The 72,089-nt window shown below is 34.2% G+C and overlaps 4 protein-coding genes and 2 pseudogenes across 5 annotated transcripts; 4 read left to right on the forward strand and 2 right to left on the reverse strand.

Annotated features, from left to right (window-relative positions):
* Positions 1 to 4,238: 4,238 nt before the first annotated feature.
* On the reverse strand, positions 4,239 to 6,169 carry LOC126733036 (olee1-like protein). The gene is made up of 2 exons (XM_050436153.1): positions 5,108 to 6,169; positions 4,239 to 4,798 (listed from the first exon to the last, which is right to left on the reverse strand). Exons 1-2 carry the CDS (start codon positions 5,259 to 5,261, stop codon positions 4,452 to 4,454), a joined length of 501 nt encoding a protein of 166 aa, XP_050292110.1. The 5' UTR covers positions 5,262 to 6,169; the 3' UTR covers positions 4,239 to 4,451.
* A 6,099-nt stretch (positions 6,170 to 12,268) lies between these two features.
* On the forward strand, positions 12,269 to 17,584 carry LOC126733038 (uncharacterized). Its single transcript, XM_050436154.1, has 5 exons — positions 12,269 to 12,473; positions 12,691 to 12,737; positions 14,802 to 15,364; positions 17,263 to 17,357; positions 17,494 to 17,584. The coding sequence occupies exons 3-5, from the start codon at positions 14,830 to 14,832 to the stop codon at positions 17,497 to 17,499; spliced, it is 636 nt and encodes a 211-aa protein (XP_050292111.1). The 5' UTR covers positions 12,269 to 12,473; positions 12,691 to 12,737; positions 14,802 to 14,829; the 3' UTR covers positions 17,500 to 17,584.
* Positions 17,500 to 28,276, forward strand: LOC126733037 (methylmalonate-semialdehyde dehydrogenase [acylating], mitochondrial-like; annotated as a pseudogene).
* Positions 28,277 to 29,292: 1,016 nt separating this feature from the next.
* LOC126733039 (uncharacterized) lies at positions 29,293 to 32,708 on the forward strand. The gene is made up of 4 exons (XM_050436155.1): positions 29,293 to 29,809; positions 30,546 to 30,843; positions 31,513 to 31,563; positions 32,105 to 32,708. Exons 1-4 carry the CDS (start codon positions 29,526 to 29,528, stop codon positions 32,504 to 32,506), a joined length of 1,035 nt encoding a protein of 344 aa, XP_050292112.1. The 5' UTR covers positions 29,293 to 29,525; the 3' UTR covers positions 32,507 to 32,708.
* Positions 32,709 to 34,087: 1,379 nt separating this feature from the next.
* On the forward strand, positions 34,088 to 41,910 carry LOC126689920 (probable glycosyltransferase At5g03795; annotated as a pseudogene).
* Positions 41,911 to 43,883: 1,973 nt separating this feature from the next.
* On the reverse strand, positions 43,884 to 53,761 carry LOC126733040 (metal transporter Nramp5-like). Of its 2 annotated transcripts, none has more exons than XM_050436158.1 (14): positions 53,508 to 53,761; positions 53,344 to 53,415; positions 50,666 to 50,885; positions 50,291 to 50,331; positions 50,114 to 50,192; positions 49,899 to 50,003; positions 48,505 to 48,614; positions 48,222 to 48,403; positions 45,913 to 45,982; positions 45,641 to 45,814; positions 45,149 to 45,253; positions 44,983 to 45,060; positions 44,735 to 44,830; positions 43,884 to 44,335 (listed from the first exon to the last, which is right to left on the reverse strand). In XM_050436158.1, the coding sequence occupies exons 3-14, from the start codon at positions 50,766 to 50,768 to the stop codon at positions 44,087 to 44,089; spliced, it is 1,392 nt and encodes a 463-aa protein (XP_050292115.1). In that variant the 5' UTR covers positions 50,769 to 50,885; positions 53,344 to 53,415; positions 53,508 to 53,761; the 3' UTR covers positions 43,884 to 44,086. The 2 variants fall into 2 exon arrangements, with proteins under 2 accessions (XP_050292115.1, XP_050292113.1); XM_050436156.1 differs by having other exon boundaries at positions 44,929 to 45,060; positions 53,508 to 53,757.
* Between the last annotated feature and the right edge of the window lie 18,328 nt (positions 53,762 to 72,089).

A 72,089-nucleotide genomic window follows, 5' to 3' on the forward strand; every position in this document is an offset into this window, starting at 1 on the left:
AATATGATATGAGTGAGATACACTGTTCTTGGCTTGTATTTGGAATTGTTGATTTGCTGAGATTTATCTTATCTTGTGCCTACAATTATAGATATATACAATATTCATGAATACTCTTCGATGCTTTGTTGTTGCTTGCAAGTAATAAACATGAACAAAATATCTTAGATTCCTAAAAGAGAGAAATAAACCATTTTCTAGTACATTAAACTTGGAATAGAGTATATTAAGTATTGACACCCTCATATTCTTAGTCTATAAACCTCATATTTCGATCCCGATCAAAAAAAAAAAACTCATATTTCGATCCACCCATGATGGTATTAGAATTGAGATCAATCTCCAAACCAATCCCGAAAATTTCTACTATAAATTAAATTAAAAAAGCCTCAACTTTATTAATATGCAAACAATGAAACACAGTCTTCAATTATTCCTATAAAATGGAAAATTAGTAAAAACCCTCTCTACTACAAGTCGTTAATATTACTAGATTTCATCACACTCTCTCCTAAGCTAAAATCCCATTGTTGTAAGACCTCACCTTCTTCTGAAATCTAGCATTCACTGGTTTCGTCGTGGTATAAATACTAACAAGAGACCGATACCTTCTCTTCTTCGGACGATACACCTCTTTGTCTTCTTTCCCGAAAATCTCTTCAATCAAAGCCGAGGTTATTTCACTTTGACTCTGATCATCATCTGAGTCCCTCTTGCTGCATCTTTTTTCATCGTTGTTGCTATCTTCGTCGCTAAGTTGCATGAGTTGCTGGGCCGCAGCCATGTCTAACTCAGTTAGACCCTTCTGGGGATTGGTTTTACTTGTAGTAGATAAAAATTCAGCCATTGCCAAATGCTGAAGGTATCTCACAAATTCACAACAAAAGACTTGTTCAACTCTCTTTGTGTGTGTTTATCTATGTTGCTTATCTCATATGGTTTTGGAAGAGTTTTTTTTTCCTTTAAAAGGGTTTGGCGTAGAGCGCGTTTGAGGGTACGTGTTGTTTGAGTTTTGAGAGAGAAAGAGAGAGGAAAAAGAAAGTGCAGCGTTTTTTCTTTTCATCTTTTTTGAGAAAAAGAAAGTGCAACGTTGGTTCCATGAAGATGAGTGGAAGATGTAAATATATTTAGGCAGAGTTTGGATTCAACTTTTTTGCGTTTGCGTTTGCGTTTTTGTGTCTTTTTTTTTTTTTTTTTTTCTTCTGCCGTTGTTTTTGACTTTTCAGCCTATTTACTGTACACTTTTCATCAAACTCAGGTACTGTTCACAACAAAATAAGCCGTGAAATGCACACCAGTGGGTCCTATATACTGTTCACGGACCCACAAACTTCACTTTTCAACAACTTTTTCATTAAAAATGGGTCCCACGATACTATTCACACATTTAAAAATTATTTTGCTACAGTGTTTTCAGTTTTCAGTTTTCAGTTTCAGCAAAATAAGTTCTATCCAAACAGACCCTTATATTGTGCTTTATTAATTTATTTCATTATCATAAATTTCATAGTCTCATTCTATATTTTATTACATTATTAAAAAGTATTATAATCCGTTGGATTCATTAATTATTACATCATTGACTTCTTTTGGGATTTTGATGATGAATCCAACTGCTACAATGTGTTGTCATTGTTGGTAGTGATATCTTGGTTTTCTTATACATGATATTTTCATATTTGACAATTTGATCTTGTGGCCCATCATGTACATACTTTGCCTCATAAACCAAGGGTCCCACCAGATATATGTATAAAATTATATATATATATATATATGATTTGGCTTCAAGTTACGCATGATATATGTAACTCTAAGTAATATTACACCACTTAATAACTTGTTAATAAATATATATTTTAAAAATTCCACCGCTGGATTACATGTTCTATATATTCTAAACATGCGTGTCAATTTTCATACCAATAAGATATTATTTAGCATTCGATCAATAAGTTCATCTTTTATATATTATTTTAAACTACAAAAATTTGAATTTATATAATTAATAAATGACATGACTATTGATATTTGATTACCTTGAAATTTTGCAAGCATGAAGAATATATAAATATAATGTAATCTAACGGTCGATTTGTCAAAATTAATATCCAATTAAAAAATATTGATTGGTGTAACATTACTTAGAGCTACACCAAATATAACTTGAACCCAATCCTATATATATATATATATATATTATATCTTAGATAAAACAAAATTTGTGACCTAAGAAAAATATATATTTTTAAATTAATTAATTAACCTTTTAACTCAATAAAGTTCCATCTTATGTTTCTTTCATCGTATTAAAATAATTTATAATTGAGTATGAACTAAAATTTTTAACCATTTCTTTTACATCTTCAAGCCATTTTACGGGTTCAATATAGTTGGAACAGAAGATTGAGCAGTAGTTAAGATTGTCTTTATAAATTAGTTATATAACAAATTTATTAGGATAAAAAATTTGGAGTAGCAAAGTCTAAACTACTGTTTAGATGTAATAAAAAAACAAATAATAAAAAAATTGTTTGTCTTTTTTTTTTTTTTGGATACCATTCATAAAAATAAAATTTAAAACTGGCCATCAAATTTTAAACTTTGAGAGAGCTCAAAGCATGTCTAAAATTTGAAGGGGCAGATAAACAAATTTTTATACTTGCAGTTTAATTAGGGACTTTAATGAAAATTTTAAAAAGCTAGGGGGGCCATGGCCCCTCCTTCCCCAACATATATAGCTCCACCACCGACCAATATGATGATGTATATATGTTAAAAAAAATATATATCAATATGTATATATGTGTGCGTATATATGTATGTATATATAAAAGCAATCTAATATATAATTTATGGTGGAAAAATACAATTTATCTTATTTTTTTATTAAAAAAAACGAGTAAATAAAACCAGAAGTTTTTAGAAGGAAAAATTGTGACGGAAAATTTGTAATTTATAGTAATTAGTAAGCTTTCGTAAAAATTAGAAAGAATTTACTTGTGAAATTTAAAATGATCACATACAGATAACATTGATGTGAAGAGGAATGGCAAAGAAATCATGGCAAGAGCCATGCTAAGAAACAGAGTGGTCTGCTTGATGTTTGATTGCGTTGTTGCTTTTGCACTTATGAGTAGGGAGTGAAAAGTTCGGGTTTTTTTAAGCCCAAAAAACGTTCACTTAATACAAATTTTAGTTTTTTTTTTTTTTTTTACAAGAGATTTCTGCTGTATACTTGCTTTGCATGCAAACTACAAACCATGGGATATCAGAGTCGCAATAAAGATGTAAGCTTTTAAAATTTAGGATATGTTTGGTACACTGAATGAGAATTATGACAGAAATTGTAATCTTTATTATTAGTAATAAAATGTGTTATAATGTAATAACTAAACATATTCATTAGTTTGGTTGTGAGTTATAATATTAGAATGAAACTTAACATTTATTTTAAGAAATATCTTACTTATATAATTATATCTTCTTAAAAATTGTTATTTTTAAATTTAAGAGAGATATGTGTTATTTTTTATGATTTTTATTTTTATACTTGTTAGATGTATATAGAAAGTTTTTTTATTTGAAAATATATTAAATTTTAAAATTATTGCACTTATTAAGGAATAACTAATATAATCTTTTAAAGATAAATAGTTATTACAGTCTACCAAACATGCCCTAAGGTATATTTGGTGGACTGTAATAGGTACTGTAATGTAACAGTTATTCTTATAGTTTAACTATTCAGTGATTTCATTCTCAAAAAAAAAAAAAAAAAAAAAAAAACCTATTCAATGGTTTGGTTATGTTTTTGTTATAGGGAATAATCATTTTTAATAAATAGCTATTCTTTAAAATGAAGAATTACTGTTAATTCATCTTTAAAAATGTTGTAATAGTTATTCCTTAATAGGTGTATTAATTTCTAAAATTAATATATTTTTAAATAAACAAACTTTCCATATACACATAACAACTATGAAAATAAAAAATCATTAAAAATAACTAATATTTCTTTCAAATTTAAAAAATATTATTTTTTAGGAAATAAAATTATATAAGTAAGATAATTCCTAGAATATATTTTAAGTTTTATTCTAGTGTTACAATTTAAACAATTTGATTTAAACATTTCATTATCTTCAAGGTTCTATTTTTGTGTTGTCATCAAACAAATAAATAGTAATAAATATTACATTACAATATCTTGTATTCCTTTTAATATATATTTATTTTCTCATGTAATCACTATTACAGTCTATCAAACGCGCCTTTAGTAACATAGAAGAAATCGTTGAGCGCAATTTGGCCATTGATGGTATTATATCCCAAACAAACCCTATATATAAGAATTACTCACAATACCTATGACTATTAGTACATACATAACATTCTCACAGTACTTCTTTAAAAAAAAAAAATTATTCAGTAACAAATTAAAGGGATTTCTATTGTTGGATATCAGCAGGGACGAGCTCAATTTCTTTAAGGACTGCATCGCACTGGGGAAGACGTTCCTTCCTCAAGAAACCAAGAGGATTGGGAAGGCGTACCGGGCTTGAAATGCCATTGTTGACTGTGAGGCTGACCCTAGCACTCCTCTTGAGGAAAGGATCCTTGCTCAACTCGTTGCAGTTAGGATCAGAGCTCTTAACCAGGGCTACTTCACAAATCTCTTCTTCATGATTTCCGTCCACCAGAAGTTGGTAGCTTCCCGACGCGTCAGTCACAGCCTCATTGCTGTATATTACGCTGCCGCCTTCACGGTCCCTGCACTCTATGCGTACTCTTGCATCTACATCAACATTCAACAGCACGTAGTTACATAATCTCAATAATTCGTTGAAGTCTAAACCAATTTTGTTACTTGAAAATAGCCTAAAATTAACTTGACAATTAATGACTGGTACTACATCAACAATACAATAAAACCAATAAACGAAAGAACTTATATAAATTTATATCGTACTAACTACTAACACACAAAATGTAGTAAATTTTGTACACATTTGCAAAAGGAAAAAGTGTACACTATATAATACGATGTAAACTAAGAATTTTACTAGTTAGTGTTTTAAGAAACTGATAATGAAGTAATATTTACCTTTCATGTACGTACTGATCCTTGTTACAAACTGGATACGGCAGGTGTCACAGTAAACCTTGCCCTCCACAAAGAAGCGGTCTTCGCAGTAAGCGAAACCAAGGAGGGACAAGAAGCAAAGGGCAGACGCCTGGATAATAATAGACTTTGCCATTGGTACTGCTTGCTCCTTTTCTTTTCTTTTCTTTTTTTGTTTAGATGGAGATTTGATTCAGAGGACTAGGTTCAAAGAAAATGGATCTCATTTATAAAGGAAAAAGATTATGTTATTTTTTGGGAATTTGATAAAGCCTCCTTGTCGGCCGTAATAGTTTTTGAGGTTGTTATTTTTCACTTAAGTTAAATGCGGTTGAAAAACTATTTGACCCAGTCTTCTGTTCCTTTAATCTCTCTTTGTCTTGAAAATTAAGTTCCTCCATTTTAGCTATAAAAAAATTACAATTAAATATTGACTATTGAATGTCAATAATACTGCTAAGAATAGGTAATACTTCCATCCAAATTATTTGCTGCGTATTGGTAGGATTGACCAAAATAAATATTACTCCATGTCCACATTCTGCCTACCTGCTTTTCACTTTATTTCTAAAGCATTGAGTTCAAAGAGGAAAAATTCCGTGGAGGTGTTCAAGAAAATTCATCCATGTTGGCTTCTTTCTTTTCTTTTCTTTTTTTGATAATGGCTTCTTTCTTCCCCTTCCATTATCTTCATTTTCCCAACCTATTTCTCAACGGATCTAAATGCCCTTCTCTAGAATCTTCCTCGTAGCATGAGCATCATAGAGAGAGATGGAATTGCTCATGAAAAAAGAAAAAGAAAGACGCCTAAAAAGATAAATAGGAAGAAATTGAACATATTAAAAGACAATGTACCCTCTGTTATATTGGTTGATGTGTGTAAATATATATATAAGACTTCGATGAAATTTTCAATTAACGCCGTTATATATCATTCGTGTGACCATTCCTTCTAAATTTGATAGGATGACTTGTAGCAAACCATCTCAGGCCCCCCGGCAAAAAATGATATTTCTCTTTGAAATCTCAATTGACGCACTGTATTTGTTAAATAAAAGTATGAACTAAAAAAAAAAAAAAACATAATTGCCTTACTTGTCTATCTTGAATTTGTGGTTGCACCGTTGCGTAATGCATATGACATATGGAGACCACCATTTGCTCTCACTGGAAATTTCTTTAGGACAATGGAATTGATAATATGGTTTTCCAGAAACCTTCGCCTTTATACATATTCAACTCCACCTACAGTCTTATATTCAGACCTCTCTCTTGATCTCTCTTTACGATTAAGGATTCTCACAATAGGACTGTTATTAGGGGCGGCTATTCGTGTTTGTGGATCAGGCTCGTGTTGTATCGAGCCATAAGTATTTGGCTACATGGGTTGACTTGAACTCGATATATTTAGTAAACGTGTCAAGAACACTCAACCCAAACACGACATGTTTATTAAACAAGTCGACTTGACCCAACATATTTAACTCATTTAATTAACAAGTCATATAAAAGTCAATACAAATAACCCGTTTAATAATCTATTTGATTAATAAGTCATACCTAATCTATATAATTTTTATCAATTCTCATATATCTAAAATTAAAATACAATTACAACTATAAATATAGTAATAAACATATAAAAAAAATCATAAATTAAGCAATAATTTTAAAATAACTAATAATTTTATAAGCTAAAACCTAAACGAGTCAGACAAGTTCACAAGTTGAACATAAACATAACCTGTTTATTAAACAGGTTAGCCGTGTCAACCTGAATATGACCCGAACTTGTTTAGCCTCATCCTATGACCTATTTATAAATAGGTTAGTCGTGTCGGGTTTGTGGGTCTTGTCAGATTTTGTCATCCTTAGCTGTTATGCTCACTACTAATCTTGTTGAAAGAATGAAATATAACGCAGGTATATCTTTTTTATCAGAGGTTGAATCGATCATCAAAAGAAAAATCAGGATTAAAATTAGGATACATCCTAAGAAAATATCTTTATTCATTTTACTTACAATAGGTGATATATAAACAAGAAATAACCAAAATAAGTTGATGAGGATAAAAGATGAGCTAGCCACGCGGAGCATAAAACTAACGGATTTTTGGTACAATCCTTCAGACACAAGCAGACGATGGTGTTATGGCTGACGGTCATAGGTCAGCAGGCTCCAAGGCTGACGGTACTACCAGACCGACGCCCAAAAAGCTGAAGGAAGTAAATTGAAGCTGACGAACCGAACATAAGTTTACTTGCTACCCACGTTACGTATAAGGAATTATCTTGCTACCCACGCTAGATAAAATTCAAGGGATCCCTATAAGGAAAAGATCCTGTAAAATACGCCTAAGAAGACTCCTATAAGGAAAAAGACTTCTACTCTAAGGAAAAGAGGGGCAACCCTCGCTACTATAAAAACCCAAGCACACTCACAAACCAAGGTATGCATAATTTACCCTCTCTAGCACTCTAGAGCAGTGAGAATAGTTCTAACTTAACTTTCGGAGGGTGTTTGGCCGGTACCACACTGGTACTCTCTGCTAGGTCCTTTCTTTTCGTTGTGCAGGTGCCATAGACGACCCGCGAGGACCGTGTGACTCACTGGTGGTGTTTTCGGCATCATCATAAGTCATGCTTTTTTTTTTTTGAGAGAGTTTCAACCTATGGTGTCCGCTTCTAATGATAACTCATTATCATCAGACCAAAACACCAATCAGTTTTTGGTGTAGGCGGGGATTGAACCCCAGATCTCTTATACAGCCATCAAAAACTTTACCAGTTGAGCTAACTGAAACCCACCCAAAATAAGTCATGCTTAAACAAGTTTTACAACACAAAAACTTGCTATATTAATTTCACACTTGCTTCCCAAAGTTTATTTCACTTATATCTCAACTCTGTTGAGCATTAAAGGACTCAGTACATCATTAATGACAAACATATTAATTAAGATATGAGAAGTTTCATTGAAAAAGAAGAAGAAGAAGATATTTTCATATGCAATAAGTCACTTTTTACACACAAATCTATAGAGAGAGATTACAATTTGAAGTCAACACTGGGGTCAAGAGGAACAAGAACTTTGATTTTGCATAATTTGGAAGGTTGTTTTGCTCTATCAAGTATAATATGAAATGCTTTTGCAGCATTTTTGAAACATTCACACAAAGCTTTGCGTATGTGCACCTTCACAACATGCATGGCTTAGGTCATTTTTGTTAAAGCCTCCTTGAATGCTATGTCATTTAAAGGACTTGCACTTGCATTTAGGACCAAAATCACCGACCCAAGAAGGGCTTGTTTGGTTAGTTTTTTGTCATCACTCAGTTTTCATCACTCATCACTCATCACTTATCACTTAAAATACCCCAACTTCCACACCCCACCCGTTTGGCACCATCACTCAAATTTTTCAACTGTTTGTGGGCCCCATACCTGTAACTTGGTGCAACTTTTACCTTTTTTTTTTTTTCCCCTTCAACCCCAATACCTAAACTCACCAAACATTAAAAAAAAAAAAAAAAAAAAAAAAAAAAAAAAAAAAAAAACCAAAAACCCGAACCCAATGAAAGAAGAAGAAAGAAAAAAAAGCCAAAAACCTGAACCCAGTGAAAGAAGAAGAAAAAGAAAAAAAAAGCCAGAAACCCAAACCCAATGAAAGAAGAAGAAAAAAAAAAAGCTAGAAACTCGAACCCAGTGAAAGAAGAAGAAGAAGAAGCCACCTAGTGTGAAAGGGGAAAAAAAAATGATGAAGAAACCAAACTCACCAAACCCAATGAAAAAAAATGGTCAAAAGTTGCGGCTGACTCTGACCATGGGACCTAGTATATAGTTTTAATTACGAAAATGCCATTAAAAATAGAGTTATGGAAACCGAAAACACCTTTAGGTGTTTTTGGTTTCCATAACTCATCACAAAAAATCAGAGAATTGAGTGATGGAAACAATCATCCAAAACCAAGTTAAACAATCATCCATCTATGGGACCAACTTGTTTTGGATGATGGATCATGAAAACTGAGTGATATCACTTAGTTTTCATGCTATCCAAAAAAGCTCTAAATAACTCATCATTTTCTCTCCATCCTCTTTTGAATTAAAGATTAGGGTAAATTCCACTAGTATACCTTAAAGTTTAGGCTAATGCCAATTAGGACCAAGGCATTTCAAAATTGACTAGTTTGGGTCTTTAAAGACAACTTAATTCCTAACACCGTTAGCCGCTCCATTACTCATTTTTCTTTTTCTTTCACAAACCTATCTCTTCTCTCTCTCAAATCTCTCTTCTCCCTCTCATCCCTCTGTTTCTCTCTCTCCAACCGGGTCCACTTTCCTCTCTATGCTCACCCTTTCATTGTCTCTTTCTTCTTTTAGGCAATGATTGTGGTGTGTGGGTTTGGTGGTTTTGGTTGGCTATAGGTCGTGGTTATGGGTTGTCATTTGAGATGGTCGTGGGTCAGTGGTGGGTTTTGGTTTGTGGTAGGTTTTTTGGTGGTGATGGGTTTTAATGCGTGGTAGGTTTATTATGGGTTTTTGGGTTTTTTTATTTGGGTTTTGTGGTTAGTGGTAGTTTTCGATGGTGGTGGTGGGTTCGATATGGGGTGGATTTATAGTAGGGATGGTTGTGAGTTCTGATGGGTTGGTGGGTTTGCTATAGGTTTTTGTTTTTGGATTTGGATTTGGATTTTGTTTGGGTTTTGTGGTTGATGGTGGTGGTGGGTTCTAATATGGGATATATTTGCTGTAGGGGTAATTGTGGGTTCTGATTTAGTTGTGGCTATGCTATGTGTTTTTTGGATTTGGGTTTTGTCAAAAGATTTGAGTTTTGTGTTATAGGTTTGGTTAGGTTTTGGTATGGGTAAAATTGGGTTGTTAGTTGTCTGTGGTGGTGGTTGTAGCAGATGTGTGTGTGTGTGTGTGTGAGAGAGAGAGAGAGAGAGAAGTGAAGACAGAAGAGTAACAGAGAGGGACAAAAGAGGAAAGAGTCACAGAGAAGAAAGGGAAACTAATAGAGGGCTAATGGTGTTTAGGGACTGAGTTGTTTTTAGCGACCAAATTGATCAGTTTTGAAATGTCTTGAACTTGGTTGACATTAATTAGCCAAAATCTCAAGATATGGTAATGGAATTTACTCTAAAGGTTATTACTTGCTTACAAGCTACAAACTTGGCTTAGAGTATAGGTGCAAGCTCTATTTATAGATGTGTGATTGTAGACACTCCTATGTGGACATGCGACTATTATTAAAGTGAATTGGTGGATTTCATTTTATTTGAAAGAAGAAGGTACTTGTTTTATCATCTCTCTCTAACATTCTTAATTAGCATATACTGTTAATTGCTAAAAACAAAAAGGACCATTTATCTTTTTTTCTTTTCCTTAAACGTTATCTATTCATATCTTTCTCACTTTCTTAACTATTAGATAATTGAGCATTGTTGTTCTCTCTCTCTCTCTTTGAGAGAGTTTCAACATATGATGTCTACTCTTGATGATAGCTTTTTATCATCAAGAAAATACATAAATGGTTTGTTTTTTTTTTTTTTTTTTTTTTTTTTTTTTTTTTTAAATAAAGAAATTAATGGTTCTTATTATGGTATCAATATATGGAATAAATAGGAGAGATATATATGTCGAGGGAATGATATAGATCTTCAAGTTTAAGGGAAGAAACAAAAGACGAAGAAGACATATGTATCATCATTTTATGCTTGGAGAAAGTTACACATGGTCTCATTGTGTGCAACCTCCAATTCGAGGATCAAATATATATACTTACTTATTTTCCCCTTCTCCTCTATCTCAATTAAAAAGAGTCTTCCCATCAAACTCCATTTCTCATTTTCTCTTTCAAAAGATAACTCTTGCAACTAGTAAACATCAAATCACATATTCTTTCCACTTCTCTAAAAACACTCCTTGATAATCAACTACCATCAAACTACTCGTTTCCTCTCTCTCCTTCACATATTTTTCCACTTATAATAAACTATATCATAAGAACAATTTAGAGAATTAGCTGTATTAACTATAAATAAATAAAAGGAGATGTTAGCAAAATTTGAATACAATCAATTTAACAAGTAACTTTGTATCTAAAAAAGAGAGAGTAGTGCATTTTAAATATATAAAAAATACTATCCAATTAATATATAAATACGAGAGAATACTTCGCTTAAAATTATTGTAGTATGTTTCAAATCTTATTGAGTTGATTCTGCATGCATGAAGACCTACATGTAAGATTCACATTATGTGAGAGGAGAATACAATACACCCGGCATAGTTATAATTTCTTTACATATATTTTGGCTGCATCTAAATTGTTATTTATCTTGAAAAAGAGTATCTCATGGAAGGAAATTAAAAAAAAAAAATCCTAAGTTAGTTATTTACTAATAAATATTATAGGTCACTTCTACTTTCCTTACAAGTCACCTAGTCTCACCTTGCAAGTATGAGGTTGAGAGTTTGATCATTGACACACCCCATTAATTGCACGGATGGTTCCATGCCATTTATGAGTAAGATTCAAGTGGGTCTAGGCTCGTGAACTCAATCGCGAGCTTTTTTTTTTTTAGCTAAAAAAAGAAATAAAAATTACATTTTACCTTTCTAAAGTATAATTCTTTTACAATTACTTTTTAAATTATGAGAATACAGACTTTTCCCTCTTTAAACTTTTACAAGCCCTTCTAATAAAAAGTTATATAGGGGGTGTTTAGCACATGCACTTAAAAATACGTGTTTTGTTATTTGAAAATATATGTAAAAATACGTGTAAATGAAAAAGTATGTAAAAATAGTATAATATTATTTAAAAACTGAAAATATGTGATTGAGTTACCATACCAAACGACCTAGACTCAGCCACTTACGGTAAATGCATGGCACCAGATATCTCCTCCTTTTGATAAAGGGGACACTCGTATGTACAACAAGTATCGAAGTGCCAAAAATACTGCTGTTCACAATTGTTGTTGATGATTTACTAAAAGTGAAAATATAAGCCCACTGTCTTCAAAGAAACGTAAAATACACGCTCCAGTGATCACGGTCTCAGAACCTCAAAAATTCCACGCGCTACCACAACACGTGGTACTAAACACCGTAATCGAAAGTCTCAAACAAAATGTCTTAGAAACAAGATTAAGTGCAAGGCGTCCCTGTTTATCAAAAGTAGTGGGCGTCCAGATCCTTTTCCAGTTTCCACCCCAAACCTCAAACCTTAAAAAACAAAAACAAAAAAAATAAAAAAAAATTTTCCCCCCAATTTTCTTGCTCTTTTTCTCTTCTTTTCTCACCATCCAAACAGGCTTAATAAATTTATTCAAAAAAGGTATGACTTTTAAGATTTTTTTTCCCCTTTCAATTTGTTTTTTCACAGAATAATTTGTGGTGCTGCATTTTTGGTTTGTACTAATATGCTCTAGTAAAGTAGTAATGCATAGTTGATCTGTTTCAATACCCCAGCTCTGTTTCTGAAATTTATTTTGAAAATTTTGATTTTTGATTAATTTATCTTGGTGCTTACTGTCTGGGTATTTTCATGTTAGGGTCTGCAAGTGCAATTCTGAACTTGTGAGGGAACTTTACTTATCAGGTGAAAGCTTTTTAGTTTCTCACAGTTTTGTCATATGTTGTTTTCTAGTTTACTGATAGAGTGCGTGTATGGATTGAATTCCCAAGTGGGTTTTCTTTAAATATTGTTGTATTTGACAACGATCATCGTTTGTTGATTTTGTGATTAAATCCATTTTGGCTTAGTTGAATCCTTTGTATAATATTCTCATTGGTGATTCATTTTACCATGGAATGTATGCATGCCCGCGTTTGGTTATACTATTTGAATGGCATAGATGAGAAGCTGAAAATTACTAATGGGGAATCATTGGCAGTTGTGAATTCAGTAGTTTTAAGTGGTCATTAACATGTGTATTCTTTTCACTTCCAGTGGTTAAATTTGAGAAACTCATTTTGTTCAATTGCTTTCCGTGACATTGATGATGGAGGGTACATACTCTAAAAGCACCTGTGACATTGATGATGGAGGGTACATACTCTAAAGTTTCCCCCATGCAACACATTGTGTTAGTGTTGGAACAGGGAATTTGTCCCGAAAAGGATACAGTTCCTTCAAAATTTGTAATTATTTTTTTTTTATAGATAATTAGATGTGCCTTTTCACTAACATTTTAAGTGTTTAACCATTTGAGAAGAAACTTTTTTCCTTAGGATATATGTATACAAAATGAATATTCCTTGTAGTGCTGAGTTTACTCTTTAAATGTAGAGCAAAATAAAGTTTCTGACGACCAAATGTAATCAAATTGTGAGGGCTAGGGCTTATTTGCATGCAAGTTGCTTAGTTTGGATTGAAACTACTGAAGTGTAACTTTTGGGTATTTTGGAATAGTAACTGGTCCCTTTTTGGGGTTATTGATATATCAATTTTTGTTAATGGGTATTGGACACACAATTTTCAAGGAATGACGAGGTTACATAAAATTATGATGCTTTAGAGTCAATGCTCATGGATTTTGGGTGAATCCTTTTGCTGACCTTTTTTGAGAAATGGACACCCAATCTTTTGTTACCATTTGTGGCTTGATCACCAGTTAAATATATTAATTGAAGAATCAAGCTGCCAAATATATTAGTTGTGTTGTGGTTGCATTCTAATTTTAGATTTTGAGAATCGAATAATCGTCTCACCTGTTTACTTTTACTATCAAGAAATGATTATATTAGATTTTATAAATGAAGTTTCCTGTGAGTTCATGTGCACGAATTGTTTGCTTACTTTTCCAAAAAGGGAAAAGAGCTGTGTATCAGTTATTTTAAAGTCTATGGATTGTTGGCTGGCTTATGTATCAAAGAAGAAGAAGAAAAAAAAATTGTATCTGGGTTATTTGGAAGATCCTAACATATGAAGAAAACTTTGGACTTATAATATTTGTAACTAAATGACCATGGTGCTTGTTATTTGTTTTCTTTGGATTTCTTGTGAAATATAATCCATCTGAGTGAATTTATGTGTTTCCAAAGGAAATGTCTAGGGTTCAAATCCCCCCTCCCCCAACTATCGAAGTATAAAAAATAAACCACAAGAATTAGACATTGTCACCTTATTTTACTTTTCACATAATGGACTTGACTCAAAAAAAAAAAGAAAAGAAGAAGTGAATAGCTTTGATGTTTCAAATGAAGGTTCTTGTAGGTTTGTGTTCGGATTGTTTGTTTATTTATCAAAAAATAAGAGGAAAGTAGTTACTTGGAAGATTTCTTTTGACAAGTGGTTATTTGGAAGATTCTGACACATAAAGAAAATTTTTGGCCTATAATAATGTAAGTAAATGACACACACGCCCACATAACAACAACAACTACAACCAAAAGCCTTAGTATTATTTAACTAAACGGTCTTCATGCCCATTATTTGTTTTCCATAGATTTCTTGTGAAGTATAATCCATTGGAGTCAGTTTCTTTTCTTTCCTTTCCTTTTCCTTTATTTTTCTTTTATTATAAAGGGCTTGTATAAGTCCCAAGTACTTGGGTGGCACCTGATTGCACTTTTGAGCATGGCTACTTCACAAAAAAGAAAAAAAGAAAGTTTTGTTTTATGTTCTTAGTCCTCTAATAACTTGTATGTTTTTTCCATTTAGGTTTTATGTCTTCTTATTGCCATTGGCAATGGAAACTCAAAGTCAACTAGAAGTTACAGGGCAGACAAAGATGCTTCCTCCACCACCTGGAGCATTTCAAGATCGTGAAGATCTTATTAAACACGTCCGTGACTTTGGTGCTAATCAAGGATATGTGGTTACTATCAAGAAGTCTAGGAAGGACAGAAGAGTCATCCTTGGGTGTGACAGAGGAGGGATTTATCGTAATAGGCGTAAGATTGATGAAAGCAAACGCAAAAGGAAAGCTAGTTCACGCCTTATAAATTGTCCTTTTGAAGCCATAGGTAAAAAGGAAGATGATGTCTGGGTACTAACCATAAAAAATGGGGAACACAACCATGAGCCATTAAAAGACATGTCAGAACATCCTTATAGTCGTCGTTTTACCGAGGAAGAGGTTAGGCAAATCAAAGTTATGACAGAAGCTGGTGTAAAACCTCGTCAAGTGCTTAAGGCTCTCAAGCAAGGTAATCCGGAGCTGCAGTCAACACCAAGACATTTGTACAATCTCAAAGCAAAGATCCGTCAAGGGAATCTATCAGGTCAGACCTTTTCTTAAGCTTTTAAAATCAAATAGGTCATGCAATGGCTGAGATTTGTAGATTAATAGGATCTTTATTAGGCAGAATAGTAGGATTTGTACTCTCAGGGCCTCATGGTAGGAAAGTGGTGCTCTATTCTGATTCTTAACTATTATATTCTTTGTTCATGATTAATGTTGGGGAACCAATGTGGACTGCTTGGCAGTTAAACAGCAAGATTCAGGGGAGTAGTTCTTGGTGTCCCAGTGGAGCAAGAAAAATTATTGGCAGGGTGAATGTCACTTAAAAATGCTTGTTGATGTTGATGGTCCTCCCTTTTCTAGGGAGCTCCTTCGTTGATTGGAGGTCTTAGGCCCGTTTGGTAAGGGAGTTTAAGCAACAGTTTCAAGTGTTTAAGTGCTGGAAAATGTGGGCTAAAAAAAAAAGTGTTTGGTAAGAGTATTTAATGAAGAGCGTTTGAGTCACAGTTATGAATTTAGAGTGTTTAAGCACTATATTTTGAGAACACCTCAAGAGGTGTTTTAGGGCTTGTTTGGTTGGAGATTTTTAGTATCGTTGTTTAAAATGATGTGAACATTGTGGTTTAAAAAGTGTTGTGAAAACATGTATTTACAATATTCAAAAAGAAAAAAATGTGTTTGGTATCATGTTTCAAATAACATGTATAGTGTGTGAAAAAAACATAATTGTGTGTTTGGTATGTGTGCGTTTTTTTTTTTAGTTGACAAGCACAGTACATTTAATTTTTTTATTTATTTGAGAGAGAGAGAAGTCAATTTATGTGTTGTCTAATCAAGTGGGCCCCATGGTTTTCAATATATTTACAAAAGTGCCATTAAGCAATGTTGTTTGAAATCTGAAAACTGGTAAGAGGAGTTTTTTAAGTTCATTGTTTAAACACCCTAAAATGAGTAATGTAACTTAAACACTCCAGTAAAAAACACCCTTCTTAAACGTGTTGTTTTTTTTTTGGTCCCATAGTTTTCAGTGTTTAAACACTGTAAACTATTGTTCATACACCCTAACCAAACTGGCTCTTAAATTTTCAAGTAACAATTTTGAGTGACATTTTGTAATTATTTTAAAAATTGTGGTACCCATATGATATTGACAACACATTTAACACCCTTTTTTTTAAAAACACATACTCATAACACACACTCAATTCTATTTTTTCACTTTTGAAAATATGTTATTAGAAACATGGTACCAAATACATTTTTTTTGTATTGAGTACTTTAAACACGTGATTTCAGAACACTTTTTAAACAATAGTTTTCACATTATTTTGAAAACCAATACCTACTCATATTCCATCGCCTTGTGGAGCAGTGTTGCTGCCATTACCTCATGGGACCGGCCATGAGACATACATTACTATGAAAACATTTTGTATTTTAAAAAAAAAATTATTGGTAGGGTGAATAGTGAATACTTATTATTTTTTGAATACCCATTTTGATTAACAAGTAGGACTTGTTTATTGTGGGTCCAAGTTTCATTTGTTTCCTTCATTGTGGTTCTGTTAGCTATGTATGGAATTGGGGCTTCATTGGTATTGGTTATAAGTATCTGACTTTTATTGAATTTTTGTCAGAAATAATTTTAGCTTAGAATGATAACCAAGTAGGAGCTAGAAGGTACCCTTTTGACGTTATCGAAGTACCTCGCAATCTTTTCTTCCAGTGCTGGGAAAGTGTTCCTTGGAATGTAATTTGAAGCCTGGATGAGAGTTGCAGTGCTTGGAATGCGTAACAAGCTTGTGCTTAAGGCTTGAAAGTGGGAATTTTTATTTAGTTCCAGTGAAAATGTTTGACTAGAGAAAGTTGTCCACCTTGATAATCTTGAAAATTCAGTAGTTATTTAAAATTTTATTTGAAAAAAAAATGTTTTTGCAGAGAAAAGTTATAAGTCATGGAGGCCGAATAGGTCTGTTCCCGTGGAAACAAATACCACTCCAACTGGGGGTTCAAAGCAAAATAACAACCAGCCGGTAAGTTTTGAGGTAACAGTAAAAATGGTGATGTGGATTAGGTTTCCCTCCTTATAATTTATCTCTAGTTACATCATCTCTTAGTCTCTCTCTTCCTCTTTCTGTTGTATGTATCCGGGATTTCAACTTATTTTAGAGTTAAATGTAGCTGAAGGTTCCTAATTTTATTGGAGGAAAATTTGTGGATTCGCATGGCTGTTCGCTGATTGACGTTTTAAATCCTGTAAGCTCCAAAATTTCCATAGTCAAACCTTTTATTTTCCTCTTCATAGAATTGTTTCTTTGAGTGGTATTTTAATACCTTATGTTTCTTAATTAGGCAACACAAGAGGTTGTTTCTCAAGTTCCTTTGACTACCTATGAAGAATTTAAAGCTGCAGTTGCTGCAGCAAAGCACGCTTTTCCTATGTGGAAAAACACACCTATTACCACTCGTCAACGTATAATGTTCAAGCTCCAGGAGCTCATCCGCAGAGATATTGTAAGTATTACAATTTCATTCTTATATATATGCTTTTGATTTTGTGAATTTTAATTTGGGCAGCACAATATGTTGTATTCTCAGGACAAGCTTGCTATGAATATTACTTTAGAACAGGGTAAGACTCTGAAGGGTGCACAGGGTGATGTGCTCCGTGGTTTAGGTTAGTCATTGCATATATCTTGCAGTTTCTATTATCATTTAGTAAAAAATATGTAAGTTCTGTTTCAACCTTTTCAAGATTAAGCTCATTCCCTTTCTGTTTTGCTTGCAGAGGTGGTTGAACATGCTTGTGGAATGGCAACTTTGCAGATGGGGGAGTTTGTTCCTAATGCATCTAATGGAATTGATACATACTGCATTAGAGAACCAGTTGGTGTTTGTGCTGGGATATGCCCCTTTAATTTCCCTGCAATAATTCCCTTGTGGGTATGTGTGCAATCTTTCTGGGGTTCTTTTATATGGATATTTATTTTTATTTCAAATATAGTTCTTTCTTTGTACGCCACCACGATATACTTATTTTTCTTTATGTTGTCATATTTTTTCCTCTTATGCCTTTCATTTAATCATTTTTCCTGGAGGCTTGTTTGTGTAGATACTGTAAGTTTTCTATCAAACTTGTGTGCACACACTCTATGTTGTGTTTTATACTAATTGTTTGCATATTCTAGAAAAAAGAAATGAAAAGGAAACTTATATTCTAAATTGTTGAACAATTTTGCAGATGTTCCCAATTGCAGTTGCCTGTGGTAATACCTTTGTTCTTAAGCCATGTGAAAAAAACCCAGGTGATTGCCAACCTTTTTAATATTGTGTTTGTCTATATTCTTGGTTTTGACTTTTGATTCTCTTGTAATCAATAAAAATTTTAGGAGATACCAACCTTTATTGGATAAAGTTAATTAATTTCTTACATGAATGTGGTAACTTGGAGTTAATGTTTCTAATGGGTTTGATAGTTTCCATAGGCTGTGAAATTGAGTTGGTGAGATTTTAAGCAATATTCTATGGGCTCCTCATCAGATGGATTGAGTTCATTGTTTAAGTAGCTGCTCCCTGTTTAAAAAGTTTTCTTTGAAATAAGGTTTGCACTGAGACTGATAGAAATTACACCACGGTTGTATCTTAAGGTGATTCAAAGTCTTACATGAGTTGTTTCTGAATGGCAGCCTTTTCCCCCCTAGAGAAGCCACTGAGTGAAGGGACATTGGGCTAATGAATATGAGGAATGTCATTAACAATCATCTATGTATGGTCAAACAATAAATTTTATAATTTTTTATATAGGTAATTGAAGAATTCATTGAAAATGAAGAAGTTCATATTCCCCATGTACAGTGGCTGTGTACTAGGTATGTTACAAACATCATCTGAAGTTACACAAATCTGGAAATTTCTTCAAATTAGAGAAAGAGTGACCACTCGAAGCAGTCATCCAATCATACATAGAACGTACCAAAAACAGTTTCAACTCCAAAGGTGAATGTTCAATCCCTTCAAAAGTATGCAGATGCCTCTCTCCAAATAGTCCATATGATGCGTTACCTGCCATAAGTCAGCATTAGGATGTCTGCCAAATCCCCTTTTCCAACAAGCCAGCAAATTTAATAACCTGTCTTTGGCATAGCCCAATGGAGTCTGAACAAGCAAAACGCCAATGACCATAGATTATGTGCAAAATTGAAGCAAAGGAACCATTTATTTTAGAATCCCCAGTGTTCTTGCACATGCAACATCACTTTACAATACAAATATATCTCTTTTGAGGATTATCCTCAGTGTGAATCTTTCCACTTGAAGGTCATTTTTGTGGGGACCTTAACCCTCCAAATACTCTTCCACAGAAAGAAATGAGGATTTCTGTTAGTAAGAACCTTGGTGTAACCCTTGGAGTGCTGACATATTCCGTCTTCCACATCCCTCTTAATTTAGTGTAGTAGAGAAGGTCAAGAAATTATTGTAAAAACTCCAAACTTCCAATTGTGGACAGGTCTAGTGAATAGAATGTCCCAATTGGCCTTGAGGACAGGGAATAGTATTTTTATTCTATTTTAGCTATCAAAAAAAGAATAGAATGTCCCAATAAATAGTGTCATTATTCCGTCACATATGGTCCACCACTGAAGCCTCCTTATCTTGGGTTATTGTAAATGGTGCAAGAATAGCCTTCTTAAGGATCACCTCCCCACAGCATTAATCATGCCAAAAATGGATACAAAGAACACTGCCCACTTCAAAGTTGATAAATTTAGAGAACTTCTCCCACGCATTGTGAATATGTTTCCAAGGGAGACACCAGAAGGATCATTGATCACCCCCAAAACTCAACCACCAAACTCATTCCCATATTTTTTTTATCTACTACTGTTCTCCATAACGTGCCATTTTCTGTGGCAAATCGCACAAGCCATTCCCCAAACAATGCATTATTAAAAAGGTATGAAGCCTCTAATGCCCAGATTGCCATGTTGAATTGGCTCACAAATTGTCTTCCAATACACTAAGTGAAATTTAACATCATCTCATTAGCCACCCCAAAGAAAATCATGTGTAATTTCTCAAAGAGGTTAACAATGTTAACAGGGATGGGAAATAAAGTGAGGAAATATGTTGGAAAGCTTGAGAGAGTACTATTTATTAAGCTTCTTCTAGCCTGCTAACCTCCTTTCCATCTTCTCCAGAATTGGATCCCATATTGCTTTGGACTTGTATTTAGCCCCCAATGGTAATCCCAAGTATTTCATAGTCACTGTAGATATCTTGCAACCTTACTTATCAATAAACAAAAAAGAAGATATCTTGCAACCAAGAATGTCAGGCAAAGCTTCTATCTCTGGAATTTCTCGATTGGAACTATCTGGGGTTTGCCTAAATTGATCTTTAAATTAGATATGGCTTCAAAACTTAACAAAACAAATGTTAAGTAGCCAAATTGTTCTGCATCTATATACATATGTAGACAATGAAGCTGTTCCTAGGCCTTGGTTTTACTCCAATTGTCAAATGCAATTCAATTTTTTACTCCATATTATCTTGTTACTGGTACAACGTTCTTTATTCTTCCCATGGTTGATATGGCTAGTATTATTTTTGTTTCAGGGGCTGCAATGATTCTTTCAGCATTAGCAATTGAGGCTGGTTTGCCTGATGGTGTCTTGAATATTGTTCATGGCACTCATGTAAGCTTTTCTTTTTAAACCTCTACTATTTTTTTTTTTTTTGGTTGTTGTTGTATTTTTTACAGGTGAGTATAACTCTTGCTCCCTAGGAGGGTTGGAGTTGTAACTACACCCTCCAGCCCTTATTCCTTAGCATTCACACAATTCCTTTTTTAGTGGCATTATTGGTTTTAGCAAATCCTTTTAACTAGATATGTCAAATCCCTTGTCCCTAAGTTAGGTACTGAAATAATGATATGATAAATTTAAAATACCATAATTAAGTCATCAATGGTCACCATCATTTCTACCTTTTCTGTTTTCTCAACTAGCCCCAGCCCATCTAAGGGTTGTGCCATTTTTAAGAAGGGGTTGATCTTTTGCAAAGGGTTTGGGATAGTCTTTTGCAAAGGGTTTGGGATATGTTAGCTGATCTTGAAGACTCCCTATTGTCATCCTACTTGAAAACATTGCTATATTCTCTACCTTTTCCTTTCTGTCCTTTTTAAATTATTTATTTATTTTTTAATGTTAATTGTATACCAAATCACAATTTGAAGTTTCAGTTTAAGTCATTAATTTATCTCTGACATATATTTGTTATGAAAATGAATTTGAGCAGGATATTGTTAATTATATCTGTGATGATGACGACATAAAAGCAGTATCGTTCTTTGGTTCAAATGCAGTAAGTTGGTCCCCAGATCTTGGTGCTTCATTCCTACAAATAACACTCATACATGCTTAAGTACATACATATGCAATGTGGGAGTTCAGACATACTCTACACACCCACACCTGTGCATATAAACTTTTGAGGAGTTTTATTGCATTTTTATTTTATTTTATAAGTAATGAAATTTTTTATTAAAATAAAACAAACCAAGTACACCGGGGGTGTACTTAGTTAGAAATACAATCATACTCACAAATTACAATTCTCAAACAAATCTAGAAGAGTAAAACAAGCAGGAGAATGAAAAGCAACACTCCAATCTAACAAAGTACATGCTAAAAAGGCTTTAATTTCAAGAATGAACTGTACACATCCCTTGAAACTTCTAGCATTTTGTTCTCGCCAAAGACACCATATGATGCAATGTGGTACAACCTTCCAAAAAGCTATGTATCTATATGCTTGTCGAAAGAACCCTGCCAAGCTTCGAACATATCAATAACCCTCATTGGCATAACCCATTGGATACCAAATAAAACGAATACCATTGTCCATAGCTCATAAGCTATCGGACAATTAAGAAGAAGATGATCCATTGACTCCCCACACCTTTTACCCATGTAGCACATCCAATACAAGAATACCTCTCTTCTAGAGATTTTCTGAAGATAAAGTCTTACCTAGAGCAGCAGTCCAAGAAAATAAGGCAACCCTAGAGGGGACCTGACCGGCGCACCAGTTTCGAAGGAAACTACAAGCCATTAAACGAGGATAAGGAGTGGTAGTAACTAGTAACTACACACCTCAAAACCACTTCTCCTGGCAGGTATCCAACTAAGTCTATCCATCCCCACACCCTTCACAGCCCTGGAATAGATTAGATCCATAAAATTTTGGTAAAAGTTTCTGTTTACTATTTACCTATATGATTCATAATGATTTCTATGTAAGTTCCTCTTAAGCTGAAGAGTGATTATGTCTCTCAGATTGGTTGTATAGTGGATGGGAAGTTTAGATTATTAAACACATAAAGAGCGCATAAATTTGAGTGATCTGGATCAAAACTTGTAACTTTCCATGCTCTATGCCAATATCTTACATGCACCCTGAAACTATTCTAATGAGAAACCTGAGATGGGAGTGTTTCTCAGTTTTTGTCCACTATTTAGTATTAACTGTCACATCTTTATTGTTAATTCTTCAAATATTATTACCAACAGTGATGTGTTGGTTGACTTTCATGTTATTAATTTTTTTTTTATTATATAAATTTATTCACTTGGTCAACTATTCTACAGGCTGGAATGCACATATATGCTAGGGCAGCTTCTAGAGGGAAACGTGTGCAGGTGAATACTCTTATTTTTTTCCTTCTCTCCCTCTGGGTGTTTCTATTGTAGTTAGACCTAATTGAAAACTTTGAATTTACAATCGGGCTACCTAACTGATTATTGTGTTAACTCTTTAGTCCAATATAGGAGGCAAAAATCATGCAATCGTTATGCCTGATGCTAGCATGGATGCTACTTTGAATGCTCTTGTGGCTGCTGGCTTTGGTGTTGCAGGACAAAGGGGCATGGCTCTCAGTACAGCTGTTTTTGTTGGGGGTTCAATTCCGTGGTATTATGATTTGTTTATCTTAGCTTCTCCATTTTAGTTTTGGGCATCTCCAAACTTTAAGAACCTTTTAGGTGGTTGCTTTGCTAATGAATCATAGCTGTAGATCAGTGTACTTCAGTAAATTATAAGAGTTTTTGAGTACCTCTGCCAATTCTCCAACCCACTTAATAATGGGCTATCCCAGTCTTTTGAGTATGATGGCTATTTATCTTTCCAGGGAAGAACTTGTGGAGCGTGCTAAAGCCCTTAAAGTAAATGCAGGAACAGATCCCAATGCAGACCTTGGTCCAGTTATTACTAAAGAGGTGCAACCATAGCCCTGAAAAGTTTGCTAATTCATCTGCTATAAAAAAGGGTTTATTTCACAGACTAAGTTTCTGAATCTTGTAGCTTGAACTTTCTCATGGCATTATGTTGTTTGTTTCCTTTTAGTTAAACTAACACTTACTGTTGTTGCCATAGCTGGTTGCTAGTGCATACTGTGTTTTAGGTCATGCATGAATGTAACTCTTAAATTTGTGTTACTTTTTAATTCCTAATGTGATTGTTAAATTTACAGGTAAAGGATCGCATATGCAGATTAGTACAGAGTGCTGTTGAAAATGGTGCTAGAATGCTGCTTGATGGGAGAGACGTAGTGGTATGCATTTATTTTTTCTAGAAAAAACGGCGTTTCTGCAAAATATGTTGTTTGGCAAACCCCTGATTTGGTCTGTTTCAAGACAATTTAACTGTTCCTCTAATTTAGGTTTACTCTGCTTTGAATCCTCTTGCATTAAATCTGCTTTATTCAATTTTGAAAAAAACAATGTGGCATATTGGCATCAATATGCTACTCATCTCAGTTTCAGTCTGTTGCCAGAACTCTAGAATGTGTCCTGTCAGATTTGCTTATGGTTAATATGTTATAGGTTTTGGCAGTTCAACTTTCTTTAAACGGCCATGATTAGAGATGGATGATGCTGCAATTTTTTTACAAATTTTTTTTTAATTTTTTTTTAATTTTTTATAGGTGCAATTTTTTATCAGTTGTTGGGTCAAGCTCTTGGACATAATGGAGATTTGTTCCAATCTAGAGAATTTGGTGATTGTATTTTTAATTAAGTGCTGGACTAAAAGTTTTGGATTTTCAATTCATCCAAAATCTAGGCTACTATAATCCGTATGATTTATAGTATATGCATTTGTGAGTAGTTTCAAGATTGTCATTTGACATGTGAACCATTTTGATTGCGTTAGTTTTATTTCTTCATGAACATTCAAAAACTTCTTGAAGGTCATAAATAGTCAACACAGCTGTGAAATCTCTCTCTTTCCAGGCACAAGGCTAGCCTTTTGAAGTTACAGGACTCTTTAAAGGTCAACGACTACATTCTCAGTTCTTATGTTATGGGAAATATATAGGGGATTATTTTAATATGAAATTTAAGGACTTCAATTCCGTTGTACATTGAAACGTGTCCTTAGGTGTTAAATATGGGCAGAAGCTGTTGTCCCACAACATTTAATATTGATGTAGTTTTTGACATGACTTCTTATATTATGGCATTTTTCAGTGTTTCTTTTGCTGGGCAAGCTCTCTCTGTTCACTATTCTCTTTGACACATTATGTTGTTGGAGCATTTGTCTGCTCTTTAATTCATGCGGTTTATTTTTTCTGGAAGCTTGTCTCACATAAACATTTTCTGAATTTTCCAAACTTAATTTTGTAGGTTCCAGGATATGAGAACGGGAATTTTGTTGGTCCCACCATCTTATGTGATGTTACAACCAACATGGAGTGCTACAAGGTATTTCTTTTCATGCTTGCAGTAGTTCATATTTTTTCAGAATGAATGGATTTGGATAATTATGATTCTCAGTGGAAGAAGAGTTGCACCAAAGACATTGGCATATTCTTGACAGCACTGTATCTTGTGTTGAGCAGGAAGAAATTTTTGGACCAGTTCTACTCTGTATGCAGGTATTACTTAGTGGGGGTATTTGGCAAACTGTAGAACTGATTCAATTCTAATATATACTAAAACACAAAAAAATCAGTTCAACATTGAATTGATTTTATTTTATCTTCTGTTTATCTAGACTCAATTTTCGCAGGAATATGCATGCAAGAATGTCAAATTTAAAACTAATTTTTGAGGGATTATGCATTTGAAAATGCCAATATTTTAAAAATTATTTTTGGAGGGAATGTGCCTTTGAAAGAATCGAATTTAAAATGAGATTTTTATGAGAATATAACTGGTCCAATTTAGAACCAGTTTTCTGAAAAAGAGAAAATGGAAACATTTAAAACCAGTGATATGTTTCCTAGCTGGCTAGGTTCTCTGACATGCCAAATATCTCCTTCGTTTTTTTTTTTTTAATTTTTTATTATAAGCTTGAAATTGGTTAGCAAAATTTCTCTTGTTTGATAACCAACAGGCTGACAGTCTAGAAGAGGCCATAACTATTGTGAACAGAAACAGGTATTGTTACTCTTCACTCTTAATTCCAAGGTGAATTTTGTATGTTGTGTTTCAACACGGTTTAGTTTTAAACTTACAATGGGAGCATTACATGGCACATATATTTCTTTCCTTCTCCTTTCACATGCCAGAATTATATGTGAGATACACCATGTAAACCTTTTCTTTTTAGTAAATATGCAGAAAGTTTTGCAAGTTGTGGGAAGGGATAGTTTTTATTTTTGTTGAAACCTTGGGATGAAGTGCATTTTAAAATATGGTTGTGTTTAGAAATATAGGAACTATATGGATTATTTAAACGTATAGGAACAGTTCAGAGTTGAGTATATAGTACCGCATAAGAATTCAAAATCTTTTGGAGATACTTTGCTGTTACATATAATTATCTTCTTGTCTCCACAGGCATGGAAATGGAGCTTCCATATTCACAACTTCTGGCATTCATGCAAGGAAGTTCCAGAACGAAGTTGAGGCTGGACTGGTAAGCCAACCATCTATAATGGCATATAGGTACCAAGAACTTTTATAGAATGTGCTGTCCTTTTTCCTGGCCTTAGGATCTCCTAGACCTTCTTATTGGTCAATTTAACCAACCCTTGCTTAAATGCAGGGGCCCATCTATGGGCTAGATTTACAAAAATTGAAGCAAAAACACAATTGAGTAACTTAAATGTTATTTGGAGTTGAGGATGCCATTTTGGTTAGCAGATGTTACTTTGAGTTTTATGCTTGAATCGTGTTTGGTGGGAGAATAATGGGAGAGCTTGTGAGCTGCCAAAGATAGTGTTCATATATTGCTTACTCTTCTTTGAGACCGTTTATCTACAAAATGACCTGCATGTCATTCTCTGACATGAACTTAATGTCTCAGGTTGGGGTCAATGTTCCTGTACCAGTTCCATTGCCATTTTCTTCATTCAACTGTTCAAAGCCATCTTTTGCTGGGGATCTCAATTTTTGTGGTATAATTTATTTGATTCTCTTTCTCCACCCAAGACATGGGTGCATTTGGCTTTTGCCTATTTCCTGTACCTAATTTGCATAGTATTTATCAAAAGATATGGTTTTTGGTAACTTTTATGTTAAATGTGTTACAAAAAGCTAAAACTAGTTTATTTCAAAAAAGCTAATCGTTAGATTATTTACCAAAAAAAAAAAAAAATTTTTTTTTTCAATGCAGTTACATCTTTCATTTTGATTCTGAATTGCAGGGAAGGCAGGTATGCAATTTTACACCCAAATTAAGACAGTGGCACAGCAGTGGAAGGATTTACCAATCCTAGGAGTGTCAGTTGTTGCACCCCCGTCATCTGAAACAGACACAACAAGCCGAGGAGTATCTTCAGCATTGCCTCAAACTTCTGAGAGAGATTCACCAAGCCAAAGAATGTCACCAGCCATGCCTCTGACATCTGAAAGTGATTCCCCAACCCATGAAGTATCGCTGCCTATCCCTCCAACATCTGAGGCAGATTTATCAAACCCAGGGCTGCCATCTATGTCTCCAAGAGCTGATAGTGATTTACAGAGCCAGGAAGTGTCCATGGTCTTGCCTCCAACATCTGAGAGGGATTTACCAAACTGTGATATGTCAGTAGCTATGCCTCCAGCAACTGAAATGGATTTACGAAGTCAAGGAATGCCAATATCCACACCCCCATCATCTGATGGAATGTATATGTCTCAGGCTCGGTGGAATGACACTCAACCCTCAGTATCTCAAAGGACCGATGCTCTTCCACCAGCTTCTGAGAGGATTCATGTACCTGCATCTCAGAGGAATGGCATCACATCCCCGGCATCTCAACGAGATGCTGCTTTGGCCTTGACTTCTGAAGGGGTATATGTTCCTACATCCCATACACTAGACAAAATGGGTCCAGTATCCCACAGGAACGACAGTGTGGCTCCTACATCTCATAGGATTGACACTACAGTGCATCCGACTTCGGACAGGGTATTCATGCTGGCAGCATCTCACTTGAATGACAGAATGGGTCAAACATTTCAAAGTACTGACTCTACCATGTTTTCAACTTCTGAGAGGCTATACATGACTGTCACATCTCACCTGAATGACCATATGGGTTCAACTGCACAGAGGACTGATAATATTGCGTTACATCCAGCGTCGGAGAGGATATACATGTCTGCAACATCTCAAAGGAATGACAACTTGGCTCCGGCTTCTCAGCGGGCTGACTCGGTTCCTCCTGCTGAGAGAATGTACATGTCTCCAATAGTTCAGAGAAACTCTGGTATGCCTCCGACATCTGAGAGGTTATATATTCCTGGGACATCTCAGAGGATGTATTCTCAGGACCCCATGATGTCAATAGATGAGTTTGCCAGCCAAGGAGCATCACTGACTTTGCCAACATCTCAGAGAATATAGAATATTCCATGATACAAATTGTTTTCCATTTTAGGATCCTTATAGACAAATTAGTCTCATAATGCCAAATAAGTTTATTTTCTTTTTTTGAAATACAAAATCCGTTCTCTTTTCTCTTTGGGAGAGTTGCAGAGAGAGGGAAAAAGGGGGAAGGTCGAAGGATGAATCCACTTAAGACATTCTCCGCGTACAGTGATGTGGTATTCCACAACCATTAAAACATGACATATGCTCAAAAACTAATATGAAATAGTTATTTTTTGTAGTAGGTGGCTTGTATTTATTGGTGTGGAGTACCAGATTTACTGTACTTTGGTAGTAGTGATCGATGAAAGCAAGTAGAACCAGAAATGGATGATCTGGTGTTCATGGAATAATTAACTTAAGAAGCTTGGACCTCATAGTCATTGCTCAAGTGGCAAGAAGCTGTCGTATTGCTGCATGCTTCTTCAACCACATTCATTTGGATCTCTATCAAAACTCAAAAGATAACAAACAAAAATACTAATAAAAATGAAAAAGCAGTCAACAGAAGGCATCATAATCCCAGAATGAAAAATAAATTATGCCAACTAGTTGTAGACCCGTCTAATGTGCTGAAAAATTGTAAAATTGTAAAATTTGACAATTTGTTTGTTTGTTTGTTTGTTTGTTTTTTTTTTTTTTTTTTTGGTTAATTAAAATATGAAAATGGTATATGAGATTTATAAGTATTAGTTCTAAACCCTTTTTAAAATAATGGGATTACTTTTTAACTAAGTATAATTGATACAATATATTATATTCTCTAAATTAAGCTATTTATATTTGTTATTTTAGAGTGTTTTAAATTTTGCTAGTTTTTTTTTTTTTTTTTTTTAATAAAAAAATATGCTTTTTATATTTAATTATGGGAAATGCTAATGAGTGTTCTTAGGACACTGGTTAAAAATCTAGTTAAATAAAGTTTTTATGGAAAAAAAAAAATTAATGTTTTGACAACTTTTTTCATTTCCTAAAAAAGTGATGTCAAAACTTTCCTTAAATAGATTGTTAACAAATATCTTAAAGGCACTCGTTATTATGTCCCTTTCATTATTATACTATAAAACTAGATATTTTGTGAATAATGTAACGTGTAGTTCGAAATCTGTTAGTACTTACAAATGATTAATCCTCAATGCGTCTTAACAAACTGTACATCCTCTGATGGACTAAGCATTCTCCAAAACACTAGTTAAGAAGCATGTATTGGTATTGGATAGAAGCATGTATTGGTATTGGAAGGTAGTTTAAGTGGCAAAGTAAGTACTCTTTCAGCTTCGATTCTGTATTCAGAATAGGAAAACTGCGAGTGTATGGTATAGAGTATAGACTGAGTAGAAGGAATGCAATGCACAGACACGTCCTGCTGGGGCTGGGTGACTACATCACCTACTTTTCCTCCAAAACTCAAACTCAAAGTTGCTCAGACTCAGACACAAACCCATTTCGAAAAGAAGTATGACAATGCTTCTTACGATGTGAAAGTGAAAGTCCCTCTACCTTCTCATGTGCAATCCATTACTAGCACTTCAAACCCATTTGTGAAGCACTGCCTCAAGCTGCGCCACAACTCTTCTTATCGCCACTCCCATGGTTCAGTTCTCGTTGTGGGTGCTACCCCTATTAGGTACTCATGCTAATCCTTCTCTCTTTCATTTCAATTTATCTGGGTAGTTTTCTATGTTGTAGTCAACAAGCCTAGTAGCCCAAAAATTAAAATGGGTATCTACTATTTTTCTTAAACTCTGTTTTCGTTGCTGAGAATATGTAGGAAAGTAAACGAATATTATTATCATTATTATTTCCAAGAATTAGAAAATGAGTTCTGCCATGGACTTTGTAATTATCAGTGATTAGAGCTTTCTCAAATGAATTCCGGCTTTCGCTTTTTTTTTTGGATGCTCAGTAGTGGAAGAGAAGAAAAGAAATTGAATTGTTCAATCTTATGAATTTTGTTCTTCTGGGCTTCCAAAAATTAAAATTCCTGACAGTTCAGGTATTTCGGGTCCCAAATAATTTAAGAGAATGAGAGTGAAATCTTTGGTTGAGGAAATTTGAATAATTTATTCTCTCTTCTATGATTCCCTTACTTTTGTTTTGCATAATGCTATTTCATCTTATTCATTGTCACTGATATGGCAGCTCTGTTGTTAAATTTCTATGAACTATTTATGTTGTAGTTAACATGTTCCCTACATTTGACCTTTCTGCTTTTTTTATTATCAAAGATTTAATTTTTTTATCTCCTCCATGACTTACCCGAAATTTTTATATTACTTCAGCATTCACTGCCTAATTGATTATGGGAACTACATGTTACTATGTTTTAGGTGATAAAGCAATGACATATTCTTTGTTTGTAGGGAAATATACAGGTTTCAAGAATCGTTGCAGGATAAAACTGTGGGAATGGATTGTTTACTTCTACTTGATAAAGCTGAGGTTCCTGAAGGGATAGATGATCTCTCTGTTCGTATTGTGCGTGTGAGCTCTATGGTGATGAGAAAACTTTCTGGTGTGCAGTCAACTGAATCTATTGAAGCAATTGCCCTGATGAGTATTCCTACCAGTTTTTTCAATGTAGTTGATGGTCAAGAAAAGGCAGATTGTCAAAGATGGTTCGCATCACCGCATCGAATTCTAGTCCTTGATGGGATCCAGGTGATTATCACACTTATCCTGAGTAGTTGTCATTATTGGGAGGCTGTTGATTGGCTTTTCTTCCATTGTTGTAGCCTAGCATTTTTTTTTTTTTTTTGGTGTAAAAAGATGATATCACGTAATTCTTGGCTTTTTGGGGTGATTATGGATGCTGCTCTAGTCTTCTGCTCAGTGGAGATCCAAGTATGAAAGCTGTATTCTTAGAAAGTAGAAGAAAAAAGTCATTGAAGGGGAATAGATCTAATTACCAATTTCTTTTAGGTAGAGTCAATTGAAGCCAAGAGTTTGTCGTGCTACATGGCTGCAACTCAGTCACCTGATATTTCTTTTCTCATCCGACATAAAAGACACCTATATTAGTAGTTAATACATACATATATAAATATGCAAGACAGAAGCAAAGCATGAATTCTGTTAGGTTTAATAAAACTGTTGCAACAAAAGATTGGAAATAATTAAAGTCTCTTTCATCTCTTCCCTATTATTTGTTAAATGCACAAAATTCCATATAGGTTTATTAGTGCTGCTTTATACAATAAACATGACATGTTAACTGAAGATTACTAACTCCTAAGATGCTGTTTGTTATCCCCATTACAATTACAGGCAATTGAATTTAGGAACCTTATTGAATTTTGTATCACTAATTCAAAGGTGTTATTCATGCAGGATCCTGGAAACCTTGGTACATTACTCAGATCAGCTATGGCCTTTAAATGGGTAAGGAAATAAGTTGCAATTTCGAAGTATCTGCCTTCTTTATACTTTTTTATGTTTTTCCACAACCTTTCTGATGTTATATTATATGGATGCTTCTCCAACTTGCATTGCTGAACTTCAGTTGTGTTAAAAGCTTTGATGTAAAGTGCTATTTCTTTTCATCATTAAGGAATCAGTTTGACTCCCAACTATCATTGCTGCAAATTGATGTTAGTTGATGATTGCTTACAGGTTTCCTTTGGCTGCCTGTAGAATGCATTAACCCTGATTGGTTTCATTATTTTAAACTTCTCAATGATAATTGTCACAAGCAATAACATTTTAAGGGTTACACTTACATATTGAGACTCAACAATCTTTCCATTCTGTTGTAAGATGTCCCACTCCTTTTACTGAACAGAAAGATCAATGATTAGCCATACACTATCATGAATACTATTACTTAATGCAACTCTTTTCATGCATTTCTTGCCTAACGTGAACTGTTGTTCTTCATCTATATTTTAGAAGTCAGTCTAATATTGGGGCTGGTGTCCAACAGGGAGGTGTTTTTCAACTTCCTGGCTGTTGTGATCCGTTTAATGAGAAAGCACTTCGAGCTAGCCGAGGAGCCTCCTTTCAGCTCCCTATAGTTTCTGGCAACTGGGTTCATCTTGAAGCCCTTATAAATGAATTTCAAATGAAGGTGCTGGCTGGCCATCCAGAGAGTACTGAAAATTTAAAGCCAGTTGCTTGGCTTTCTCAAGAGCTAGCAGATTCTTTTGTAGATGTGCCATTGTGCTTTGTATTGGGTAGTGAAGGAAGTGGCCTTTCAGAGAAATCTTTGCAGGTTTGTGAGCTTGTGAGCATTCCAATGGCTGGAGAGTTTGAGTCTCTGAATGTTTCAGTGGCAGGAGGGATTTTCTTGTATATGCTTCAGCCTAAGATTCAGAGATGTGTCTGATTCTTGTTCTCTTTCTGTTAATGCTATAGGAACTACGGAGAGTAACGTGCATGAGCCCTTTGATTTTGAGTTGCCACATTATCGAAGATAAAAGAGCCTTCCTCTATTTGTTTCATTTGTAATATAGATGGATGTTAAACTTGTAATTACAAATGCTGTGCAGCAAAATTGAATGATATAATTTCCTAGGAAGGTTTTGAGATGCTTTGAGTTAATCACCGACACAAAGAAATGCTTAGCATTTGACTTGCCAGCCGAGTCACTAGACACACACAGACTTTCACGTGTATCTAGAGTTACTGCACCTAATCTCTCAATTCACCATCATATCAGATATACCTTAGTGAATTTGAAGAACCGCGTGATCCATGAAGTAGCTAGTGGGAGGTTTGTATTGGTGAAATCCATATTAGAAGAGTACAACCGAGTTGGAGTTGTGTGGTTGAGTAAGTCACTACTAAAGGTAGCAATTAGAAATTAGGGAAAGTATCTGTTGTAAGAACTTCAATTTTAATAGTAGATTTTGCTTGGGATTGGTGGTAGTGGTAAACCCTCAAAGGGGTTTATTTTTTTTCTTGGCTAGGCCACTGGTTTTTCATTTTGTAAACAGATTGCCTTGTGTCTTCATCTTACTGCACTTTATTATTGGTAATTTGTTTACTGTGGTGTAATTAACCTCGAATTGAAATCAAGCTCATAATTGGTTAATTAAATGATTTGGTACAATTCCGCTTATTTTATCAATTAGGGGCCAAAATGGCCCATTAGCATTAATTTTTGAAATATTTAGCAACAGAGCACTGTTTCGGAAATAATTAGGGAAATACCACTTTTTCTGGTACTCGAGCATGGTGAGCTCGAGTACCACCTTTTCATTGGTCAAACATCTTCTCAAAAAAAAAAAAAGCGCCGCTATAGGGCCCGAAAACGTCACTATAGGGCTTAAAAACGCCACTATAGGGCCCTTGAACCTGTTATGGGGACATATAAAAAAATTTTTGCAGGAAAACGCCGCTATCGGGCCTAAAAACGTCACTATAGGGATTAAAAACGCCACTATAGGGCCCCTTGAACCTGTTATGGGGACTAAAAAAATTTTTGCAGGAAAACGCCGCTATAAGGCCCGAAAATGTCACTATAGGGCCCCTTAACCTAGTATGGGGCTTAAAAACGCCGCTATAGGGCCCGAAAACGTCACTATAGGGCTTAAAAACGCCACTATAGGGCTTCTTGAATATGGGGCGACGGTGGATTAAAAAAATATGGTACTCGAGCTCACCAAGCTCGAGTACCAAAAAAGTGGTATTTCCCTAATTATTTCCGAAACAGTGCTCTGTTGCTAAATATTTCAAAAATTAATGCTAATGGGCCATTTTGGCCATCAATTAGGTCTCCTAAAAAAAGTCTGGTGTCAAAGTGGGCCTTGACTCTTGAGTCGAGGTTTTTAATTTATGAGTTGATCATTGACCCCATTGCCAAGGATCGTGGTCACTCACTGAACATCCTTCTGTATTTTGATGGAAGGTGCGCATAAGAGCCATTTTAAAGGCTTTCAATGAAAAGTTACGACTCTTGGTAGAAATGGAATGGACTAAGCCCACAACCTCTTGTAATTGCGACTTAATATATGTGTTTTTTTATGTTTAAAAGTCGGCACATTATATATGGTCCATTTGGATAGTAAGATATTGGCATTTAGATTTGGATTTGAGTGATTAAAATCTACATATTTTGTTTAGATAGTTTAAAAAAAGGTCAATGATTTGAATTTGACAAATCTACTTAGGATTTTTAAATCTTTAAAATCAATGAATTTGAAATAGTAACTAAAATCAATGGATTTAAGATCAAATTTATTAATTTAAAATCTAAACACAAGTTTCCAAACACAACCGTAAAGTCAATGTAATAAAATTTATAGTGATTACCAATTTAAAACTAGTATGGCTTTTCATCCCAAGGAAAAAATAAAATGTTTGTCCATTGTCGATGCCATTGCCTGCTATTGCAATTATTAATCTATAAAGGTAAACTACACTAATGAGGCCAAGAGGCTAGTAGCTCATCTGACACTCCCTTAAACCATTCCTCCATGGTAACTATTGAAAATTTTTAATTAAAAAAAAAGTATGATGAATCAACTTTATTTTTTTAATTTATTTTATAAGAATAAATTGACAAACGCGATAAGCGATAAATCATAGATTCGCGGCAGAAGGGAAGAAGGGAGTGTAAGACAATAATAACTAATAAAGATTAAAACAACAACGTCAAAAATCTCCAAACAACACAACACAACACAACACAACACAGTTGTTTATTGGGCATAGTTGGCAATGTCAACCGGCGGAAAGGCATCTCAGCCTTAGGCTGCAGCCGCGTTCTCTCTCTCATCATCCAACTTACAACAAAGCTCCGTCCTCACCCTCGCCACCCTAACCCTTCTTTCCTTCACATACTTCTCCTACAATTCCAATTCCCTCCACTCCTCACCACCACCAACAACAACAACTACTTCTACTTCTTAGCTTTATCTTTCTAAACTAGAGGTGGTGGAGGTGGAGAAAGATGATGTTTCCGGGGATGTTTACCATTTGCCGCAGATATTTGGGTTGAATTATGCGGAGATGGAGAGGAGATTCAAGGTGTATATATACCCAGATGGTGATCCCAACACTTTTTACCAGACCCCAAGAAAGCTTACGGGCAAGTACGCCAGTGAAGGCTATTTCTTTCAGAACATTCGTGATAGTATTTTCCGTACCCATGATCCCAATCAGGCTCATCTCTTCTTCATTCCAATCTCTTGCCACAAGATGTGAGGCAAGGTATGCCCTTACGATAATGCTGTTTTCTGTGCTTGCCTTTTGTTAAACTTCTTTTATATTTATATGCACCAATGCTGTGTTTGTTTGCTGAGAAAGCACGACAACTGGAACTTGTGAATTTCATTAGGATTTTAGAGTTCCAAACCCTGCAAAAGTAGGAGTTTTGTGCACCAGTATAACTTATCACCTATGGTTTGAACCAATAACAACTTATTACCTATGATTTGTTGTGAAAATGTTATAGACGAAATACTTCTCTTTGTTTTTTGAGTTAGGAACTCTAAATGGCTAAATAGACCTGTAACTTCAGGAGAACGGGTGCCTGGGGGTCACAATGTACACGCCCGGGCTGTTGTTTACAAAAATTAAAACACAAGATAGGTTTCTGCAAATTCGTAAGACCATGTATGGGGGCTGAGTGATGCCTGCCCAATGTTGAAAGGTCAAGGAAGTTGGTGAATGAACTCCACTAAATAAAGGGTTTCTTGCACTAGATGTTCTTTATAAGTATATACCATATACAACATATGTAGAGTAGAAAATCTATGGACACAACAAAATCTCACGACTTCCTTTTGAGTTGTGGGGGGTCCGGGTGTAATATTTTATTATGTTTTGACTTATGGCAGGCTGATACCTTAGTTTGCTATGAGATTTTGTTGTGGCTTTAGAAGAAACTCTATGTAGAGATCCATGTGAAATCTGAGGCACTGCTTGTTTTGCTCTGGTGTCGGTTGTAATGTTTTGAGTTCATTGAAGGAAAAATGACTACAATGATTGCAAATGTGGATTGTTTGGATGTGTCAGAAAGTTCTACCTTGCAGATTGTCACAGCAAGTTTAACTTTTACAAACTCGCAATTAGTGCAATTTTTCAGATATTGGTCTTGTTTAGGACAAATACACTTTATTCAACACCTACACCTACACTTCTGATCTCTTCTCTGCTGCTATGTGATGCTTGCATGATCATGTGCAGGGCACTTCTTATGAGAATATGACCATAATAATCCAGAATTATGTGGAAAGCTTAATTTCCAAGTATCCTTACTGGAATAGAACCTTGGGTGCGGATCATTTTTTTGTCACTTGTCATGATGTTGGTGTTAGGGCAACAGAAGGAGTTCCGCTTCTTGTAAAGAATTCAATTCGAGTTGTGTGCTCCCCAAGCTATGATGTTGGATTCATTCCACACAAAGATGTTGCTCTCCCTCAAGTTTTGCAACCGTTTGCCCTTCCAGCTGGAGGAAATGATATTGAAAATAGGTAAATTGTGGGATGTAAATGTTTGATTACATGATTATCATATTTTTCACATAAGTAGATGGCAGATGGCCAGTTTTGGGGTTATTTCCGACTTTCATTATTTGTTACTCTCTTTGTCCTGAGCTATTACTTGAAACATCAATTTGCTTTACTCTCCTATTTCTTAAGGAAATAAGTCCTTATTCAAAAAATGGCATACAAATTTGAAATATCTGGCTTCCTCCATTTTAACTTTTTTTTTTCGTGGAATTGGAACTACAACTAGATTGTTATCTTGAATGCAGTGTGGTTAGTGCTTTATATTGTGGGATCATGATGTACTAAAATCGTATATTGTTAAAGGATCCTATGTGATGATCAATGGCAAAACTTTTTTAAAAGTTAAACCATATTACCAGTTTATAAGTCTGAATTAGTTAAAACTTTTTAAACTTGTATAGAAACTTCTTTTTACCCTGAAAGTTGGTTAACTTGTAGAGATTTTTTGGAAATTTGTGGAACTTGAACCTATTTTAGTTCAGACACTTTCTTGAGTGGCTTAGTATATTGCTTCCTTTTATAAGGTGAATGTCAGGTCATGGATGGGAGCTTATGGGGTTTGGGCTTGTTATGATCCTTAATTTTGGAGGGGGAGGGTTATTGGGGGAACTAAAGAAAAAGAAAGTCATCTAATGAATTGTTTTTAAGGTCTATCTCTTTGTAAGGGAATAATTGTTGAGTCATTGTATATTTCTAATGTCTCTTGAAGTTACAGGTAGCAGAAGGAACCGGTACCCTAGCAGTTAAGAGCTGAGATGCATTATTTCATAAAATTAAATTGTGATTAGAAAGCCCGTCTATCTCATGTGTGAAGCATAATTTAGACACTTGTCTCACTTGATCTATTAGTGTCAACTTTCCAACCCAAACATGTTCAGTAATGTTGTCAAGAATATCTCGGAAAAGTGAAATGCGAAAGTAAGAACATTTCACAATTCCTCAAACCTATCAAGTTCTGCAAAGACTGCTTTTTTTATTTTGTCGTGATATGGTATGGTGATGGTCAGATTTCATCCTACCTTCTTTTTTTTTTTTTTTTTCCCAATAATAATAATATTTGTTAATTTTTGAGGTTATCTATCATATCTGTCTTTATACATACTAGAATTATTAGAAAAGGGAAAATAACTGTATACTCTCATCTTCATCTTGAATGGAATGTTGTTTTCATTTCATAGGAATGTCTCATGATGCATTTTATCACTAGTTGAAAGTTGAAATTGTTTTAGGTTAAGACTTGCCTTACATAGGTAGCTGACTGTGATTTTTTTTTTTGTTAAATAAAAAAACACAGCAAGGCAGTTAATTGCTTATAAAAATAACAAACATGATTTGCAGGACAACACTTGGCTTTTGGGCTGGACATCGAAACTCTAAAATTAGAGTTATACTAGCACGAGTGTGGCAGAATGACACTGAACTTGATATTTCGAACAACAGAATAAATAGGGCTATCGGACCACTCATATATCAAAAGAGATTTTATAATACTAAGTTCTGCATATGCCCTGGTGGTTCCCAAGTCAACAGTGCTCGCATAGCTGACTCAATCCATTATGGATGTGTTCCTGGTGAGATTTCACTGTTTTAATTTTGTAATTTTACTACATACTTGGAGTACTGCTTAGCTTCATGACTTGTACTTCAAACCTGATTGATTGGCACTCTTATACAGCTTATGCGATTTTGCTAATTTATACATTAGCATGGGGGGTTTGCAAAATCATTTAAAACTTTCAAGAGTGCTTTTTTCATGTGGCGTACTATACTACAACAACCAAGTTTTAGTTCCAAAATTTTGAGGTCAACTATGAATCCTCAACACACTAGTTAGGGTTAGCCACATGTATGTTTTTCCACTTTTCTATTATATCCGAAGTAATATTCTCTGTTATCTTCTTTATTGACCTGTCCCTTTAAATTACTTGTACTAATGTTATTTTATTTCTTCTACCTTTTTTTTTCATTCGCTCGACTTGAGTCAACTCACGCTTTCTCATTAGTGGAGTAATTGCTTTCCTTTGCACATGTCCAAACCATCTTAAGGGACATTTTCTCATCTGTTCATCAATAGGAGTCATTTCTATCTTTAAATGAATTCCCTCATTTCGAATCCTATTTTCTCTTTTATTTCCATTTATCCATCTTAACATTCTAGTTTTAGCTATACTCGTCTTATGGACATGTTACTTCTTAATAGCCGAACATTTAGTACCATAGATCATAGTAGGTATTAGTGGATCCATTCATAATAAAGTGACAAAATTTTACATTGGCTGTCAATCTACCACAACTGTCATTTTTTTTTGGGTTTGGGATCGATTGTGAACAAAATATTTGATAGTAAGCATAGACACAGGTGGACCTATGTGGTGGATTATAAGTTCATTAAAATTATTAACATAGATTGTGACACTATATTAAACTTTCAAGAAGATTAAAAATACTACTTCAAGTAAATTTCTATTTCAAAGAGTTATTAGAAATTTCATTATTTACTTTAAATTACTTCAATTTTTTGTATTAATAAAAAAAAAGGTTGGGACTTAACTCTTACACATCGTGCTTGCGCTATATGGCCAACGTAAATGTACAGGTTGTATGAATTTTTGCAATGTGGTGCACTATAAAACTATCAATGTAATTTTGGCAACACTTTGTTCTAAATCAAACTCTATTACTAAAGATTTATAATTTATTTGCATTGTATGGCTCAAGATAAGTGTCACTTATTGAACTGAGTTCTTGCAGCTTATGGCACACCATAGATCTTTAAACTTGTCAACATAGTTTTCTGTAAATTAAACTTTATTACTAAATTTTTAAGAAATTCAGAAGTACTTTTATTAAAACTAAATTACCAAAGTTTCAAGAAATCTAAAGAGAAGTTTCATTATTATTTTTAATTTATTTTAATAATGTATTATAAAAATAGGTTTTGATAAAAGCTTCGTCTTACATGAGATTTGTTATGATCCTAGTGTCCCACATGGATTAAATGTAAGCTTAATCATGTGTTTATAAGCTCTTGGTTACTCTTCCCTTGCAAGCCAGTGTTCAAGGGTAAGTACTACCCATGGGTTTGTATAGGGGTGTCAATTCAGGTTAGCGTGTCGGGTTCGTGTCATGTCGAGGTAGGGGTATTCGACTAAATGGCTCAACCCTAACCCAACCCATTTAATAATCGTGTCATGATTCTTCAACCCTAACCCGACCTGTTAATAAGGCGGGTTGACTTGACCCAACCCATTTGACACGCTTAATAAACGAGTCGTGTTGGGTTGATATGAATGCAACACAACCCTTTTCAACCTGCATAATATTAAATATAACATCCATCTAGAAATAATTTTTTTTACATCCCAAAAAGCAGTGCATACACTTCAAGTCTTCAACCCATATTTAAAATAACATAGTTCAACAAAAATATAAGATTCATCTAGAAATAAGTTTTTTACATTCCAAAAAAAGTGCATACACTTCAACCCAAATTCAAAATAACAAAGTTTAACAAAAATAAAATAACATAGTTCAACAAAAATATAATATCCTTGGAACTCGCCAAATACTAAGTATTAATATTGAAAGAATTTGAGCAAACAGTAGACTAATCCTAAATATGACCACGATTATCATCCATAGATTTTTTGTTGATGTCCAAATTCATAACATCTTCTACAAGCTCATCCAATTTCATTTGTGCAAGTTCTATGCCAAAAAAAAAAAAAGTATTAGTATTTCTAGGGTTTGTAAAGTTTCAATTTCCAATTATATCCCTTGTAAATTTTTGTAATTACTCACTTTTCTTTTTAAATTTAAAATATATGTTGGATATAAAAGGTATTTGACAAATCTAAAATAAAATAAATATTTATTTGTTATACAAGTTAAACGAGTTGTGTTAAGTGGGTCATTTCGAGGTAACACAAATAAATTGGCGTGTCAAACACGTCTATTGCGGGTTACGCGGGTTGACCCGCTTATGACACGTTTCTTATCGTGTCGCTTTCGGGTCGACCCGTTTATGACCCAAACCCATTAAGGCTCAACCCTAACCCGAAAAAACCTGTGTTGGGTTCGTGTCGTGTTCGCAGGTTGGGTCGAACATTGACACCCCTAGGTTTGTAACATTTAATATCAGAGCCAGGTTCCATGTCAAGTAATCGGACATAGCTCATTGAGTATGAGATCAAATGAGTTGCGACATTGTGGTCGGATCTCGAAGGAGGTGACCTAGAGGCTAGATTAAAATTATTGGTAGATGAGTGGAGCCACCAAAAAGAGAAAGGGCTACCCTCGGGTCAGTGTCGCTAGAGTGAGCCGTCGTGGATGTAGGTTGCGGGGTGTGGTGGTATGTTATGATCTTAGTGTCCCACATGGATTAAGTGTAAGTTAAATTATGTGTTTATGAACTCTTGGACACCCTCCCCTTGCAAACCGGTTTTCAAGGGTGAATTCTACTCATGGGTTTGTAACAAGATGTGTCAACATGTAACTTAAAGTATTTTCTGTAATTTTTCAATTTCAATTTCAATTATATTATCAAAATATTTTTTAATTTATCCTTTTTTTAAAAAAAAAAAAAAAATTTATAATTGTATATAAATCTGTACATATATCGCACAGCGACACTATATATCATTGTGCTAGTATATATTTAAAATTTAAATCCCTAAGTTCTTCATGTGTTGGATCTCTTGCAGTGATGTTGTCAAATTATTATGACCTGCCATTCAATGATATTCTGGATTGGCATAAATTTGCTGTCATACTTAAGGAGCATGATGTGTATCAGCTTAAGCAAATTCTAAAGGACATACCTGATGCTGAATTTGTTGCACTTCACAAGAACTTAGTTAAGGTATTGCCTTTCTATCTCAAGTCAAAAATTCTAAGTGGTTTATCTGATTTATACTACTTTTCAATTCTCATATGGTCAATCTGCTTCTACGCTGTATATATTGTTTGTGTGTACGTATGTTTGTGTGCTTTGTCGGCTTCAAGTTCCGTAGGTGAACAACTCACTATTGTATTAAGTATTATTTCAATGGTCTTTACAGTTTATATATATATAAAAAAAAAAAAAAAAAAAAAAAAAGAAAAAAAAAAAAAAGGGAAAATAAAGTAAACTACTTGATAAGAATTTCTTTTATGGATTGTCTTCTATCAGGTTCAGAGGCATTTCCAGTGGAACTCTCCACCCATCAGATATGATGCATTCCATATGGTCATGTATGAGCTTTGGTTGCGCCACAATGTGATCAAATACTGATTCGATTATATTTCCAGTATGCTATATGTACATTTGCTGGCTAGTAATCCAAACTGTTTGTAAATTATCATATGCAGCTCTCTCACGTTCCTTAGTAGTCTTAGAAAGAGAGGAATTAACACTAGTAGAATGGTGGTGTTTATGTAGGTGTAGTGGGAGTCAGTGGATCATTTGTTACTTCATTGTGATTTTGCCAATGTGATGTAGGACTATTTATTTTCGTTTTTTGGAGTTAATTGGGTGCTCTAATGTAGAGTATTTGATTTATTGATTGGGGTGGAGGAATTGGTTCCGTAAATGCTTGTCCACTGTGTTCCTTTGTGTTTGATGTGGCTTTTGTGGCAGGAGAGGAATTCTCATCCCTTTGATGACGTGAAAATTTTGGAAGAAAAATTGAGGCTTTTATTTCATAGATTACCATTTGAATGATCGACTGTCTTGAGTTTTAGTGACAGTAGTACTATTATTCAGTTCGCTAATTCGATATCTTTTAATTGTAATACTTTGGATACAATTCTTTATACTGTGCTATATATTGTTCACGAGAAAGTTTAAAATCATGTGCTAAAAAAAATAAAAAATAAAAAATCGTGATGGAGAGTAACGTTACTAATGTTTTAAGGGTAATTTGCTTTGTTCTTTATGTTTGGTTGTTCCCCTTAGAGCCCTACCTTTTTTTATACATGTCCTTGTTTGTTATTTTATTTATTTATTTTTATTTTTTTAAGATAACTCGGACTACTTTAACCTTAGAGCATTCGCATCAGGAAATTCTATCCTATCTTATTTTACCATCTCAAAAAGTTACTTTATCAATTATACAATACCATTTTACAATATTTTTAACATCCCAACTTTTATTTTACAATACAACACATTAAAATAATATTTCTACACAACAAAATAATATTTCCCAAAATCATATCTATTCTCTCCCATCTCTCTCCTCTCTCTAATTTTTACCTCTCTTCCAACTGCAACTTCCACTGGAGCCTTCATTTTCGACGAGGTGGTGAAATAGCCCAAAGCCATAATCTTATTCACCCTTTCCATGCTGATCTTCACAAACCCAGACACAGGCCACAACAACTACAAAAAAACCCCATCAGAACCCACCCAAACCCACCTCGTCGATCTCCACCTCAACCATGACGCCACGTTGATCTCCACCTCGCCATGCCACCACGTCGATCAATAAACCCACTACACTGATCAGACCCACGGTAGCAACCAGAGAGAGAAAGCAAAAATGGCGGTAAGTAGATAGAGAAAAGGGAGAAGAGGGAGAAATGAAAAGCATAGATAGAGGGAGGCACCAGCACGTCGATCTCCACCTCGCCATACCACCACGCTAATTAGGAAAACCACTACATCGATTAGACCCACGGTAGCAACCAGAGAGAGAAATCGACCACGGTGGCAAGTAGATTGCATAGATAGAGAAGATGGAGAAATGAAAAGCACAATGCAAAGATAGAAAAGAGGGAGAAGAGAGGAGTGTCTAAGTGTGAAAGATAGAGGAGAGAGAGTGAGTAATAAAAAAATGAAATTTAAGTTTACAATTGGTGAACAGTGACTTATATAAGTATAATTGTATTGTAACTCTATTGTAAAACTTTTTAGAATTGAAAGACCGGATGGAGGGGTTGTTTTATGCTAAAATTTTCCTACATATGCCATTTAGCATGCCCAATACGAATGCTCTTAGACCAGTCCAATTATCAGGGGGCGTGCGCTAGGTTTTAAGGATGGGACTTTGGTTGATATGTGTGATATCTTTTGTGTTTCTCTCTGTGGGAGAATGGAGAATTTGAATAATTTATTTGAAATTTAAAAAGGTTTAGCTATACAAGAAAAAAAATTAGAAAAACAAATCATAGTACTATAACACAATTTCAAATATTATGGATTAGCTCATAAAGAAATAGTATCAATCAAACACACCAAAAATGATAAAATAATATCTTGGTAAATATAGAAAGATGAAAAATAATTTTATAAAATATTTAATTTTTAGAGAGAACAAACTATCTTCAACAAACTTTAGAGAACAAATTATACATTATACCATAATCATAAAATAATTATTTATTCACACGCATTGTGCAGGTGTAGGTCTGCAACTAGTAGTAAGCTATCTCCCTTATTCTGCTCTCCAAATTGCCAACCGTTTGTCTCAGCTTCTTGTTTCAATAGTACTCATCATCATATTAGGGGAGCTCTCAGTAGATTTCTCTCTTTTCAATGTCAAGTATGTCAATAATGAGACGTAAAGCACCATTGCTGGAAGAGCTAGTACACCTGCGAGGATTGATCCAGCTTTTGAGGTCTGCTTATTTGTTATCCTTCCTATGATAGTCGTACTTAAGAAGTATAAGTTGATCCCAATTGAGCAACACCCCAAAAGCCATGAAACAAGCCTTACCTACGGCGGAAGTACCAAAAGAAATTGTCAAGCACCATATAATTGTTATGCCAAAGAAGCAATGGGTATTAATCATATGGATCCGGTTACTGTATGCCTTTATTTTGGCATATCTTGGCATGAAGAGAAATCAATTTTATCATTGTAAGTGTTGTACTAATATAGGTCATGAGTTTTATAGAAGTCAGACCTTGGTGCAATAGAAAACGCCTTTCACCAAAAGTAATAGGTGATAGGAAGCGAGTTTGAATTCTGACATCAATCTCTCCAAAGAATTGGGGGATAAAAAATTGACTACTAATTAAAAATGGAAATTTTGCGCACTAGGTTCAACTTTTTAAGGGTTGAACTAATATTACTAAATGATGCAAAAGTACCTTAAAATGTTAGAAATCTTACCGTTATTGAGTTCTTATGGGGACCCATCTTTGCTTCGCTGCTGGTGAACTTTAGGAGAGGAACCAATGCAAATGGTAGTTCAAATGATAAGACCATCTGCAAAGAAAAATAACAATAGAAATCAAAATTTTGGACTAATTTAAGGATTAGAAAGAGTAGAAGTTAACTAAGAGTTCTGTTTAGTTTGAAATTACAGAAGCAATAATGATAAGGCTTGCAGCTCCCCGAGATCCACCTATAATGCATACCACTAAACTTGGAGTAATTGCTATGCACCTTGTTATTAAGTTTCTCAACCAGGGCTCTATCTTCAAATCTAAGAAACCCTGCAAACAACGCAGCTAAAAGCTTCAGAAATCTTTCATAATTAAGCTCATCTCTCTGAGGGAAAAGGATTCACGCATTGATGAGCACCTGCATAATGTACTGGCCAGCGTAGGTTCCGGTGACAGTTGAACTCTGACCAGAAGCAAGCAAGGATATGGCATAAAGTTTCGAACTCCAATTTCCAAGGGCATTCTATTAAAATACCATATAGCAAGTCAAGAAAAAAAACAAATCAGGAAAACAAACGTATAATTCTGTTACCTAATTCTCTTTGGTTGCTGAAATTCCTGTCAAACATAATATATTAAACTTGCATGGTTTTGTAAAACTCAGTTTTAAAGTTCTAAGTTGCCATTTTCTCTACATGCCTCGCCTCATGTGAATTTTCCTCCTTACAACAAGTGGGGTTGGAACTTGGAACCTTCTTACAGCAATACCACTGAACTACAAGTCTTTAAGCCGTCTATGGTTTTGTTGAGAAACAACAACAGTTTGTTGGTCATGATAACATTAATGTTTTTTTTTTTTTTTTTGAATAAGTAATTAGCATAAGGAAGAAGGCATATATATATGTAATACCTTAAGCAAGGAAGCTGCAGACTCCAGAGTGATATTCTTGCATTGAGCTTTGTTTTCTGGAGATATAATTGGATTGGAACACACGCTACCACTAACAGATACGACTGCCACATTGATGAGGAACGCTAGGAACAATGCTAACCCACTTTCTATCAAAAAGCACTTGCTTGCACTCTAGAGAGAGAGAGAGAGAGAGAGAGTAAGAGAGGTGGTTAGTTTAATCAAACTTTGTCATTTCTGGAAGGAAATAATTGAAGGTTTTAATTACTTACCTTGATGCCATCTAAGGTGTGAGGGATTTTTCTTGATATAACCAGTGCTGAGTGGAGAAAAAGATTGTGTCTGCAGTTTGATAGTATGAGAATAGTGGCAGAGTCAAATGTTTTCGATGGCTTTACCATAACATATTCTATATAAAGAGCCTATAAATGGGAAAACAAATGAAATTACTAGAGTGGATTTGGTGATAAATTATCTGGTGGTGAATTTGGTCCGAATCTATTTGGATTCCAAGTTTTCCTAGTATGGACTACATGTTTGGCTAGGGAAGTTAGGCCATGTGGGCCTCAGGTTGGGGCAATAAATTTTTTTTTTCTTCAAAGCTCACACTTTTGCAAAGTCTGAGAGAGGTGGTCCAACCAACAACTGATCATCCAGGTTTTGAAGGTGCTTTCAAGCTCATACCTGATCAGTTCTAATCCATTAGGGAAACAATGTTCAACCCCAATCCATTGGGGGTCACCTCAGTATTAAAGGTTAGCCACATTATATATGGATGTGATACAAGAAACTTGAACGATGCCATTCATTTCAAGGGCTTCAGAAACTTATTCTCTCTCTTTGGGGTGGGGGGATTATTAAGTACTCTCAAAGCACATGACATGGTGCTTCATTCTCTCAAATTCATAGTGAATCACACCAAAAATCTTGCCATAAATATGAGAAGATGGAGCATCAAGCCACTGTATAAGTACTTGATAATTACTTATTCAAGAGTGCCAACATCACCAAGTGGATGCTATAACTTTTCAAAAGTTTGTGAAAAAGGTTTTACAAACTTGTTAGCATATGTTGCACAAATTTTACCCATTTGTACAGGAAAATATTAAAGGTATTATTAATTTTATTAGAAAATTATAACTTGACATAATAATTAAGTAATGTAGTTGATTCGTATTACATAAAATAAAATATAAGAAATAACATAAAAAAAAAATTCTTAATTCTTTTTGGTGTTTTTGAAAAGTTTGACATATTGTCACATACTACTCTTTCCATCTCAAATTGTTAACCTTCACTCTACTTCATTTTTTGGAAGTTCCAAAAGTTATATATCTTTGAAAAAGCCAATACTCTTCTTTCATTTTATTTTTTTAAGGGACGAAAGTTTAAATTAAGGATGATAATTTGGAAACTTTACATTTTTATGTAAAAAACAATGCATTTAATAATATTCTTTTAAAAAATTGGATTTTCTAAACAAGCATAAGCAATATGGGGTAGAGGAAGTATATAGTAAAAGTTGGATTCTATAAGTTGTAATTGTGCCAAGTGGCTATCTTCTTTATCCACCGAGTGGCAACACTCTTCTTGCACTAAGTGGCTACCTTTTATTAAAAGCTTAGGCATTTAACTCAATTCATGTATAATTTGGGGCAGTTTCAAATTAAACCTAAATTAAAAAAATTTATTCAACCAGGAATTGGAACCTAACTAATCATATAGTTGTGATTAAAACCTATCTAATCATAAAATAAAATAAAAATTCCATGTGAAAATATAATCCTTTTATCTATGTGAGAGTTGTAAAAGTATATTATAACAACTGATTTAATTATCATTACCAAAATATTGATTAATAAAATTACATATAAGCTAATGTCGAAATCTTACCACATTATATACTTTATAATTAAAATTGTGTCTTACATGATATGATTATACCAAATACTTTTCACCAAATAACTTGAAGTAAACTAGTTCTTTTATTTTCATTATATATTTTATTATTCAATTTCACTTATATAATGTATAAGTTTTGATCTGTGTATGTGCATAATACTAATTAATTTTTAAAACTTACCCCACCTTACTTATTAATCTCATATACACAAAACCGATAGCTTGGTTCTGAGGAGTTTAGGTAGTATGATAGTATTTTATAAAAGATATGGTTTCCAGCCCTGAGGTGGTCTATTCTGTTTCCATTACATGTATCCTCCTCCTCACATGGGGGTGAACCCTACAAGTGTGGGGTCCACCCCTATGTGAGGGTGAGGATACATACAACGGAAATAACATGTATTTTCTCTCCACCTCCAGGTTAATCAACATTTCACCTACCGGAAATAGCACTACACATTATTCAGTAATCCCACCACAAATAGCGGACAGCCTGGATTCGTGGAGCTCACGCAAGTGTGACATACATACTAGCATTTTGTAGAAGATATATGGTCCATAGCTGAATCCATATTAAATACATGTACTTATGTATGCTTGATTTGCTTCCCCAAACTATTTAAAGTTAGAAAAGTAGCAATATATATATATATATATATATAGTAGTTTGTGAAATTACGGCATGATGAGAGCTCCTAAAAGAGCAATGGCATCACTGGTGGCCCGTGGCCCATTCAATTTGGGAACAAACATGCCAGTCAAGATCTCCTCTGCACTGGGTTTAGCGTGTACCATCACGGTGAAGAAGCAACAGCCTAGTACCATCACTAGCAAGCCAATTACACCCTCCAGCTTCCTTATCTACCAACCAAAAATATACCCACTTTAGAACTGTAAAATAACAAGAAAGATAGTTAGATAGAACTAGCTTGGAGCAATATTAGTCACTGCTAGCTACTTACACCATATCGTTGCAGTCCAAGGAGTAGAAGAGTATTCAATCCAGCTAGTAGGACCCCAATCCATATGGGTACTTTGAAGAGTATGTGGAGAGCAAATGCTGTTCCTACGACTGTAAAAATCATAAGTCAGTGACATCTATGTATGAATTTTCATCTACTTTTAAGGATGGTGTCTTATGTATTGGTAACATACAATATCTCTCTCATATTATGTGAGTCCCATAGGTTGTATTTTATATTGCATGAATTGCAACATATCAACAGGGGCAGCTTGATGCATCTAAAGGTCTAAGGCGAAAATTGATTATTTTGTTTTATATGCAAAATTACTACTAATTATTTACATGAACCAGAGATTTTTTTTTTAATTTTTATTTTAATAAAAAGTTTATATACGTAAAAAATTTGACAAAATTTTTTACATTTGTTGATGTGTCAGATTGATAGTAGTAAGTTAAAGAATAATGTTAGTGGTGAACCTAGATGAAAACTAGTAAAAATTTGTTAACTTGACTATTGTGAAAAATGTTGTAAATTTTTTTATTTATTGCTTTCTTTTTTTGAAAAGTGCTACATTCACAATATTTTTCATAACAAATCTTAGGTATTATGTTACTTCTTGTTTTCTATTTCAACATACCAGTAAAATTATTTTTTTACTATCAATAACAACATGTAACAATCTGCTATTTAGGTTTTGTTGTAAAAGTATTGTGAAAAATCTTATGGACATAGCATTTCTTTATCTTTTTTATTTGTTTTTCATTTGATAAAAAAAAATTATTTTATTTATTGGTTAATATTTTAGCTTAATTAATACTATTTGTTAAAATTTAAGTACTTTTTTTTTTAACTTGCAACCTTAGGATCTGTTTGAATACAATTTATTTTTGTTGAAACTAAAAATTGAAAACTGAAAACACTGTAATAAAATAATTTTTAAATGTGTGAATAGTACCGTGAAAACGATTTTTAATATTTTTAAATGCGTTAACAGTATATAAAAGTACATAAACAGTGATGAACAGTATATGAACAATAAAATTGGTCTCTAAAAATTGAACACGTGAAAAAAAAAAGAAAAAAAAAAAAGAAAGAAAGAAAGAAAGAAGGGAGCAAAACGCAAACGCCAGAGATGGTCAAACACGGATCCATACGGGTCTTTAGGCAGCCACATTAATGACTTGCACCATTGAGCCGCACTGCATATCATGTCTTTTTTTACATATCACATCTCTCTCTCTCTCTCTCATAAAGTAAACAGATGATGGTATACAAAATGGAATCTCTCGTAAAGTTATTAAAGTTTAAAATAAAAAAACATATGGAATGTTAAGAGTTAGACACAGGATTTTGATTTTATTTTAACATGTTTCACTTAAAATTGTCCATACCTTCTGGGATATCCGCAGCTATCACAGCAACCTCCGCAAGTATCCACAGGCAGTAATTAACTGAAGTTGGGTACTCTGCCTTGCAGTGCTCAGCAAGATGCTTTCCTGTAATTAAGCGATATTAAGCAGTAACTCTAATAAAGATTGAAATATTGCATGAAATAGTTTGAGATAAAAATGCACGTGCATGATTGAGCACAGCATAGAGGGAGAACCTGTAGCCACTCCTAGATTTGCCGAACGAGACTGGATTGTTAAAGCAAAGCTCAGCCCAACAAGCACGATCCATAGCAACTGCTTATACAAAATAGATTGCATTCATATGAGACAAAGAATCCATCCTAATATAATAATAATAATGATCCCAAAAATAAATGAAGAATAAGGAATACCTCGAATTTGTGGTCTGCACCAGCTTGTAGATCTGTTTCCACTAGTGCATTTCCGTAGCAGACAAAGCAAGAACTTAGAGCATAACAAAATGTTTTCTTTTTGCTTCACGAGATTGATTATTTCAACATTTTATTAATACAATATTCTTAGTATGTTTTCTGACATTTCAACTAATAAAACCATGATTTTGGTGGAGATATATTTTCCAGATTTGTCATATAATTTCTATAATCACTTTTATTAGGGTGGTATTTTTGAGAATTCCAATATTTTTCACCAATAAATATCGTTTTTAGTTTTTAAATTAAGACCCCTCACAAAATCACCTACATTTAGAACCACAAGCTAGGGTCGAGAGAGAAAATTTTGCTTACAGTTTCCGGGATCAAGATAGGCGACAGAAACGAGAAAACCAGGTCCGACATAACCCAAGAGTTTCTTCCATCTAGGGGTTTCTTCTATCTGAACCAGAGCCATGTTTTAGGCTTGCTGTCTCGTACTGATCTCATTGTTATAAGTTCTCCAGCCCATTTATAAAGGCGATTGTTAAGGGAGACTACATAATGTACTACGCGTGTTACAATAATTCAGCCCCTACAAGACAAATATCTAAAATTATAGAGAGTACCTCATAATTTTAGAGTACTCCTACAAGACAAATATCATGGGCAATTATAGAGAGTACTATAAATAAATAAATTGTTTCTCAAATAATAATAATAATAATTTTAGAAAAAAAAAAAAGAGAGCAGAAAATCATGCTATATCTGGTAAGATGTTTTGCAAAAACAATTGTACAAAAACTATAGTTAACTTTATATATTCAATATTCCTTTCATTCCAATCTGAATAAAAAAAAAAAAAAAAAATTACTCCTCATGAAAGTCAATATTATACTGAATGTTATTTTAATTTAGTTAAGAAAATGAAATATTTCAGTATCGGTAATGTAGGGACACGATTTATTTAACGGCCCATGAATGACGTTGGACTCGTATGCATAGGGCCCCAACAATATGATTTGTAGAAAGTGGGCTTGAAAGGCATGACCTTGGACACAGGTGGACGGTTTCATCGCGGCGTCTATGGAAATTCTTATATGGGCGGGCCTGGCTTGACTAGCTAAGCCCTCCATTGGTACGGGTTGTAGGACTTAAGTTCTCGGATGCCGTCCAAGGAGTCTTATATCCTTCCCTTTCTCCCTTTTTCCGGGAGAGAGAGTCCCCTTTTTTTCTGGGGGGTTCTTCCTTTTATACTAGTGTTTGTTTCCCCTTTTAGAGTCCACGTATAAGTTTCACTTTTCTGGGGTGCAGACCTGTCTTGTCAACCCATGCCTAGAGTGGTTTGGGGTTGTTGGGAAAGTTAAGGGGTATGGTTTAGAGTATGGACTTGTCAGATACAGGGTTTTGTATTATGATGTTGGCAGCTTTTTCCCTTGCCCTGCCCTTACACTCAGTTTGCCTCTTTCTTCAGGCATTTCGTGAGGTGCCGAGTAAGAGGTCGTCCTCGGCAATGGCTCTCCTCGGCTTGGGCCCTGGGTCCTAATGTAGAGTGGGCCTGGGCCACGAGTTCTCTGGCCCCACAGGTAAAATACTGATATATCATTTTGAAATTATTGCTAATTTATATATTTTTATATATAGATAAATAGATATAGATATTTATTTATTTATATGATTGGGCAAATCTTTTATTGAGCCTTCCAATTGTTTCACAGCAACATTTGCAACAAACCTGTTGTGTAATTTTAAGAGGCAAATGAAGCCACGTTAGAATAATACCATTGTCACATTAATTTAAATTGTCAAATACACTTATTCCACATAAACATATAATGTAATATACAATGTGAAGGGGTTGATCTATGGTTCCTAAGGCTTCATGCAATTTAAGAAGTCCTCGGTTTAAAACTCTTAGCTGATATTTTGAGGTTACTCCTATCAAATTCCTTCCTATAATTACCTAATGTGTACAATAGACACACCTTGAGAAATAGCTAGGTGGTGGAAGAGCTTAAGACCCACATTGGCCAAAAAAAGAAAAAAAAAAAAAATCGGTTGCCCAGTTTTAAATATGCTTTGTGAATATATTGATTTTGGTCTGCCTTTTTATCTTCATCTAAATTATTTTTCAAAAGTTAAAGTTGGAAAAGTATTTATGTCTTTAAACCGTTGTGACAAGCTTAATTATCATCTTAATTGTAAAAGAAAAAAAAAAGATTAAATCCACTTTTTCCTTTGAAATTGTTGTTGGTGCATGATACATGTCTTGTCTTGAGAGTTGATTAATTTACTTTTGTATCTTTCAGGGAATAGTTAGTGAAGAAAAAGTGGACTCCTTTAATATTCCATTGTATTACATGTCTCCCCTGGAACTAGAAGCTGTTGTGGATTGAAATGGGTATTTTAGTATAGAGAGTATGGAGGACTTACCTCCCATTCAAGAAATAATTACTAGTACCATTCCTAAAAGCCAAATAGTCGCATCTCACATGTTTCTTATGTCATGTTTTGCCAAATTTGAAAATATTGACTAAATTTTTTTGAAAGATCTGTTCTAGATTAGTAGATGAAGCACCAAAAACACACTTAAAGAGTTGACTAGAACTGAAATTGTTAAACAAAGTGCACCACTTTGACTAAATATTGCTTAGTTTGAAAATGATATTAACAAGTAAACCAATGTTACTGACAAATAAAGTAAGCACACAAAAACATAGAAACCCATAAAACAAGCATTTTGGGTACACAGAAATCAGCCTAAAAAAAAAAAAAAAGATCTTTATGGTCCCAGAAAAACCCAAATTCAGTACCAAACAAAAACTAACAAAACCCACAAAAATTAAACTTAAAAATCTAACATATCAAGTCACAAAATTGCATTTATTTAATAGACACATTTATGCACACGCATGAAAGGGAAAAAAAATTATAAAAGCAATGTCTAGTATCCATAATGATATACATAGATTTGCTGCTAAGTTTAAATATTATAAAATCAATAGGGATTGTTGTTCCATATCTCAAAAAATCAATAGGGAAAGACTCATTACCTTCTCCAATCCCAAAAGCTATGTCCTAAAATAAAAACCCTCTCTAATCCCAAAATCAATATCCTGCTAATCCTGAAAGAAGAAAAAATAATCCACAAAGTCACCAAGTTTAACATGAGAGAGAGAGATAGAGAGAAGAGTGATGAGAGAGAGAGAGATCTTACCAGTCTTTTTGGGAGAGGTTGAGAGGCGTGGGTCTGTCTATGGGAGGAGAAAGAGGGAGTAACAGTGATTTGTTTACACAAATAAAAATAAATAAATAAATAAAAAGTAAGACTTAACTACGATACTTAAATGTTGTTCCTTTGATGCTATTCTTTAGATCACTCTCTTAAGATTTTATCACGTGGCTTTTTTCTTATAATAGAAGTGTATTTTTAAAATTAAGTAGCCACATGGAAGAATCTTAAGAGAGGAACTTAAGTAACAACACCTAAAATACTATACATAAATTTTATCCAATAAAAAATAATGAAAAAAAAAAAAAAAAAAACCTAAAAAATTTAGAACCCGCCTAAAAATTGGTCACCGCACCAAAAGAAAAAAAAAAAAATATTCACTACATGCTATGCACTACTCAAAAGAAAAAACTAAACCTCTACTTTTAGTTTACAGACTTTGTGCTTCACTGTTTTGCTAGTCTGCTAATTCTATTTGTATACACAACAATTCAATGAGAGCCACACCTTTGTTTTTTAGTTTTTAATATAGAATGAATGTGAGCCACATAATTTTGATATTCTTTTAAGCCTTGAGATTTTGTTTTACTTGCAACACTGTACATTATACTACTTTCTTCTTCTTCTTTTGTTTAGTGTACATTGTACTACGTACTACTTCTCAAAAACATTATTATTATTATTATTATTATTATTATATATTACCACTACTACTTGATAATTATGATTTAGCTTTGATATTCACATAATTTAGTTTTTTTTCCTTCTTATGATAATTATGATTAGAAAAAAAATAGTAGTTTTGATTAATTAAGTGAATAAATTTAAAAAGTACTTAATTTTTCTCTAACATTAATTCATTAATATATATATATATACACAAATAAACAAATAATAAACATTTTATTTTTAAGATTACAATTCAATATATGTGATGGTCCATTTTGAAAAAAATAATTAAATCTAAATGAAAGTATCACTAAAATATGTGATGGTCCGTTTTTACATTTTGCTATTTCTATTTTCTAAATATAAGATGTGAAAACCCACAAAAATATTTTCCAAATTTTTACCTACATATTATTAGTAATAAACTTATTATATTTTTCCTTTTATAATTATAAAATAAATATTTATGACGTTACCGATTGGACCAAACAACTGGTAACTAGTCACTTTTTTAGCTCCTTGTTCGTATCAGTTTTTAAAACTAGACTAGCCTTGCCAATTCAACCAAGAACCAATCACTAATCCGGTTTGGTTATAACTAAAAACCGAAAAATAGTAAAAACCCAAGATTAACTACGAATCGGTTGATCAACCGTGAAAACTGAAGACCAGGACAGCTCAATCTGTTTTTGAATGTTTCTGTTAAGATGCCTAAATGATCCCAAAGTAACGGTTCTTATAGCAATCAAAATTCATATCGAATTAAAAAATATAGGGCTGTGTTTAAGTTATACCTGATGTAACTCTAAAAAATGTTACACCACCCAATAACTTATTATTCAATTCATATTTTGAAAATCTAACCGTTGGATTATATTTTCTATATGTTCTTAACATGCATGCCAATTTTCATGCCAATCGGATGTAGTTTACCATTTGATCTTTAAACTCATCCTTTATGCGTTATTTTAAACTACAAAAACTTGAATTTAGACAATTGATTGATGACATGCCTATTAATCTTTGATTACCTTGAAATTTTGTAAGCATGAAAAATATATGAAGATAATGTAATCTAACGGTAGATTTGTCAAAATTCACATCGAATTAAGAAATATAGGGCTGGGTTTAAGTTACACCTGATGTAACTCTAAAAAATGTTACACCACCCAATAACTTATTATTCAATTCATATTTTGAAAATCTAACTGTTAGATTATATTTTCTATATGTTCTTAATATCATGCCAATTTTCATGCCAATCGGATGTAGTTTACCATTTGATCTTTAAACTCATCTTTTATGCATTATTTTAAACTACAAAAACTTGAATTTAAACAATTGATTGAGGACATGCCTATTAATCTTTGATCACCTTGAAATTTTGTAAGCATGAAAAATATATGAAGATAATGTAATCTAATGGTAGATTTGTCAAAATTCACATCGAATTAAGAAATATAGGGCTGAGTTTAAGTTACACCTGATGTAACTCTAAAAAATGTTACACCACCCAATAACTTATTATTCAATTCATATTTTGAAAATCTAACTGTTAGATTTTATTTTCTATATGTTCTTAACATGCATGCCAATTTTCATGCCAATCGGATGTAGTTTACCATTTGATCTTTAAACTCATCTTTTATGCATTATTTTAAACTACAAAAACTTGAATTTAATCAATTGATTGATAACATAACTATTAATCTTTGATCACTTTGAAATTTTGTAAGTATAAAAAATATATGAAGATAATGTAATCTAATGGTAGATTTGTCAAAATTCACATTGAATTAATAAATATAGGGCTTGGTTCAAATTACACCTGATGTAACTCTAAAAAATGTTACACTATCCAATAACTTATTATTCAATTCATATTTTGAAAATCTAACCGTTGGATTACATTTTCTATACCTTCTTAACATGCATGCCAATTTTCATGTCAATCGGATGTAGTTTACCATTTGATCTTTAAACTCATCTTGTATGCGTTATTTTAAACTACAAAAACTTGAATTTAAACAATTGATTGATGACATAACTATTAATCTTCGATCACCTTGACATTTCGTAAACATGAAAAATATATGAAGATAATGTAATCTAACAGTAGATTTGTCAAAATTCACATCGAATTAAGAAATATACGGCTGGGTTTAAGTTACACCTGATATAACTCTAAAAAATGTTACACCGCCCAATAACTTTTTATTTAATTCATATTTTGAAAATCTAACCGTTGGATTATATTTTCTATATATTTTTAACATGCATGCCAATTTTCATGCTAATCGGATGTAGTTTACCATTTGATCTTTAAACTCATCTTTTATGCATTATTTTAAACTACAAAAACTTGAATTTAATCAATTGATTGATAACATAAATATTAATCTTTGATCACCTTGAAATTTTGTAAACATAAAAAATATATGAAGATAATGTAATCTAACGGTAGATTTGTCAAAATTCACATTGAATTAATAAATATAGGGCTTGGTTCAAGTTACACCTGATGTAACTCTAAAAACTGTTACACTATCCAATAACTTATTATTCAATTTATATTTTGAAAATCTAACCGTTGGATTACATTTTCTATACCTTCTTAACTAGCATGCCAATTTTCATGTCAATCGGATGTAGTTTACCATTTGATCTTTAAACTCATCTTGTATGCGTTATTTTAAACTACAAGAACTTGAATTTAAACAATTGATTGATAACATGACTATTAATCTTCGATCACCTTGACATTTCGTAAACATGAAAAATATATGAAGATAATGTAATCTAACGGTAAATTTGTCAAAATTCACATCGAATTAAGAAATATAGGGCTAGGTTTAAGTTACACCTGATATAACTCTAAAAAATGTTACACCACCCAATAACTTTTTATTTAATTCATATTTTGAAAATCTAACTGTTGGATTATATTTTCTATATATTCTTAACATGCATGCCAATTTTCATGCCAATGGGATGTAGTTTACCATTTGATCTTTAAATTCATCTTTTATGATTTATTTTAAACTAGAAAAACTTGAATTTAATCAATTGATTGATAACATAACTATTAATTTTTGATCACCTTGAAATTTTGTAAGCATAAAAAATATATGAAGATAATGTAATCTAACGGTAGATTTGTCAAAATTCACATTGAATTAATAAATATAGGGCTTGGTTTAAGTTACATCTGATATAACTCTAAAAAATATTACACCACCCAATAACTTATTATTCAATTCATATTTTGAAAATCTAACCGTTGGATTATATTTTCTATACCTTCTTAACATGCGTGTCAATTTTCATGCCAATCAGATGTAATTTATCATTTGATCTTTAAACTCATCTTGTATGCGTTATTTTAAACTATAAAAACTTGAATTTAAACAATTGATTGATAACATGACTATTAATCTTCGATCACCTTGACATTTTGTAAACATGAAAAATATATGAAGATAATGTAATCTAACGGTAGATTTGTCAAAATTCACATCGAATTAAGAAACATAGGGCTTGGTTCAAGTTTCACCTGATGTAACTCTAAAAAATGTTACACTATCCAATAACTTATTATTGAATTCATATTTTGAAAATCCAACCATTGAATTACATGTTTAATATGTTCTTAACATGCATATCAATTTTCATACCAATCCGGTGTAATTTACCCATTATTATCCATTTAACTAATTAAATCTTATCCAAACCTAACTCAACCAAATTATTATGAGTAAACCCCAACCAACCCAATTACCCAATAATCAAAATTACCAAATTGCCAGTAAAACTTGCAAATAATCAAAGTACTCCTAAAATCCTCTAAAATTGCCGAAATGCACCCTAAACCTAAAAAATGACTGAAATACCTCTAAAATCATAAAATTACCAAAATACCCCTTAAACTTAAAATATTACCAAAATATCCTCGAAAACTATAAAAATACCAAAATACCCCATAAACCTAAAAAATAATCGAAATACCCCCAAAACCTTTAAAATGACCGAAATACCCCCTAAAACTTAAAAATGACAAAAAAAATACGTCTTAAACCTAAGAAATGACTGAAATACTCCCCAAAACCTAAAAAGTACCAAAATGCCCATGAAACCTAATAATGACCAAAATACCCTCGAAATATTAAAATTAACAAAATACCCCCCTAAACATAAAAAATAACTGAAAATATTCTCAAAACCTTAAAAAATGACCAAAATACCCCCTAAACCTAAAAAATGACCAAAATAGCCTGAAATTATAAAAATGAGTATTTTGGTCATTTAGGGGTATTTTGGTCATTTTTAGGTTTAAGGGTATTTCGATCATCTTTTAGGTTTAAGTTATATTTTTATCACCATATAGGTTTTAGGGCAATTTTTGTCATTTTATAGGTTTCAAGGGTATTTTAGTCATTTTTAGGTTTCGGGGGGTATTTTGGTAATTTTCAAGCATCAAGGCTATTTCAATCAATTTTTTTGTTTTGGAGGTATTTTGGTAATTTTTTTTTGTTTCGGGGTTATTTTGACCAAATTTTAGGTTTTAGGGGTATTTTGGTCATTTTTTAAGTTTCGTGTGTACTTTGGTCATTTATTAGGTTTAGGGGATATTTTGGTAATTTTTAGTGGTTTTTGAGCATATTTGGTGATTTTTGGGGTATTTTGGTCATTTTTGAGGTTATTTCATGGGTATTTTGCTCATTTTAGAGATTTTGGGATATTTTGGTCATTTTAGTGGTTTTTTTTAGCATAACTGGTGATTTTAGAGATTGTAGGAGTATTTTGGTCATTTTAAAGGTTTCATGAGTATTTTGCTTATTTTAGAGATTTTGAAGATATATTTGTCATTTTAGTGGTTTTTGAGAATATTTGGTGATTTTATAAAAATTGGCTTTCGGTAGGGTATGGATATCTATGGATAAACAGACCGGGTAACAATTGGGTATGGATACTAATTGGGTAAGGTAATCAGATATCCATGGATAAATTAATTGGGTCGGGTATATATGGGTATACCTTACCCATGACCATCCTTAATAGGTGATGAACACTTATTTGTTCACCAAAAACACCTCCATCTTAATATTGGATAATGAATTTGGAATTTTGTCACCCTCCAGTTAGTCTTTGGTTAAACAATAGGTGACTAAAATTTATTTCGTCACCAAAAACACCTACATCCTAATATTAGGTGACGAATTTAGAATTTCGTCACCTCTAGTAAGTCTTTGGTGACATGAATATTTCGTCACCTTAGGTTTGCCTTTTTTTCATGATCTATAGTGACGAAATAAATATCTCGTCACCAATTTGTGCATCTTTGGTGACGAAATATTGATTTCATCATCAATTGGTACATCTTTGGTGACGAAATATTGATTTCGTCACCAATTTTAAAATTTTTATAATATTTGATGACGAATTCTTCTTTTCCTCACTAAATGTTATCATTTGGTGACGAAATTGTTTATCCTCACTAGATTTCGTCACCATAGCCTACTTTTGTTGTAGTGATGATTGAGAGATGGTAGTTGTAGTGTACACAAAATTTGAATTAAGCTGAATTCTTCAACCAATTCTTCAACCAAGTATTAAAGTCATGAAGATTAAATTTATACCTTAGATGTCTTGATTGAAAACATTAAGAGGTGATGGTGATGATGATAATAATGAATTAAGACATCTAAGGTATAAATTCCCTCATCACTCTCATTATAAATTCCCTCATCACTCTCATTGTAACTAAAAAAAAAAACTAGCCATATAATATTATGCTTGAAATAACATGATGATGATGATGATGATGATGATGAATACCACCAATATGGAATGGTCATGTTTGGCAAGGAATGGGTCAAGAAATGAGCAATGTAGGGACACTGAATTTTTTCCAATCTTTTCACAATTGCTAAGCTAGTAATAAGTTATGGTTAAAGTAACATCACTTTCATTTACACCTATCATTAACACATTTTTTATTGGTACCAATCATAATATGTAATCTCAATAGTTGTTGAAAAATTATGTTCTTAAGATTATTGTCTACGAATTCCTTTTTTTTAGACATTGGAAGAGGGGGGGACGTGGGGTTTGAACTACAGGTAATGGGATGCCACAAAGGATAGAATTACACTGGACTATCATTTGAACTCATAGAATTCCAGATTGAAAGGCTTCATTCTTGTGTTGTTTGATGGGAAGAAACTTATTACCACTAGTATTAGAGCATTCACAATGAACTCAACAAATCCCACTTTTCCCCCCCCAAATTTTTGCTGAAAAAAATTATTTTTCTTGCTCCAACAAGTTCAACTATCTCAATGGGTTTTTTCTTAATTTTACACCCATTTTTTATTTTTTCCTACCTGATGTAAGTAATGCCTTTTTACATGGAATTCTTAAGGAAGATGTTTATATGCAACAACCTTATTACTAATTAAGTTGATCCAATTCATCCTACCTATGTTTGCAAACTGCCTAAATCCTCTCTATGGCTTGAAACAAACCCTCTAGGCTTGGTTTGAGAGCTTCACCAACCAATTGCTTTACTTAGGGTTCACTACCACTCTTGTAGATTCTTCTTTATCCATCTATCACACTAGTCACACTACTATCTACATTCTCATATGTTGATAATATTATCACCACAGGAAATAACACCACCTACATTATCTCTCTCATTTTGATGTCGTGGAAGTCTAAAAAAAAGCATATACATTGCTTTTTTTGATGAAATAGAAATTAAACTATTAGTTTTGGTAGTAAACCTCGAATTCATGAGGGTTTCCTTGAATTCATGAGGGTCCTTGAATTCATAAGGAGAAATAGTTTGAAATCCACCGAAAAATAGAGAGACAAAAATCTGAATTTTATTGATTGATTAATTGTTCAAAAAAACATTTACAGACTTGGAGGCCTATTTAAAAGCCCCATAACACTTAACAGACAAAAAAAAATATATTCTAAAACAAATCTTAATTAATACTTGATCATAGTAGGAACCAAATTTGATCTAAAAAGTATTAAAAGTACCTAAAAATAAGGAAATAATAACCATAAACCTAAAATAATGAAAATTACATAAAAGTACCAAAATTAATAAATGACAAAAATTAAATTACAGATTATGTTGTACATCCCTTAGCCACTCTTTTGAACTTGAAGATTTGGGACCTTTGAATTACTTCCTTGTAATTCAAAATACTCCTACCAAGATTGGCATCTCACTTTTCTGTTCCAAATATGCTTCAGACTTCTTCATCATTTTAATATGCAGAATGCCAATCCTATCAAAACACCATCTTTTCCTTCCATTAGACTCACAACTTATGGTGATTACAGCCTTCCTAATCCTATTGTGTTTATAAGCATGACTAGAGCTTTGTACGTATCTCACTTTTACCAGGCCTGATATTTCCTTTGTTGTTCACTAAATTTGTCAATTCATGTAATCCCCAATAAATAATTGTCTTATGGTTTCGAAGCATGTTTTAAGATGCATTAAAGGTAAAATTCACCTGCATGGCTTTCATTTCAATCTAGGCCTCTTAACCCCTTCAGCATTCACTGATGCTAACTGGGCTGGTGATCTTTCATGATGATGCACAAAAATCATCAGCTGATTGTCCTCGATTGCTCCAATTGTTACTTAAAGAACAAGAAACCAAGAACCAAATAGAGAGCACCGATGGGGTGCCAGCCAAAGACCCTTCAAAGGTTAAGTCAGTGAATGAGAAATCTCTAAGAACTCTATAGTGAGAGAAGTAGGGATTTTTTGCGTACATGGGAGAAGAGGAGGTCTGAGGCTTTTATAGTGGCGAATTAGTGAACCAAGATCCCTTGGATGTAGGGATTCTTCCTTGTAGAGAATATATGGAATTAAGGTTCCAAGATTTTAGGGTGTCTTTCCATATGGGGAAGACATGGGCGTGTACTAGGGTTTTTGTATGTGATGCGCAAGACATTTCCATAAGAGGATACGTGCGTGGAGACTACATAGAGGATTGTGGGGCCCACTATATCTACCCGTTGGTATGGTCCTTCGTTTGTCAGTGTCTAAGTGTTGATGCGAGAAACAACCTGACGGGTCTCCTAGGGGTGGTGTTTTTATTCGTCCATATAAACAGATCTGATGGGGAAACACACTACGATGGGTGTGTAGACCTGAGGAATGGGGGGATGTAGTTGAGTTCGACAATACTTGGGGAGTTTTAGATACTACTGGTGAGTCGTCCGTAGTATAATTGATCATCCGTTGTTGAGTTAAATATTATTTTTCTTCTTGCTTTGCATATTCCTATTTATTCCGTCACTAACCCTTTCTTGTTTTTTATCTGTTAGCTCAAGAACTGATGGTAATCAGCGAGGAGCAGAGGGATTTTTTGGGACAGATCTTACAGATCCCCTTAATAGAAAGGAGTTAGAAGAAGCTAGTGACGCTTGACACTCTTCACGCATATTGTGGACCGGTGAACACGGCTGAAGCTAGAAGGTTGGAAGGTCAATCTCGCCAATGTAAGTATTTTATCCGTCATCTAGTTCTGATTTGTCCTAAGTCTTGATCCATCCGTTCTTATCTCATTGTTACTTTTGTTGTAGATATGGAGTTAGGGTTGAAAAGGGCTTTGGGGGTGAAGAAGGCTGCAACCCTTCAATCAAAGGCTGGTAATTCGTCTACCCCGGCCGCTAAAACAAGCTTGAAAAGGAAGAACCAAGCCGACAGGGGACATATGACGAAGAAAACCGTCAACCAACCCATCGTTTCAGACCCAACGGGCTCCCAAAGCATTCCTAGCCCTCCCCGTCATGGCACAGGTAAGGGTTTGATGTCGGCTCGTGGCCCTATCATCAATGAACCTATCCATCAGGCCCCTTTTCTGGTGAGGGACAAACAGCATGCCATCCAGATGGCTTATTCTATTGTCAAGGACGCGGACCTCGACGAGTGTTCTGAGCATGAAACAAATACCTTGGGGGACTTTGGTCTCTTCGATTTGATAAGGGTGACTTCTTTTGTTGAGTCATAATTCTACTTCGTCGCGTAGTGTATGCGTATTGACCGTTTGTTTTTACCAAGCTTCGGTAAGGATGTGGGCACTCTAGATTAGGTGTGCTACCCAATAAGCCATCGTTAAACTCTTAAGGGGCTATCTAGAGGAGGAATTAGACTAGCTGGAGAAGTACAAAGAGGGGGCACGCATTCTCCATGGCGAAGTCAAAATCTTGACAGAGCAGGTGAAGAAGCTCGATGGCCCTGCCCGTCGAGCTGAGGAGCTGATAAAGGCCAATGCCATCCTAACGGCTGAGGTGACTTCCCTCCGTAAGACCCTGGACAAGACCAAAGCTCGATGTTGTCAAGGAGTACAAGGACTCATAGCCATTCTTCAACCTACTGGGGTCTCAGTATGGCAAGGGCTTCGAGGACTTTAGAAAGCAAGTTGTTGCCCTTTTCCCTAATGTGGACCTTTCTTCTGTCTAGATTGAGCTTACTGTCCCCCTAACCTCTAGAGTAGATGATGAGGTGGTTGATGTTGAGGATGGAGATGAGGATGCGCTTGAACATGTCATGGCCTCTCAAGTGGTTCAAGGTGACGGTCCACCTCAGGCTGAAGAGGCGACGGAAGAGAGAGCTGAGCCTACCCTCACTGCCTAAAGAGAAAGCTTTTATGTTTACTTTCCCCCTTTTTTTTTTGCAATTTTTAATTCTATTTTGAGGACAACTTAGGTGCCCTGTTTTGCCATATGTGACATTTTCCTTTGTGTTTTTGTTTGAATCAACCGTCGGTTTTATCTTAAATATAGTTGCATAAATGCCTTTATTGCTATTGTCTACTTTATGTAAGATCATTTGTTAGGAATATTTATGATTAAAGTACATATGCAAGTATTTTTTACCGTCAACCCTTTGGGTTTCTAGGAACATGTTAATTTTGGGATTGAGGTGTCCATCAACATCCTTATTGACTCGTCCCCCTATAGGCAGGACTTGTTGTCTTTTTTGGACTTAATGATCTGTCCACCCTCTAGGTTGGACTTAATAAAAAGTTTCTGGAATCGAGGCAACCGTTGGGATCCTTGATGATCCACCCACCCCGTAGGCAGGACTTTAGTAAATTTTTTGGGACAAAGGCACTCGTCAGTGTCCTTGACAATCCATCCACCCCATAGGTAGGGCTTGTAATTTTTTGGGACCAAGGCACTCGTCGGTGTCCTTGATGATCTGTCCACCCCATAGGTAGGAATTCATAAATTTTTTTGGGACCAAGGCACCTGTCGGTGTCCTTGATGATCCGTCCACCCTGTAAGTAGGACTTCATAAATTTTTTTGAGACCAAGGCACCCATCAGAGTCCTTGATGATCCATCCACCCTCAAAGTAGAACTTCATAATTTTTTTTGGGACCAAGGCACCCCTTGGTGTCCTTAATGATCCATCCACCTTGTAGGTAGGAGTTCATAGTTTTTTTTGGGGACCAAGGCACCCGTCGTTGTCTTTGATGATCCATCCACCTTGTAGGTAGGACTTCATAAATTTTTTGGGACCAAGGCACCCATCGGTGTCCTTGACGATTCATCCACCCCGTAGGTAGGACTTCATAACTCAAAAGTACTCAAATCACTTTGAAAATGATGCTGAAAAATAACCTTTACTCACTGTTTTGGTCATAACTTTTGATCCATAGAGAATTTTTGCGTAAGGTTTGTCTCATTGGAAATTAGACATCCTGGGCTTCAATTTGAATACAAATTTTACCTAATTTGAGCTTAAATTGAGTGAGTTATTACTGTTTGAAATTGGGCCAACTGGGCAGTCCGATTTTCTGGATTTTAAAATATCATTTTAAGGGCCCAAAACATAATGTTTTGATGTGGGCCGGCCTATGGACCCTTAAAAACGTCCAAAGATCATTAAAAAGTCTGAAAACCCTAATATTAACTTATAAATACTCATTTTAGGTCGCCAATCAAAACCCTAGCCAGATAGAGCCATATTTTAGCATCCATCTTCTCTAAAACCTTAATTCTCTTTTCTAAAACACTTACGCAGCACCTTTGCACGTTTTTTTTCAAATTAAAACCCTCTCTTTAGTTAGTTCTAAGGTAAAAACTATTTTCCCAATTTGATTTCTTGAAACCCTTTTCAAAACTAATCTTGTTTTTGAGTTGTAATTACTGATAAACTATTGAAATCTTCTTTTACCTTAATATCTTATTGAATCTTGTTGTGTTGGCATTGATGGGCCAATTAAATATCAATCAAGCTTGTATTCCATAGCAAGGTGAGTCTCTCTTCATTGCTTTTCCTTGATTTGGTTCTTTTATAATTTGTGTTTTTGTTGTTCTTAGTTAATTTATATGTTATTCATGCTTAGAAATATGTTTTGTTTTTTCTCATCATGTTTTGATTGGAAAGTTGATATGATTTGATATATTGATGAATATGTTTTGATGTGTCAAGTGTTGCCCTTGTTTGTTGTTAGATCCAATGCATGTTTAGGAATAGATTTTGTTTTGTTTATATTTGATATCTTTGTTATTAGTTTAGATTGTTTAGTTTTATATTAGAAGCATGTTAGGTTTCTTTTGATTGTTATAGTGTTGCTTGCTTTAAAACTATATTTCTAGGCATGTATGCATGCGCATACTCATGTATGCGTACGCATACTCGTGCCCAGAAATGCAGATTTAGGGTTCTTGCAATTTTGATTGTTTTGCTTAGTTTTAAATCCTCTGTTTAAGTCTTGTTGAATCTAATTTTCACATTGATTGGCCACAAACTGAACGACCCCTTCTGATAGAAATTAATTAATTAATTAGCCAAGTTATTAATTAATCAATTTATCATGCAAAAGCATGATAGTACAAACAAATCACCAATAAACTAAATATGTAGCAGAAAATAAAAGACACGGTGATTTGTTTACGAATGGGGAAAACCTAACGGCAAAAACCCCATCGGGTGATTTCCAGGTCACCACTCCCGAAACTCCACTATTATCACAACAAGTGGTTACAAGTAAAGGAATCCAAGTACCTTACCAACCTACAGTTGAACCCTTACCCCAATACCCAATTGGACTTGTTCTGTAGTGACAGTTCCCCTTTCAGATGCACGACTCCCAGTACGTGACTAACCGATTGCGCGGATCCCAGTACGCAACTTCAATCACCAACAAAGAAGGTTGTTGGTTGCAAAGTTCTTTAGTTCATCCAAAGGGTGAAGATCAAGAAGATGCTTGGTCACAAAACCCTACGGTGCACATACACAGCAACTTCTTCAAGAGAAAGAGATGAACTAGGGCAAGAACTTCGTCTCTGGTCACAATTTGCTTGAACAGAGTTTGCTTAAAGTTTGTGCAACTTGTGAACACTTTGACGACCCTTAAAATGATCCTTTTATATGTCTAGGTTTAGGAGAAAAGAAGGCCAAAGACATATTCATGGATCCCAAGAAAATCATATTGAAATTCTGAAAATCTTAAACCTCGACAGATAGCAAGTGTCAAGCAGCTGTCGAGAAGGTGTCGAGCACATCGAATGTAGAACAGCTTCCTTAAGCTCGATAGATGTAGCTGTTGACCAGCTGTCGAGCTTTAATGATTTTTCACTCTGAACTTGTTTTCTTGAACAGACTTGAAAGCTTCAATACTAGATCTTGAAACAAGGTTTCTTGAAGTATTTAAAATATCCTGAATCTACCCAAATACAAGTAAAGTGCGTTTTGTTAAAGGATAAGCCAATTACATAAAATCATGACATATGTTCTTAACAAGTGAAACACATATGTCCTAACACACATGTTTAGGCCTATGGTTAGTCGAATAACATGTTTCACATGCTTTGATTGTTGAATTGATAAATAGGGTTTATATCTTCATTGAATCACATGAACATGCATATGAACATGAACATGCATTGATGCATAGGTGCTGTGGTGCTATGAGATAAGTGAGGTAAGTCATGCATAATTACATGAACATGCATTTGATTGGGATGATGAGCATGATATGGTTTATGAACATGATGAATATGCTTGGCTAATAACATGATGCTATGCTTGGATTTTTGGGATATGCTTGATGTTAATACCTTATTGATGCTACCGTATTGTGATATGCTTACTGCCTTGTGTTAGGGACATATTTATGTAATTGGCTAATCCTTTGACAAAACATACTTTACTTGCAATTGGGTAGATCTAGGATGGGTTTAGTATTTCAAGAAACAAGTGTTCATGTTTAGTATTGAAGCCATGCAAATCTATCCAAAAAACAAGTAAATAAGTGTTGTTCATTAAAACTTGACAGCAGTCTCGACAGAAAGACTTCTATCGAGATTTAATGTTGAAGCTCGATAGAAGCTCAACACAAGTTATATATGTTGAGAATTATGAAATCAGAAATTCCAGATCTAATTACATGCATATCCTTGAGTATTTGTGTAGGGTTTCTTTTCTCATAACCCTAGACATATATAAGGATTATTTTAAGGGCCATCACACTAGATGCAAGGTTGTTGCAATTGTTGTTACATGCATTGTGTGACCAGAGACAGAATTTGCCTTAGTTCATAATTTTTTTTATAGAAGCTACTACGTCTTTACGCCAAGGGTTTTATGACCAAGGATTTCATTGTTAGATGAACTGAAGAACTTTGCAGCTAATATCTTCCTTAAGTTGGTGTTTTAGTCACGTACTGGAATTCGTGCATTATTGGTTAATTACGTACTGGGATTCGTGCATTGAACGGGGAGATTGTTGCTACAATACAAGTTCAATTGGGTATTGGGGTAAGGGTTCAACTGTAGGTTGGTATTAGGTATTGGGATTCCTTTTACTTGTAACCGTTTGTTTTGATAATAATGGATTCTCGGGAGTGGTGACCTTAAATTCACCCAGTGGGCTTTTGCCTCGGTGGTTTTTCCTATTCGTAAACAAATCACCTGTGTCAAATTTAATTTTCACTGCATTTAGTTATTTGGTGATTTGTTTGTGCTATCACGCTATTGCATGTTAAATTGACTTAATTAATTCACTTGGATAATTAATTAATTAATTTGCGAAAAGCGTCAATACATTTTTGGCCTATCAAGTGGTATCAGAGCAAGCACACTTTGATTAGGTTTAATTTTTGCTGTGTGATCCATTGACCCCTGTTGTCATGGCTATCTTGATGATTGTTGAAAAAGGTCTTAGTGTGACAAGGAAGAAACTAGACTGTCTCAAAATGAAGATGTACAAAGGAGCTCGTCTGAGAAGGGTGAAACTTAAAGGTTTTATTCATAAATAGCAGATGAGAGAGAAAACCATTCCTACTGATTTGTCAAGCAAGCATGAAGTGTGCTTTCTGATGAAGTCTACATTTAAGGTAATGGACACATGTTTGTGGTACCTTGACAGTGGATGCTCGAGACACATGACTAGAGACCATTCTCTCTTTAAGGTTTTCGAGTATGAGAAAGGTGGAAATGTCACTTTTGGTGATGGGAGCAAATCACAAATAAAAGGGCAGGGAACCATCTCTCTACTTGGACTACCAGACATTACAAATGTGTTGTATGTAGAAGGTTTGATTATGAACTTGTTGAGCATAAGTCAGATATGTGGTCAAGACTTCATGGTGCTGTTCTCAAAAGGGAAGTGTCTCGTTTTGAATGAGTCTAGAAAGAAACTCATAAGTGGAGTCCACACTCTGGATAACTATTATAGATTGGTACTTGATGTTGATATTGTGTGCAACAGTATTCATTTGCCAAATGAAGACTTATGGCACCAAAGAATGGGACATGTTAGCTACAAACATCTGTCAATTGTATCTAAGCATGAATTAGTGTTGGGAATACCAAAGCTCAATAGGGTTAGCAATGTTGTGTGTGGATCATGTTAGCTTGGGAAACAGACGAAAGAAAACATCTAGGCATTCAGACATCAGCTACATCTAGACTTTTAGAGCTACTACATTTGGATCTCATGGGTCCAACTAGAACTGAATCTCTTGGAGGAAAGAGATACATCATGGTTGTAGTAGATAATTTCACCAAGTACACTTGGGTCATTCTTCTAAGATCCAAGTCAGATGCTCCTAAGCACATTGAAGCTTTTTGTACAAGACTGCAAAATGAGAAGAACATGAAGATTGATTGAATTCGAAGTGATCATGGTAAAGAATTTGAGAACTCATACATGGAATCTTTTTGCACTAGGTTTGGTATATCTCAAGAATAATATGCTCCTATTACTCCTCAGCAAAATGGTGTAGTAGAAAGAAAGAACAGAGTCATTCAGGAGATGGCTAGAAACATGTTACATAATAAAGATGTGGCTAGAAATTTATGGGGAGAAGTAGTCAACATCGCATGTCATACGGTTAACAAGGTATATTTCAAATCCGGTACAAAGAAGACTCCCTATGAATTGTGGAAGGGAAGAAAGCCGAATGTGAAGTATTTCAAAATGTTTGGAAGTACTTGTTTCATCCTTAAGGATAGAGAGAATGTGGGAAAGTTTGACTCTCGAAGCAATGAAAGAATATTTTTGGGATACTCCTCCACAAGCAAAGTTTATCGGGTGTACAATAAAAGAATCAAGAAATTGATGGAAACCATTAATGTCGTTATTGATGAAGTTTCAGATTCTAGTTCTGAGAAAAGTAGTAAGGAAATGCCTAAGGAAATTCTTCCTTCAGAGCCTAAGGTTGTTCAAGAAGAAGTTGATCAAGAGCCCGTTTCTCTAAGTACTCCAAGTGTTGTAGAAGTCTCAGCAGATATTCCTACATCACTTGAGTCTGAATCTCATGAAGAGAAAGGACCTTCCTTAAGAATCAAGTTGAATCACCCTCCTGAAGTTATTGTGGGAAATATGAATGAACTTACACTAAGAAAGCGTACAGTTGATAAATGTGTTGCTAACTTTGTGTCTTATTCTTGCTATTTGTTGTAGGTTGAACCCACCAAGGTTGAGGATGCTCTCCAGGATGAAAGCTGGGTTGAGGCCATGCACGATGACCTACTCCAGTTTCAAAGGAATGATGTCTGGACCCTAGTACCTAGACTAGAATGAGAGCACATCATTGGCACAAAGTGAATATTCCGCAATAAAACTGATGATAAGGGAAATGTGATTTGCAACAAGGCTCGTCTGGTGGCCCGAGGATACTCTCAAGTGGAAGGAGTAGATTTTGATGAAACATTTGCTCCTGTAGCTCGCATGGAATCCATTAGGGTTCTCCTAACCCTGGCTTGTCACTTGAAGTTTAAGCTTTACCAAATGGATGTAAAGATTGCATTCTTAAACTGGTTTCTTAGAGAAGATGTCTATGTTGCCCAGCCTAAAGGATTCATTGATCCACACTTTCTGGATCATGTGTTGTACCTCAAGAAGGCTCTCTATAGTCTAAAGCAAGCACCTAAAGCTTGGTATGACCAGCTTACACAATACCTGGTCTCACATGGTTTCACAAGAGGACAAGCTGATCAAACTCTTTTTATTAAAAGGGAAAATGGTGAGTTGATAGTTGCTCAAGTCTATGTTAATGATATCATCTTTGGGTCTACAAAGGATGAACTTGCTCATGACTTTTTGAAGCTTATGCAGGCCGAGTTCGAGATGAGCATGATTGGAGAGTTGAATTACTTCCTTGGATTGTAGATTCGTCTACAAGAGTTAGGTATATTCATATCTCAATCTAAATATGCCAAAAATCTTGTGAAAAAGTTTGGGTTGGATTCTACTAGTCCTGTTGGAACCCCTATGAGCTCTAATGTTAAACTCACCATTGACTTGTTGGGCAAAAGTGTTGATTCTTCTTTATATAGAGGCATGATAGGTAGTCTCCTTTACCTTACTACTAGTAGAGTTGGGTATTCTGAAGCAGACTGGGCTGGGAATGCTGATGATAGAAAAAGTATTTTGGGAGGTTGCTTTTATGTGGGGAACAATCTTGTCTCCTAGATGAGTAAGAAGCAGAATTCCATCTCTTTATCCATTGCTGAGGCTGAATACATTGCTGCCAGTAACTGTTACACCCAACTTTTGTGGATGCAAAAACTCCTCTTTGATTATGGTATTCGTCAAGAACATTTTACCATTTATTGTGACAATACCGGTGCCATTAACATCTCTAAAAATCCTGTTCAACATTCTCAAACAAAACATGTAGAGATACAACACCACTTTATTTGGGAGCTTGTCAAAGATGGCACACTCACTCTTGAGTTCATCCATACTGGTGATCAGAAGGCCGTTTTGTTCACTAAACCTTCTAATAACAAACGGTCTGAATTCCTATGTCAAAACATTGGTGTAATCTCCATGGAGTGATCTCTCCTCTTTCTCCTCCTTTCTCATGCATTTGCATCTAGTTTTATGCTTTGTGTGGTTCTTTATGTTATTGTTTGGTTGTTTTTCAGTTTTTGTTTATTTTACTTTTCATAAAAATAAAAATAATTTTTTTTTGAAAAATCAGAAAAATACAAAAACAGTGTGTGTTTGTGTATATTGGTACTTGTGTACTTTGAATGGCTATTGAAACAAAGTTTTCTAAATTTTGTATCTCTTGTAGTTTAGATGAGCAGTTTAATGCACAACTAAGTAATTGAGCTTTGTGGCTCGTGTTTGTGATGAGTATGATTAAGTAATCTCTTATACTTAACACTCATATTACTCTTTTTGATGGGAAGGACTAGAAAATCCTAAGAGAAAAGCATAAATAACCATCTCACCACTAAAGCTCGCCAATCATGTATAACATCTGTGTGCTTCGGCATTGCAAAATTGTGATGTTTAAGTTTACATAATTAGGTATTTTTTTTCTCTCTCTTATATGCCCATGCATGCTATGCTCAAAAAGAAAAATATGCAAAGAATACAAAAGCAAAAAGAAT

The sequence above is a fragment of the Quercus robur genome, chromosome 6, assembly GCF_932294415.1.
Source record: "Quercus robur chromosome 6, dhQueRobu3.1, whole genome shotgun sequence".
NCBI classification, from domain to species: domain Eukaryota; kingdom Viridiplantae; phylum Streptophyta; class Magnoliopsida; order Fagales; family Fagaceae; genus Quercus; species Quercus robur.

What these genes read in the sequence shown, in the direction of transcription:
- LOC126733036 (XM_050436153.1), bottom strand. Translation starts at nt 5,261, where the DNA reads ATGGCAAAGTCTATTATTATCCAGGCGTCTGCCCTTTGCTTCTTGTCC. An exon ending in GATCAGTACGTACATGAAAG is followed by an intron (nt 4,799 to 5,107) that starts GTAAATATTACT and finishes ATGTTGATGTAG; the next exon opens with ATGCAAGAGTACGCATAGAG.
- LOC126733038 (XM_050436154.1), top strand. Translation starts at nt 14,830, where the DNA reads ATGGAAACTCAAAGTCAACTAGAAGTTACAGGGCAGACAAAGATGCTT. An exon ending in CCGTCAAGGGAATCTATCAG is followed by an intron (nt 15,365 to 17,262) that starts GTCAGACCTTTT and finishes ATGTTTTTGCAG; the next exon opens with AGAAAAGTTATAAGTCATGG.
- LOC126733039 (XM_050436155.1), top strand. Translation starts at nt 29,526, where the DNA reads ATGCAATGCACAGACACGTCCTGCTGGGGCTGGGTGACTACATCACCT. An exon ending in GTGGGTGCTACCCCTATTAG is followed by an intron (nt 29,810 to 30,545) that starts GTACTCATGCTA and finishes CTTTGTTTGTAG; the next exon opens with GGAAATATACAGGTTTCAAG. An exon ending in CAGCTATGGCCTTTAAATGG is followed by an intron (nt 31,564 to 32,104) that starts GTAAGGAAATAA and finishes GGTGTCCAACAG; the next exon opens with GGAGGTGTTTTTCAACTTCC.
- LOC126733040 (XM_050436156.1), bottom strand. Translation starts at nt 50,768, where the DNA reads ATGGCTCTGGTTCAGATAGAAGAAACCCCTAGATGGAAGAAACTCTTG. An exon ending in CTATCTTGATCCCGGAAACT is followed by an intron (nt 50,332 to 50,665) that starts GTAAGCAAAATT and finishes GAAATGCACTAG; the next exon opens with TGGAAACAGATCTACAAGCT. An exon ending in GTGCAGACCACAAATTCGAG is followed by an intron (nt 50,193 to 50,290) that starts GTATTCCTTATT and finishes TTGTATAAGCAG; the next exon opens with TTGCTATGGATCGTGCTTGT.